This window comes from Girardinichthys multiradiatus, chromosome 10 (genome assembly GCF_021462225.1).
Source record: "Girardinichthys multiradiatus isolate DD_20200921_A chromosome 10, DD_fGirMul_XY1, whole genome shotgun sequence".
Classification (NCBI taxonomy): Eukaryota; Metazoa; Chordata; class Actinopteri; order Cyprinodontiformes; family Goodeidae; genus Girardinichthys; species Girardinichthys multiradiatus.
In genome coordinates this window covers 10,235,482-10,287,319 of record NC_061803.1, presented here as the reverse complement: position 1 = coordinate 10,287,319, position 51,838 = coordinate 10,235,482, and the positions used below count along the sequence as shown (strand labels likewise).

General features: G+C 38.8%; 1 protein-coding gene across 1 annotated transcript; it reads left to right on the top strand.

Moving 5' to 3' along the window:
• The first annotated feature begins 10,514 nt into the window (after positions 1 to 10,514).
• On the top strand, positions 10,515 to 51,578 carry polr3a (polymerase (RNA) III (DNA directed) polypeptide A). Its single transcript, XM_047378080.1, has 30 exons — positions 10,515 to 10,691; positions 11,534 to 11,669; positions 12,235 to 12,372; positions 12,800 to 13,126; positions 13,265 to 13,504; positions 16,549 to 16,711; positions 17,282 to 17,418; positions 17,513 to 17,616; positions 17,711 to 17,852; positions 19,684 to 19,824; positions 21,243 to 21,312; positions 21,399 to 21,526; positions 21,604 to 21,742; positions 23,230 to 23,394; positions 24,983 to 25,155; positions 25,810 to 25,921; positions 28,214 to 28,332; positions 30,145 to 30,282; positions 31,990 to 32,160; positions 34,134 to 34,247; positions 38,021 to 38,107; positions 38,193 to 38,275; positions 39,614 to 39,784; positions 40,149 to 40,242; positions 40,395 to 40,487; positions 42,945 to 43,109; positions 47,987 to 48,151; positions 49,868 to 49,999; positions 50,605 to 50,737; positions 50,820 to 51,578. Exons 1-30 carry the CDS (start codon positions 10,648 to 10,650, stop codon positions 50,966 to 50,968), a joined length of 4,173 nt encoding a protein of 1,390 aa, XP_047234036.1. The 5' UTR covers positions 10,515 to 10,647; the 3' UTR covers positions 50,969 to 51,578.
• The last annotated feature ends 260 nt before the right edge of the window (positions 51,579 to 51,838 follow it).

Sequence of the window (51,838 nt, the reverse complement as noted above, 5' to 3'; positions counted from 1 at the left end):
AGTGTGTTGGCTTTAACAGATATTTAATAGATACTACAACTGCTAGTCTAAACAATCCCCTGGATTTGACATAAAACACCTCAGATAACACAACCAAAGACAAAAATCAAAATACGTTTTGTAATTTGATTGAGCTGATCTTTAATTATTTACAGTTTTTTGCAAATCATACCACTGATTCTATCAAGTGTGCACATGTTTGGATTGATTATTAAATGCTTTAAAGATACATCCTTTAATTAAATTGTTATCCCTTCTACATACAAGTGGAGCAAAAAACAACCCAACTCCCAAATCTATGTGCCACTGGCCAAAAACACAATCAAGATAGAGAGAAGGGTTTCATCACAAACTTGTCTCCCTGGTGGAGCAGGACTGTCAGACATTCGATTCTCTGGCTGCGATTACCCAGCCCTCAGCTATGAGTTAGATGACTATGAATCAATTGTGCTCAAGGAGAATCACACTGGGGCCTTGAATTAGTTAAAGAAAAAAATACTATCTGCCATGGTTAAACAGACCATGTGGTAGTGTCATCTACTACACACAGCATCTTAAATATTCATGTGTACTTAAGGGAGGAATGAAACCAGCCACAGTGCACGTGGAAACACCCCTTTGCCTGGGAATGGTTAAATAAGCAGTTGCTGTGACTGGATGGCAAAGAAACTGTTTTGCTTCATGTCACCCAATCAGAATTTAACAGGAGCCGAGACAATACTAATCATGCCAAGCTGTTCATTATTGCACAAAGCCTCTAAGAAATTTGTGTTGCCGACATGTTAAAGACCACAGATACAACACATAGCATCAATTCGACATGAGTTAATGGATCTACAGTTGTGTGGCAGGGGAAATAACTGTTCCCGGTAAATCAAATGTGCTCCAAAGGTACTTTTTGACAAGAGTGAAATTAAATGTTCTTTCTGTTTTACTTTACCATAGAAAGTACCCCTGGCTCAGTTCATCTGTATTAAGCTATATGTGTGAGATTTATTTACTCACCAAAGACAGATGAACAGGTGCTCTGCAGCGGGGATACAACCTGTAGTTGGTATCCCGAAGGGTGGTTTGTCCCCCAACACGGGACAGCAGGTCCTCAAATTGTGTCCTGGATAAACGGAAGTAGCACTGAAAGCGACCGCCATCCAGATGCAGGTCCTAGAGTGGATGGTGGTACTCACCAAACTGGTTCCGTCTCTGGAGAATCTGGTGAACCCAGATTTAGCTTTTGCATAAATAAAGCACTGTCATTTACTCCATGTTGAGTTGAAAACGGAAAGCTGCACATAGACACTCCTCCTATTTGATGACGCGGTAAAGAGAGTGAAGCGAGTGGAGCGTTGTTGCCCATTGGCCACGCAAATTGCTAGCGAATTGTCAGGCAAGCGACAGCACACGATTGAAGGCAAGGAATTTGCTAGAATCACGATCGGTCTAAATGCACCATTATTGTTTGTTGGTACACTAGTGTTCATCCTCTGCTGACATCTTACTTGTACTGTAGACGTCTATTTTAATGACATTGATGGATGGTTTGAACAGTCTTCTGTGGGGATGTTCAAAGCTTAGGAAGTTGTTTTTATGGCGTAACCCTGTTTTAAATGTTCCCACAATCTTTTCCCTGACCTGTATGTGTTCCTTGATGTGTTCCTGGTGGTGCTCTCTGATGTTCTCTAACAAATATCTGACGACTATATCTTAATTTATACTGTAAATGTACACAGGTGGAGTCAATTTACTAATTAGGTGAGTTCTAAAGGCCATTGGATGCACAGGGTTTTATAAAAGGTTTCTAGAGCATGGGAGGCTGTGGAGCGAAGGAGGTTAAATACAAATGCATGTCACACTTCAGATTATTAGTTCAAAAAATTGTAAATAATGTATCCTTTTCCTTGTGCATCACAATTATTTGCTACTTTGCGTTTCTTATGCTTGGCACAATAACCATCCATCAATCCATCATCCTCGCATCTCTGTTTACTGCTAAAATTAATGTAATAATAGCTCAGACACACTAAGCAGCTGACTTGTGAATAGCTTTACTCTTTGAGTCTGAAATCAGCCGCTGAACTGAACAAAACACTATGTGAGAGATAATGACTTATAAAACCACTTGTATATTTCAACTCTCACAGTATTTTGTTGTTAAGCTGCAGTGGATCACAGGGTGCAGCTAGGTACAAGTGAAGAAACATGTTTAATTTTCCGTGGGTTTTGCTCTTTCCCTGGAGATACCATAACCCAACCCTGCCATCTGTTATTTTAGTCCAGGTGAACAAATACCTACATGGCCAGATAAGTCAATGCACCTTAATATGAAAACAAACTGCAAGAGATTTTAACATCTTATATTGTGACAGTTTGATTTGGACTAGGAGTAAAACACTTGCAACAAGTGCTTTTAAGTAATCTCTGTTAGAACAGGCATGTTGAAGGAGGGAAGAGAGAGCAGGAGGGGGGAAAAACAGAATGCAGGAGAGATGGAGAAGTGTGGGGAGGGTCGTAGGAGGAGGTTTCAATGCTTCTGAGAGGTGCCTCATTTTCCAGCGCCATCTGTTCCTGTTTTCTGCGAGCTGGAAGCCTCGTTTGTGTCACACACCTCCCACATGCTCACAGGAGCCAGACTTCCACTCCAAGGACTCAATCACCTGTTTCAAACAACTGCACAATGTGACCCATTGCATTTATTAACTTCTAATCACACCATGTTTGATGATGTTGCTAACCTATATTCCCTCAGGGGTTTGTTCCTGCAGGTTGCTTAGTAGGCCCCAAGCGACTGCTTACTCGTGTGTTGGAGGTGGATGACGATGAAAAGGTTGATGGAACACCAGAGTTTTCCTGCAGGCTGGAGTCTGCCCTGATTTCCCTCCATAAGACCAGAAAGAGAGAAGGAAGACAGAACAAGGCCATGCTTCTCCATTTCAATCAGCTGCTGCTATTTCATATCGGTGGGTGCGGGTAGGGGTGACGGTAATTGCTCAGATTTCACCTACAACCATGTTGTAGGGTGCTTCTATGCAAATGTGTCCAGAGAAGGTATGCAACTTATGCAAGGCCCACTGTGTAAGTGAAATGTAAGCTGGAATGTCACTCAGACAAAAACCTTGGTAAGGGGGGTCGGGAGTGTTGTGGGGGTACAGGTATTATAATTCATTTGGATAAATTATTCATTAAGCGGAGGGAAAAAGAGTGATGTTTCTCATATGTAGATAATGTTTTGGCAAATATGTATTCCACCACATCGACAGACACTGGCCTCAAGTTAAGATATATGGCTTTAATAATAGTGACGAAGATGCAAAATAATGAGATGTCTGAAAGCAGAGCTCATGGATGTCCAAGAGAAACATAATCATCTGTTTTAGGCTGTGCAGTGGTGCCTGTTACACTGAATTCTGATATAATTTCAAACCTTTGTGGAAATCCACAACATGTGTTTCTGTCTCATTCTTTACTGCTCTAGCAGTTTGGTCTGCGCTGAGAAGCCGTGCAGCACACTTCTTTGCAAGATTATTTATTCAGATTAAACCTTTTCACCTTTGACTATTGTCTCAACCATAAGCTTAAGTGTATTTCATCTGGATTTCATGACCAACACAAACCATAACTCTGAAGATGAAAAAAAGATGCATGGTTTTCAAAATATGTAACAATTAAAAATCTGAAAATTTAGCTTGCATGTCTTAATCCCCCTTTACTTAAACACCCCAAAAATAATATCCATTGTAGAACATAATGTCCACCAGTGTGTATTTTAATCTTAGTATAAATAAAGCTGCTTCCCAGCATAGAATAGCATTATAATACCAAGGAACACACCTTTATTATAGATAAAGGGAAGAAATTATGCCCCATGCTAACTCTGGAGGAGCTGCAAAGATCCACAGCTCAGGCAGAATCTAATATGAGGACAATTTATAGTCGTGCACACCACAAATCTGGCTTTTATAGAAGAGCTGCAAGAAGAAAGCTATTGATGAAAAAAGTAATAGGAAGTCCTCTTTGTAGTGTATCACAAGCCATGGCAGAGACACAGTAAATATGTGGAAAAAGGAGCCCTGGGCAGATGAGAACATACCCTACCCACATTGATTATGGTGGTGGTAGCACCATGCTGTTGTGATGTAATTCTTCAGCATTAACAGGGAAGCTTGTCAGAATTGATAGGAGATAATTGGACATAACTGACTGAAATTGATCAATTTTGCAAAATAAAATGGGTAAAATGTTCTGTTTCCAGATGTGTAGAGTTAGTAGAGATTTGCCTTGCAGCTGCAATTGCAAAAAACAGTGGCTGTACAGCATATAGACCACACTTTTTAGATTTACGATATACAAGAATTTGACCATGTTTCCTTTTTCATCACCAATTCTCAGGTATGCTCTACTTTGTGTTGGACTATAACATAAAATTATGGTAAAATGCCATACTATGGAAACAAATATGGAAAAGCTCAATGGTGTTAATACACCAAATAAGGCACCAAATAACATGTAGCTCAAATATCTCTTTTAAATTCGACAGCATACAACTGTGTGTACATTCTGTGGATCAATACAACTTGTGAACAGAATACAATAGAAGCCATCTCCATCCCAGCCCTCAGTTCACACAGTCATACTCATGCACGAGAATAAAGGGCTCTTATTACCAACCCGTCCATCACAAATGACTATAATCTATACTGTGATCCCAATTGCTTCCATGGGAAGCTGCCCTCATTTAATTTTTTTTTATCCCTCTTCTCTTTTCTTTTGTTTCAGTCATTCAAACCCCTTACACCCAAATATGAGTAGACACAGAGCCCTGCTGTTTTGACAAGTTAAATGACTACAGGCAACAATGTTTGTCTCAGTCAGTCTGTAAGCAACACACGTCGCCAGCCACCGCCTTGCTGTAAGTTAAACAGATATGTGTTTGTGTCTGTGTGGATGTGTTCATCCCGCCAGTACCCTGCTCCTTTTTTTTTTTACATTTATTTTTCTTCCGCAGCCATCCCGACCCTTCGGCAGCACCCTTTTTGAGGTGAAATTGAAATGGATTGTGTAGCTCAATATTTTATTGACATCAACTTCAAAGAATGTTGCTGCAGTGACACCGGGGATAATTATTTCACCACAGATTTCTTCCTCTCTCTCTCCCTTTCTCTCTCTGCTTTCCTTCGAGCCCTTCCATTCCTGTAGAGAATTAGTTCTGCATAAATTACCCAGGGGAATATTGAATCAGTCTTCAGCCACCAAAGGGGAGTCTGTGTGGCTGATTACTGAACAGCACACACAACACATATGCTGACACGCACCCAGAAACTAGATGGAGCGAGCTCTAAGTGCAGAGCTGACATTACTGCAAAAAATATAGCAATAAGAAAAATTGGGGGGTGGGGATGGGGTGTGGGGTTCGGCCAGTCAGGCTAAAGAGAACGCAAGCTGTAGTAGCCACCTTAGCCTCACACTGTCTTCTCATTACTCAGTCATTAGCAGAGGGATGGTTTTAAAGAAGGGAGAGATCAATCACTTGTCATGGGTCAATGTTTTGCAGCCTCTATTATGAACCTTGGGTGTCTTTGTAAATGAAGAAGAGTAATTACTCATGTTAATCACACAAAGATGGTGGTCACATTGATCCACAAATACGTTTTCCACAACATGGATGTATGATGTGCAAACACAGAGTTGCAGTGGAGTGTTTAGAAGAGCTGGTCAGGTGGGAGAAACAGAGCAGAACAACCATCATGCTGTGAGTACTCAGTAACCTTTAATGTATTAGTTCTGTTTTGTATTTAACCACTGGTTATGTAATAACTGGGATAATGTGCCAGAAAACTAATTCTCACATCATCAAGTGCGGATTAATAAAGTACTGCATTTCTGATAGATTACAGTGTGTTAAAACAGAAATGTTTAAGTTTTCTTTTCTCCCCATTTCCAAGTGTGTTCCCCAGGGTTCTGTTCTTGGACCAATTGTGTTCACCATCTATATCAGCAACATCATTACACACATGAAAATTCCTTCTTTACACTAATGATACAACTCTTTATTCTCCTGCAGACTCAATTTATCCCACTATTTAAAACCTACAATTACAATTTAAAAGCCAGCACCCTAATTTGAAACTGCTCAAAGACTAAATAGATGTTGTTAACAAACTCCAGAAAATGAATTTTGAAAGTCTACAAATCCTTTTAAAAAAAAAAGACTGAACATGAGAGAGTGCCAGACTATTCCTCTGCCTTAGTTTTAAATTACTAATCTTATGATTTCATGATCTGTTTGATTTATCCATGATCTGGTGTGCCATCAATGATCTTGCAGTGTGATACACGCACTGGGAACAGAGCATCTGTGTTTCCACTCAGAACAACTGTTTGGTATAAAGGTAAACCAGTGTGAAAAACAAAACAAAAAAAACAAAAAAAATTTGTGATGGCTTGAGTGAACACTCTTTAATGAGTTTTACATGACCTTACTTTTCTTCCTAGAGGTTAACGGAAACTCTCTGCATGGTTTGTTCTGGTACACCACCTTGTACTTGTACTTATTTCCTAATCATCAGTTTCTATGTAAATAACCATCCAATGCAATGGTTTCAAGGTTTATAAAATATAGTTTGGATCAAGGTCTATGATGTTTTTGAGAAAAGAGTTCTTTAAGACAGTAAGAGGCCACTTTGGTCTCTGCCATCCCGAAACAGATCCTCACTTTAGAAATCCCGAACTATCTTCTTAATGACTGAATCATGGATCAAGTAAATGATTGTGGGGATTCAACCAATTCAACCAATTCAACCAATTCAAAAAGGGTGTGGTTGGTAAAAAAAAGCTGATCAGCTAATTTCACTTGCAGGCCTATCTCTAGTTAAGCCTATCTGCCACCACATGCATCACTGACCTTCCTTTTATATTATCAGTGTTTAAAAACTTTATACATTTATCTGTCCAGCATCTATACACACTTATTCTTGCAGGGTTGGAGGGAGGTAGTGCCTACATATCTGCAGCAGTTATTGGGTGAGAGGCGGCATACACTCAGGGCAGGTCATCAGTCCATCACAGGGCAACACAGAGACACACAGAACAAACAACCATGAATGCACACACTCACTATTGGCAATTTATAGAGAGGAATTTCCTTAAAATGCAATTTGAGGAAGCTGGAGTACCTAGAGAGATCCTAGAGAGAACAGGGAGATCGTGCCAACTCCATGCAAACAAGACCCCTAGGCCTGGACCTAGCATTGTGCCACATTGCATCCCTATTCTGGATTGGATTTAAGACAACTTATTTTAAATGATTACATCTTTAATTTCCCCATTGCTCCTTAAGTAAATACTAAATTCAAGGTTAATTAACTTTTTTTAGCTATTGGCAGTTTTTAAGTTTGTCTTCTACAGTTAAATTAAATAGAAGAGTGCAGAGAGGAAAAAAAAAAATAACATCTGAAAGTATACTTAAACTGTTACAAGTGTGAAGCCTAATCAGCAATGACTAATTTCACTCAGAAGAACTATTATGCTACATGATAATACGTTAAAAGCAGATGAACAGCAATTTTGGCATTCTTGCCATGAATTCTCAATTGGATTTAGGTCTGGACTTTGATTGAGCCATTCTAACACATATATTTAATGAAAGTAGATCTAATTCTTTCCAATGTAGCACAGGATGTTTAGAGTCGTCATCCTGTGAAAATGAACGTATGATCCAATCTCAGATCTTTTGCAGCCTCAGAAAGGGTTCCTTTGAAGATCTGGCTGTATTTAGCTCCTGGCCACTTCCAAACTTAGGTTCCCCATCGCTGCTAAAGAAAAGCATCCCCACAGGAGGATGCTGCCATCACCATGCTGAAACCCATTATCCCTTTCCCTCTACTTCACAGTTAATGATGGAATCAGATGTGAATTGGCACCATATAAATAAACTAAATTCAACTGAACTGAAATGAATTAAAATTATGCACCACTTTGTATTGGTCTATCAGTTAAAATCACAGTAAAATACACTGGTGTTTGAGTCTGTAATGCCGCAAAATATGAAAAACTTAAATGAGTATGAGTATCTACACTTGCAGTATATTTAAGAAAGTGGAAACAAATATTGACTGTAAGCTGGATGTCATGTTCCTTAAAATTAAATTCAAATAAGAGAACCTCTTATGCTTCGGCTGTTAACCAGGTGTTCAAATAAGACTTTTTCTGTTGAAAGATTTCGATTTGAGGGTAATAGTGAGTGCATCATGTTTCTGCACACTAGACACAATCTTACATTTAAAAAATACATAACATGTAATTCTTACTACAATCAGAGGCATTTTAAATACAGTTAGTGGGTAACAATAATGATAAAATAGCTTTTTGCAAATTCACTTTGTTTATTTGTGTCAACCAAGGACATTTCTGTAATGTAGAGAATTCTAATAGAAACATTTGTTTAATGGATATAACTGAATGAATGGATGAATGAATGTTGCATACAGTTAATTTGTGGAGCAATGTTGATCTCAAAAGCCTGAGATACTAGGTCCTTCCACTGGGAGTACTGTGTTTATACATATGTGTTTAAGCTCATAATCGGTCAATTGGCCTTCTGTACTATAGTTGATGTACAGTTTTGTACACAGTGATGCTCAAGAGGGACTTTAAAGGGAGCCAACAGAGCAACTCCTCATGGTTAGAAGCATTATTTGTAGTGGTCCCTTGAGTGGTTTAAAGGACCTCTTCATACACTCCTTAGATATATTTATACAGGCAGATACATCTGTGTATCATTAAGTCAGCTGGTTTCTCTACAGAGACAGAGGTCTTTGGGGAATTGTTGTCTTCAAAGGGAAGTGTTTTTTCAGAGACAGATCATGTAGAGCATTATATTAGTGGTTCAATTAGAGGCTTTCATAGTACTTAAGTGGCAGCAGAGTTAGAAAATGAAAAATCTGATTCAGTCAGGCAATTTTCACTGTCAGTGGTTATAAGCTGACAGAACAATTAATCAACACCAGCACGCAGTGGAAGGAAATTCTCATCAGGAAGTCGTCAGTTGTCATCAGAGATTCCATGCTGTCGTATAAGACAACACAGGTAGCACCTAACAGCAAGTTTATATTAGTCCCTGCATCCTCCTCTCGGTCCAAGCTGTTGGAAATACTGTACATTTGTCGCCCTCTAGAGGCCAGCTAAATATATTGCATATCGTGCAGTTAGAATGGTGCAGCTTTTTACCATGTAACTGTTTTTCTCTCTCTTTCATTGAATACAAATAAAATACGGGATGCTTACACTTGGCATTGCTAATATTATTCATATTTATGTTAAGGAACTAACTAATTAAATTTCCAGACTGTCGCTGAAAAATTATATTCAATGTAGATTTGGTGAAAAAACCTCCATTGCAAAATATTCATATATTCAAAACTAATAGGTGTCATTGGACAGCTGTTAGTTGTGCACTCCACAATCTGCCCTTTATGGAAAAGTGACAAGAACACACAACTGTTGGAAGAAAGCCATAACAAGTCCTATTTGTGATTTGCCACAAACTATTGGCCTGGCATGTTAAATCCCAGTGCAATATATTAAAGTTTGTGACTCTAACGTGACAAAAGTCCAAGGGGAATGGATACTTTTGCACTATACATTATTCAGATGGAATTCAAGTAAAGTGGAGAACTCCCATACTCCCAGCATGACCAGACTTTTAAAAAGATATTCTGCATCCACAATAGAAGAAGAGCAGTTTTCTGTTTTAATTTTTCTGTGTAGAGAATTTCAAGGGCTGCACTATGGCACAGTTCTTGCCTTGCAGGAAGAAGGCCACTGGTTCAGATCCTGGCCAGGGTCTTGCATAAAGTTTGCGTGGTCACCCTGTGCGTGTGTGGGTTCTTTCAGATGCTCTGGCATGTTTTTTGTTATTTCTCAGTCTCTGTATGCACGATTGTGTGTCTCTGAGTTGACCTGGTGAAGAATATGACACTTTCCCTGCAACCCTGTACGGATTAACCAGGTATAGCAAATGGTTGGATAACCTTTTTTAAGCACTTGAGGCAAAACATCAAGAAGAAAAAACAACAATAACATTCTTAACCATTAGGGGGCAGTGCAACCTCCATTCTCACTGAATTCACGCTGCAGCGCAAGTTCTCTTTGGTTTGCTGCTGATTCGTGGTGCTTTTAACTGCTCCTCGTAAATTAGAATTTTCAAATTAGAAAACACTTAAATAAAATCCCGAACAAAGCAAACATGAAATCCAATGACGTAGAAGACAATATAAAAATATTCGCAGTTAAATTCTAATTTGTGACGCAAAATGATAACATTGTTTTTAAAATACTTGTCATTAGTTAGCTTTTAATTCACCATACATTATTTTGTAAATTAATGTTAGATAGTTTTTAATGTTTGAAAACAAAAGCTATTTAGGTGAGGAAACAGTTTTTGACTGCATTCATTAAGGCCCCGTGAGGCTGACAGCATTTCTGAATAATCCTTTGGATAACGTGTGCACCTTGAACGCAGCACTAGTGTGGCTTGCATGCTATCAACACATTGCACGGCCGGCTGCTAGTTTCTTTACATCATGGCGGACTAAGGATAGAGTAACAGTTTAATTTATTGTGCGGAAATAAAATTGTTTTGTGAAAGCTGCCAACATGGTGAAGGAACAGTTCAGAGAGACTGATGTGGCGAAGAAAATGTGAGTGTGACACACTGCTAGCTTGTTAGCTCAGTCTGATAGCCGCACGTTTTAATTCACATAAGGTTTATTTTATTCATACAGGCTCAAATATAGACAGATATTCCCCACTAATATTTGGTTAAAGATCTGTAAGCCAGCTGCAGAGAAATCACAGACCTTTTTAGCGTGTGGTATAATTCTGGTAGATTACTTAACCACTCTTTCTACCAGAAAAGCTAGCGTTTATTTAAAATGTGTTTGGAATAACCTTTATTAATATGACTCATAGTTGTTTTTCCCATTTATACCATAGTCTGACCGCCAACAGGGTGCGGTAGCTCGGACAAATGGTTAGTTCAAGGTGCAGACCTGGCCTTTAAACATAGTCCAAGCATTTGAAGCTTTCGTGTGTGCATGGGCTCATTGTGCTGTTTGAACTCCTAATTGTGTTGAATGATTTAGAGGTAGTCCTTTATCTCCATCATGGTACCCAAGTTGTGCAAAGCAATAGCACCACTGGCAACAAAACAGACCCTCAGCATGATGCCACCATCACTATGCTTGGGAGTTAGTACAGGGTTCTTTGGTTTCAGAGCCCATCATGAGTCTTCCAAACAGTCTTCTGGTCTTTGTCTGATTGCAAAATGGGGGCAGCTGCAAATTTAAGTCAAGTTAGAAGGTGTTAAATTTGAAGTAGGGGCTTTTTAATAGGTTGAGACCTTCCCAGTCCATGTTGATATAGAACTGGCTTCACTGGTGATCAGATATTCTGACCGGAACCCTATCATTTGAATAGTTTAAAAAAGTACTGCATTGGGAATATTTGAGCTTTGACCAGGACTCTTTGTGCTTGTTTGCAGAAGCCACATCTGCTTTGGGATGAAGTCTGCTGAACAGATGCGGCAGCAGGCCCACATCCAGGTCGTCAGTAAAAATCTGTACAGCCAAGACACCAAACGCACTCCTTTGCCTTACGGAGTGTTGGACCACCGGATGGTATGGAGCAGAAAACCAAAACAGTTTTTTTTTTTTTTTATTAATCTTTTTAGTTATAAAAGAGGCCTTCTTTGCAAGTATACTTCATGAGTTATACATTAAACTAAATCCAGTTATGCTCACGAGAATGAAAAGGTATATTTGTAGGTGTCCACATTTATAAACGTGGCTAAGCAGCCCAAGATCATGTAGTTTGTACTGCAGGGTTCTTCATATGCTCTCTGAAAATTTGTGGAAATTTGATTTCAGTATCTTTCAGGTCTGGATAAGTATGGAAAAGGAAAATAAGAGTATGGAAAAAAGTCTTTTTTTTTTACATACTCTACAGGTGCTGGTCATAAAATTAGAATATCATGAAAAGATTGGATTTATTTCAGTAATTCCATTCAAAAAGGGACACTTGTATATTATATTCATTCATTACGCACAACCTGATATATTTCAAATATTTATTTCTTTTAATTTTGATGATTATAACTGACAAGTCAATGTGGTGCATTTTACAGGATGTTGCAAATGAATATTGTTTGCTGAATCTCCATGAGATATTTAAAATTTCCTGCAGGGAACCAGTGAGAAAGACAGACCATGTCTGACATGTGGGAAAAATCTGGCAGATTGTTTAGGGCATTACGGCTACCTGGATCTGGAGCTGCCCTGCTTTCACGTCGGCTACTTCAAAGCAGTTATTGGAATTTTGCAGGTCAGTACTGATAAGGTCCTCAAGTGTTTCAACTTTTCAGTAGAGTAAAAGATGAATCTTGAATTTGAACTTTGTGGTTCTCTTTTTATTTAAAAACCTTCAGCATGATCAGTAAAAGCGATTAACTGTTAGATACAGGAGTAAAATGAACAATCCTGCCTAAATAAAGTTTAAATCCTCTGTGCCCAGTGGAGGTCACTAGAGTGTCACAATCAGAACAAGATAATAAATTAAGTTCTAAATAAATTATCTGAACTTTAATTCATTTCTCATTTTCCTAAATTTGTAACTTGATATTTTATTCATGCAATTTAAATGTATATTTCATTTATCTTTAAACAACTGAATCTGTAATCTTGTTTCTCCTTATTGAAGTGGTACTGATTCCATCACCTCGTTCTGGTATAATATTTTGCTCTGTGTCCAGATGATTTGCAAGACATGTTCCAGCATAATGCTGATCAAAGAGGACAAACAGCAGTTTATGGATTTCTTGAAGCGCCCCAACCTGGCCTATTTGCAGAAACGAGGGCTGAAGAAGAAGATCTCTGATAAATGCCGCAAAAGAACAACCTGCTTGAACTGTGGTGCTTTCAATGGACCTGTGAAAAAGTGTGGCTTGCTAAAGATCATCCATGAGAAGTATAAAACAACTAAAAAGGTGGTGGATTCCTTTGTGTCTGATTTCCTGCAGTCCTTTGATATTGCCATCGAGCACAACAAACTAATGGAGCCTTTGTTGCCCAGAGCACAGGTACATTTCAACACTTTTAACGTAATTTACTTGAATAAAATGTAAATTTTTCCAGAATTGTAAACTCTGAAATGGATACTAAAGCCATTCTTTCCTACATTTGAGAATTGTGTGCTTTCATTCTAATTCTTTTTCCAGGAAAACCTAAACCCTCTGGTGGTTCTTAACCTGTTTCGGAGAATTCCAGCAGAAGATATCCCTCTGCTGCTGATGAATCCAGAGGCGGGGAAGCCTGCGGATCTCATTATCACCCGCCTGCTCGTGCCTCCTCTCTGCATCCGACCGTCTGTGGTCAGCGATCTGAAATCCGGCACCAACGAGGACGATCTCACCATGAAGCTGACAGAGATAATCTTCCTCAACGATGTCATCAAAAAGGTTGGTATTTAGCAGTGAATGTGTTTTTTAAGTCTGTCATCAAATGAAATGTAGTTTATTGCAAATTTATTGATGCCTGTTGATTTTTCTTTTTCAGATTCTGTCACATCCTAATCAAAACCTTTTTATCAGGAGTTTATGTGATAGACCAACAAATAGTACCTCAATCAGTGCTTACGAAAAGCAAATGCATTTAGGTCTGGACTTTGACTGGGCCATTCTAACCCATGAATATGCTTTGATCTAAACCATGCCATTGTACAGGTCCTTCTCAAAATATTAGCATATTGTGATAAAGTTCATTATTTTCCATAATGTCATGGTGAAAATTTAACATTCCTATATTTTAGATTCATTGCACACTAACTGAAATATTTCAGGTCTTTTATTGTCTTAATATGGATGATTTTGGCATACAGCTCATGAAAACCCAAAATTCCTATCTCACAAAATTAGCATATTTCATCCGACCAATAAAAGAAAAGTGTTTTTAATACAAAAAACGTCAACCTTCAAATAATCATGTACAGTTATGCACTCAATACTTGGTCGGGAATCCTTTTGCAGAAATGACTGCTTCAATGCGGCGTGGCATGGAGGCAATCAGCCTGTGGCACTGCTGAGGTCTTATGGAGGCCCAGGATGCTTCGATAGCGGCCTTTAGCTCATCCAGAGTGTTGGGTCTTGAGTCTCTCAACGTTCTCTTCACAATATCCCACAGATTCTCTATGGGGTTCAGGTCAGGAGAGTTGGCAGGTCAATTGAGCACAGTGATACCATGGTCAGTAAACCATTTAGCAGTGGTTTTGGCACTGTGAGCAGGTGCCAGGTCATGCTGAAAAATGAAATCTTCATCTCCATAAAGCTTTTCAGCAGATGGAAGCATGAAGTGCTCCAAAATCTCCTGATAGCTAGCTGCATTGACCCTGCCCTTGATAAAACACAGTGGACCAACACCAGCAGCTGACACGGCACCCCAGACCATCACTGACTGTGGGTACTTGACACTGGACTTCTGGCATTTTGGCATTTCCTTCTCCCCAGTCTTCCTCCAGACTCTGGCACATTGATTTCCGAATGACATGCAGAATTTGCTTTCATCCGAAAAAAGTACTTTGGACCACTGAGCAACAGTCCAGTGCTGCTTCTCTGTAGCCCAGGTCTGGGGAATGCGGCACCTGTAGCCCATTTCCTGCACACGCCTGTGCACGGTGGCTCTGGATGTTTCTACTCCAGACTCAGTCCACTGCTTCCGCAGGTCCCCCAAGGTCTGGAATCGGCCCTTCTCCACAATCTTCCTCAGGGTCCGGTCACCTCTTCTCGTTGTGCAGCGTTTTCTGCCACACTTTTTCCTTCCCAAAGACTTCCCACTGAGGTGCCTTGATACAGCACTCTGGGAACAGCTTATTCGTACAAAAATTTCTTTCTGTGTCTTACCCTCTTGCTTGAGGGTGTCAATAGTGGCCTTCTGGACAGCAGTCAGGTCAGCAGTCTTACCCATGATTGGGGTTTTGAGTGATGAACCAGGCTGGGAGTTTTAAAGGCCTCAGGAATCTTTTGCAGGTGTTTAGAGTTAACTCGTTGATTCAGATGATTAGGTTCATAGCTCGTTTAGAGACCCTTTTAATGATATGCTAATTTTGTGAGATAGGAATTTTGGGTTTTCATGAGCTGTATGCCAAAATCATCCGTATTAAGACAATAAAAGACCTGAAATATTTCAGTTAGTGTGCAATGAATCTAAAATATATGAATGTTAAATTTTCATCATGACATTATGGAAAATAATTAACTTTATCACAATATGCTAATATTTTGAGAAGGACCAGTAGCTCTGGCTTTATGTGTAGTATGGTCGTCCTGATGGATGGTGAACCTTCTCCTCAGCCTCAAGTCATTTGCAGCCTCTAACAGGTTTCCTTCCAGGATTATTCCCTTTTAGCTCCATCCAGTCAGCTTCCCTGTCTCAGTTGATGAAAAGGATCCTCACAGCATGATGTTTTCTGATGTGAATCATGTTTAATGTGATGTGCTGTATTAGTTTTCTGCAACACGTAGTGCTCTGCAGCTTGATGATGTTTACCTCAAAAACGATTTCTTTATTACGTCTTGCGCAGGATGTTTGCTCATCCCGCTTCTTAAGATTGGCAAACTGTTTCAGATTATGTGTATGTGTTCATGTTTGTTTTCTTTTTTAATATTCAAATGAATTAATTAATAACTTATGATTTCTTACAAAAATTATACATTTCAGTGATTTTTTTTATAGGAAATGAGCTATAAGCAAAAAATGCTCTCTTTTGTATCAAAAAACATTTGTCTTTCTTTACTAATAGCAACTGGGCTCTCTGAAAGAGGAGGTCTAAAAGTTTTTATTTATTTGCACGATGGACATTCTTATTTTTCTCTTTTTCCTTTTTGCAGATGTTTTACTGCTCCTCTATCATAGAATTATTTTTGTCAGATAATTTGCTTTAAATCCATGACTGATTGATTTATTAAATGTCCACACTCTACCCCTTTCATAAGCATGCAGGTCTTGTTTGAGCCACTGGGTTACATTTAAGATCTCAGGAGCACTCTGCAAGGTGTTGATTGATGGAATCAGTGAAGCCAGATAAGCAAATGAAACTCTGGATATGTTAAACCTGCATTTATGACAGATTTGTTTTGTCTGGATTTTTAGCTTTTTGTGTGAAGACTGTAAATCTTAATTAAAATTAAAAAGACTGAGCTGAAATGGATCTCCTATTAGGTTTGATGTGAAAAGTCTTAACGTAAGCGTAACGTCATTAGGTTGGGAACAAAAATTACATTTGACAACAGAAGTCTTCTTAACTCGGGGCTTCATTAATGAGACTTTTCTCCTGCATATTTAGGTCATTATTATGCATACCTTGTTAAATAGACTGCTCAGCAAATTTATTCTGCTGTAATCTTCTGTTGCGATATCCTCTAATTCCTTCATTAATCGTCTCAATGCAGTTTATAATAAGTCTTATTTTCCTTGGGACAGTGTACTTTATCAAGCTCTTATCCCTTAGCATCGCATGACTGGAGCGAAAACCCAGATGATCATGGAGGACTGGGACTTCCTGCAGCTGCAGTGTGCCCTTTACATCAACAGTGAACTTTCTGGCATTCCCCTCAATATGGCACCTAAAAAATGGACCAGAGGCTTTGTGCAAAGATTGAAGGGAAAACAAGGTACAGTTAATGGAGAATACGCTATCTCTTTGAGTCAAATTCCTCCTGCTTCTCACTTCTAATGTTGATCAGTTCTGTCAAAACAAATATTTGGTATTTTCTTTTTGTTGAACAAGAAAGTAATCATCTGTCCATCCTCCCATCCTTCTGTTTGTCCACCCATCCGTATATGGCTGTCTGCCTTCAATCTATCCATCCATCCCTCTGCCCTCCATCCTTCCTTCCTTCTGTTTGTCCATCCACGCATCCATCCTTCTGCCAATCCATTCATCCATCCTTCTGTCCATCCATTCATCCGTCTTTCTGCCCGTCCGTCCGTCTGTCCATCCATCCATCCATCAACCTGTCTGTTTGTTCCTCCATCTATATCTGCCTGTTCTCACTTGGGGTTGCAGGGAAGCTATCAGTTACAAAATTCACTCAGAATCATACTTACTGAAACTATGTGGACAAGAAGCAGTTTGATTAGATTGTCTCCAATATTTGCCCGTTTAGTGATGTTTTGACAGTTTTATTGGATTTCCTTTTTAAACAATTCATTCGAAATTGACTAATTTTACTTTGATTCAGGCCGATTCAGAGGAAACCTCTCAGGAAAAAGAGTGGACTTCTCTGGAAGAACTGTCATTTCCCCTGACCCAAATCTAAGGATTGATGAGGTTGCTGTCCCTGTTCATGTGGCTAAAATCCTGACATATCCAGAGAAGGTAAGGCATGCTTCATAAGTTTAGGAAAGTTATTACATAGCCCATATAAAGTCAGCGCTATAGTTGCAGTATTTGACTTTTATACCGTCTCAAGGTAAACAAAGCCAATCTGGAGCTAATGAGAAAACTTGTCCGTAACGGCCCAGACGTTCACCCTGGAGCAAACTTTATCCAGAACCGTCACACACAGATGAAAAGGTACTATTAGTTGCTTCTTGCTCAGATTAAAAAACAGCAGTTGATAAATGTGGCTCGGAACAAACATATATAAATATATTTTTATCTTCATCAGGTTTTTGAAGTATGGGAACCGTGAAAAGATAGCTCAGGAGCTGAGGTTTGGTGACGTGGTGGAAAGGCATCTGATTGATGGAGACATCGTCCTTTTCAATCGACAACCTTCTCTGCACAAACTCAGTATCATGGCCCACATTGTAAGTTTGGTTTTTGACTAAAAAGATCATTTTAATTTTTTGTAACTTTATAGATTGGTATTAAATCCTCCTGCATTGATTATTATGATCATTTCGGAAAAATGTTTCCCTTTGTTTTTCTTAGCCTCTTCTGTCACATTTTGTTTGCCAAAAAATAAAACTGTAGTTTATATTTTACAAAATCACTGTATCATCCATACCCATTTGCCACAACATCAATAACAAAAGTGACTTTTGTGATCTAATATCACACATCTTAAGTTCACTCATCATTAGGCACCAAACGAACCGGTCTATTTCATATCTAGTTATATAGTACAGAATCCTATTAGGTCCAAATGTAGCCCAGATGTAGTCCAGATCATTCATAATCAAAGTATTTGTTTCAGATCCAACCGCATACTGTTTAATTTGATCCAAATCATGACAAAACACATAGAATCTGACTTGAGTTTCCACCTTAGGTAGTCCAGATCGTGTCAATTTATTGACTGTGTAGAAATCCCTCCTTCTGTTCAAGCTAGGGCTTTAGTGGAAAAGAACAACTCCAGGAATAGAGCTCCAGCTGAACCAAGTTGAGTTTGAGTGACCACCTGGCTGCGGTTTCAGAGTACAGCAAGGAGAAAAAAAGCACAGAAGCATTTATTCAGGAGTACTTTCTATGGGAAAGAAAAACAGAGATTATATAAGGTCCATGGGAGCAATTGTTTCATCTATTACTTTGTCCAGCAAAGAAAGCAGATAAACATAAAAGCACTAAAATTAGAGTATAAAAAAAAAAAAAAGAAAGACAGTGTACACAGAGTTAATGGAAACAATAGGTTTCTCAATGTCTTCCTTCAGGAACAAGACACTGTTAAACATATGGGCCCAAAACAGGAATAATTTCTAAGAAAACTGACAAACAAATAGAGTACTGATATCTCATGGCAGCTCCAGCTATGTCATGGGCTCTGTCCAGGGAAGAGGCACAGCTAAACAGAGAAACACTGAGCCAGGGGTACTTTCTTTGGGAAAGAAATGCAAAGAACTTTAACCACACTAATTACCATCCAAATGCGTGTGAAAATATGTTCTCACTCTCAGAAATGACACGTGCTGCTCTTTAGCGGTGAATATTGATGTGTCTTCCAGCTGAACTACTTGTCATTGTGTGTAATGTTTATAATGATGGGGTTGTCATATTGCACTTTAGATACAGCTATGATATTTTTGTAGCCTGTTTATTCAACAGGATTTTCTAGTTGCTGGAGGGTTGTTTATTATCATTTGTAAATGCTTCTTGTGTTTGCTAAGTATTGAAAACGGCTTGAGGCTGTTGGGTATTTCCAAATAAACACATTGACATTTTCTAACCCTGTAGAGCTCTCTTTAACGCAGAGGTAACCTTTTCCCTGCCTACATTGGCAAGCTGATCTGCCGCTGGATGTTACCTCTTCACCAGTTGCGCTAGGCCCACTCATTTGATTTTATTATTCCCAACAATGAACATTATCTTTCAGAATCTTCATTTTTCAGTTGGGTTTAGAAGTCACACCCAGAGCAGTTTTTTTTGCATACAGATATGATCAAAAGGCAGAAATGAATGCTTATGCATTTTATTTCACCCACCATACAATAACAATAATTTTTTTATGACGCACTTATGAGGCATGAAGTCTCCACAAAGGGCTATGCCTGATTGGAACAAAATAGGTAATTACAGTCATTGTGTATATTCACGAGGTTTCTTTTGTTGCATGTTTGTTTCATTTAAAATTCCAGACTGATTAGAACATTTATTTTGCTTTTCAAACGTTTTTGGCTTTTTTCTTTGTTTTCAAACTTACAGGCTAAAGTCAAACCACACAGGACATTTCGGTTTAACGAGTGTGTTTGCACCCCGTACAATGCCGACTTTGACGGTGATGAAATGAATCTCCACCTGCCTCAGACAGAAGAAGCCAAAGCTGAAGCCCTGGTCCTGATGGGGGTTTGTGTCGTCACATTGTTCAAGCAGTACAGCACTGTCCACAATTATTGGCACCTATGTGTGAAAGATATGTAAAAAGGCTTAAAATACATTTTTTTAAGACTTCAAAACTCAACCAGGTATAAAGGTTTGGATTAGTTTTAAGTGGGGTGATGATAAACGGAGGCTTTGGGCTCCTTACAAAGTGATGCAAGAGCATCCCTGCTAATGGTGAGCTGACAGAAACGACAAAGCCACATCATTTTCTTTTAGTTCAGTTTAGATGCTGAAGTTTCTGTCTTCTACATTTGAAATGTTTAGACAAGAATCTGGGCCAACTGAGCATTTTATTTTTACATTATCCAGTTTTCAGCACATTAGACTGTGTAGATAATGTAGCTATCTTAATGAGATTATTGGCCATAATATTTCTGGTGCCATGCATTCAGACCTGACTTGCCATTATTATGTTTGGCCAGTTCGACGGTCTTTTAACAGTTTTATTCCCACACCTGATAAAGATCTCAGTGATCGAGATGCTAAAACTCAGAGAGTAGGGGGGATATTGTGATGGTTGAAAAGAAAGAAGCTGTATGACAATATGGGTTCAATGCAAGCAATATCGTCATAGCGATAATATTGCAATTTTTAGTTAAGTTTTCCTCATCTTATTCCTTAATTCGTGCAGCTCAGTTGCACTCATGATTGAAGTGAGATTCACTTTTAATCTTATTTTTAAAAACATTAATATTTTGTCATGTTAGAGTTAATCCTTTAAAAAATATATTTAAAACTTCAGTATTTTTTAAGCCATTGTTTAGATTTTTGTGATGAGCAATAAATTTGTCTGGTTAGACAGGAAATGTTTTTAATTAGTCATGTAGATGAATGGATTCATAAAAAAAATAGTTAACAGATCAATCGAAGAAAGCCTTTTTTTTTTTTTTTTTTTTTTGCAAGTAGTTTGTAGACTATTACATACACACAGTTGCCTTACTTGATTGGCATGTTCTCTTGTCTTTCTGATTTTGATGTAGGAGGGAGAAATGACCCTCTGTGTCACATTGTATTTATACACTGAAGGAAGATGTATGTCACAGGTTATTATTTAAAGTTCTTAGAAACATTAAGTCATTTTAAAATGTAAAGAACAAATTAGATCCTCTGCATTTAACCCATCCCTTATAGGGAGCAGTGGGCTGCCGTTGTGCGGCACCCGGGGAGCATTCTGGGGCTAAGGATCTTGCTCAGTGACCCAGAGTGGCAATACGAACCCGGCCCCTTGTGTCCCCTCTGGAACACAAACCTCCTGCTCTAACCACTAGGCCACCACTCCCCAATGGTTCATGGTTTTATATCCAATACTGTAAAGTTGCTTCCAGTGAGTTTTATTGTTAGGAAATTGCAGTTTCACAACCGATCTTTATCTTGTCTTCTAGACTAAAGCTAACCTTGTTACACCAAGAAATGGCGAACCTCTGATTGCAGCTATTCAGGACTTTCTGACAGGTTGGTGCAGAGATGTGTCGTAGAACAGTTTTTGACAGGTGGCTGTTTCACCTGCACTAACCTTACAACATATTTTATCTTCTAAGGTGCGTACCTGTTGACGCTGAAGGACACCTTCTTTGATAGATCAAAAGCCTGCCAGATTGTTGCATCAATACTTGTGGGAAAAGATGAAAAAATCAGGATCTCTCTCCCTCGCCCTGCTATCATAAAGGTTGTTTAACTACGTTGGCCCTTGTCATTCCACTCTGTTATCCTTAAACCACTAATATTCTGTTGGGTTTCCATCAGCCAATTACTCTGTGGACAGGTAAACAGATCTTCAGTGTCATTTTGAAGCCAAGTAAGGATTGTCCTGTCGACGCAAACTTGCGGACCAAAGGCAAACAGTACTGCGGCAAAGGAGAAGATCTCTGTCACAACGACTCATGTGAGTTTCACCTGAAAAGCCTGAATGGTTTCTACTTTGTTTTGATTAGATGCTTTTTATTCACAGAACCTGCTGATACTGGGATTTTATGTGATCCCCCAACATAATGGAGCTGATACTTGGGACATGGAAGTAAAAGGATGTATGACGTTGAATTTTTTTTACGTAGAAAAATCCAGAGAATGCAGTGTACATAAGTATTCAGGACCCATGAGTGAATATTTTGTGGAATATTTGCTGCTTTTGTAACTGAATATTTCTCCATCAGCTTTTCACATCTAGAGACTGAAGTGTTTGCCCCTATTTCTTTTGCAAAGTAGCTCAGGTCTGATTGAATGGCCATGGATTCTCAATTAGATTCGGCTCTGGACTTTGACTAGGCCATTCTAACACATGAATATAGTTTGATTGAACCAGTTCCATTGTACCCTGGCTGCATGTTTATGGTCATTGTCCTGCTGGAAGGTGAACCTCAACCCCAGTCTCAAGCCTCTTATGGCTTCTAACAGGATTTCTTGCAAGATTTTGCTGAATTCGGCACCACCCACCATCCAGTCAACTCTGACCAGCTTACCTGTTCCTGTTGAAGAGAATCATCCCCACAAAATGACACCCCAACCATAATTCAGCGCTGTGATGGTGTTATCATGTAAATGTTGTTAGTTTATTACCACAAATAAGGTTTAATATGTAAAAATGAAAGTTAAGCTTGATCTCATTTAACCAGAGCACCTTCTTCTAATGTTTGCTCTGGCCCCTAAATGGCTAGTAGCAAACCGCAAACAGGAATTCTTATGACTTTCTTTATATTCTTTCCGTCTTTGGATGGATTGAACATTCCAAGGATTCAGTTGAGGTGGTTTGGGGATCTGATCAGGATGCCTTGTGGGCGCTTCCCTTTTAAGGTTTGCCTTCCTTCTGGAAAGAGAACTAAGACAGACCCAGAACTAAGTGGAGTGACTACATATCCCTTGTTACGTGGGAACGGCTTGTGATCCCCCAGCATGAGCTGGAGAATGTCAGTTAGAAGAGGATGTCTGGGTTTCCATCATGGATGTGTTAACACAACTCCTGATGGCGCTGGTTGCACTGGATTTTATGGACTAAAGGGGACTAAATACAAATACACACAATTTCTTCTTTGAAAATAATGTCACTTTCCATACACTTTGCAATGTGTTCTTTCTGCTTTGTATTGGTCATATAAAATCCCAATATATTTGGACATGTAACGGGACAAATCATCCAAAAGTTCCAAGGGTATGAATACTTTTGCAAATGACTGTACTTTTTTTTTTTCAAAAAAATTATTCAACGAAATGCTCATACTTTAGGAAAAAACTGGCTCTTCTTTTTTTTTTTTTTACTCATTAAATGACAGTCATGCCCCTGAGGCAAACGTCACTGTTTTACTGACCTTTTCAGTGTTTTTATTCTAGATCTTATAGCTTCATCTCTTTACCTGTGTGTTTGTCTCACACCCTCAGTTGTGGTGATTCACAACAGTGAGCTGATGTGTGGAAGCCTGGACAAGGGCACCTTGGGATCCGGCTCCAAGAACAACATTTTCTACATCTTGCTGAGAGACTGGGGACAGCTGGAGGCTGCTAATGCCATGTCTCGCCTGGCAAGACTCGCTCCGGTGTATCTCTGTAGGTGGTCCACAGCGTTTGCCTAAAATATGGGCACTAGAACTTTACAAACATTTGGTGTACATAAAAATATATATAATATAAAATATTCCTGAAACCAACTAAATCTCAGTATTATAGTAATTTCTGTCAAACAGATAGATTTAAAAAAAGTAATTAAAATCTTGACTGTGACATTTTTGAACTGTAACCTTTGAACTGAAGGCGTATGGATGATTAGAGTTAACTAATAGTTGGATTACATTATATTTTTCCTTCTTTCACACTGTATGTGTCTAAAATCTCAGGATCACAGGTTTTCTTTGTACTCCCAACATTTAACTAAGATGTTTTTTTCTGAACAGGCAGTAAATGCAGCAGAAATTACACCCTTTTTTTTAGTTTGATCTCAAGAACATAAATGGCTTTATTTTGAGTTGACTTCTTATTTGTGAGGTAAACCATATTCAGCACTAATCACTGTCAGCAAAGAGAATGTTAAAGATTCTTCTTAAAAGTAGCCAGACCTTCTTTTGATTTTCCTAAAATGGTCTTACAAACTAGTACCACAGGCTTGAAAAGGTTTTCAGAGTTAAAGCTTTAGGATTTTAGTTTAAAAAAAAAAAAACTTTAATAGTTTTATTGCATACATTCATATTTTTTAGGAAAATTGTTTTATTTTGGTTTGAGCCACTTGACATGGTTTAAGTATCTTCCTTCTAAATGTATTGGGTTTTGACACTTAGCTGATTCATCTGAGGAGTAAGATGTTTTTTTCTGTGCTTAAAATTATTTTTAAAAGTTTGTTTAATGGCATGGCATAGCGGCCATGTCTTAACTCACTAGAGGAGAGAATTTATATGAAAAAAGCATATAATAAAGACACTCAGAAGGTCCAATAAACTATTTTTACAGAGCACCAAGAGATTGTGGAGATCATTCCATCTTAGTTACAAAATATAAAGATGCAGAGCACTCTGCCTTGAAATCTTTGCACACCAATAAATGGTTTTATGCTAGCACATCTGTATGAATTGGAATATCATAGAAAAGTTTATTTAGTTCAGTGATTCAATTCAAAATGCAAAAGTCATATTTAATATAAAATGATGGCATACAAAGTGATATATTTCAATGCTTTATTCCTGGTAATTTTAATATGATTTCCCCAGATGATTGCAGTGTCTTTGACACCCCCGCCACAAAGCGTTATCGCAAAATAAGCTGGCTGTTCAGAGTGCTGTTTCTGACCTTTTTATAGGAAAGTTGGTCAGAAGGAAAAGTGGTTGAAATAAAAGTGAAAACACACATCTATGCTTATCAGTGAATGAATGTGTGTTTTTAGTAGTCATAACTAGAAAAGACCAATAGAAATACGACTTTAAGTTCAGTCCATTTACTGTTAGTGTTAAGTCTCTTAAGAGCTATGAAGCTTCTGTTGTCAGAGGTCACAACATCTGACAACTTTGATGTCTATATTAATACATTAATTTCACCTTTTGTACTGAAGTTCATTAACCTTTATTTTATATTCTAGTTTATTGAGATGCTCCTCTAACTGGTAATTAAATGTGGTTTTGAATATATTTCTTTCTCATTCAATTTCCAGCCAACAGAGGTTTCTCTATTGGAATCGGTGACGTGACTCCTGGGACGGGTTTGTTGAAGGCCAAGCAAGACCTTCTGGATGATGGCTACAAAAAGTGTGACGAATACATAGAAGCTCTGCAGACAGGCAAGCTGCAGCAGCAGCCAGGCTGCACAGCAGAGGAGACTCTGGAGGTAAGCTTATGTCTGCAAGTCATGCAAATTGCTTTTTGACAGAAAGGCTCCTTAATAGTAACAGTTCAGAGACGACAGTTCTTTGTAACTTTTACAATTCTTTTGTCAAAAAAAATTCAAGTTTCAAGCAGAGAAAAATATTATTTCTAATTCTTAACATCAATATAATCAGATTTAAAATTTTATATATAATTGGTGGTCAGAAACTGGCCACAAAATCTGTGATTGGTACAACTCTAACAAAAAAATGCCTGACATATGAAAAGGAAATTTTAAGCTGCTGAAAAAGTAGAGCATAACCCCTGTGGCTGTTGGGAAGATATTTTTTGCACAAAAGTTCAAATTTATTGCACAAACAGAATTGAGTTTGTTTATCAGCCTTTATAGATCATGCCCATTCAAATGGTTGAAAATGTTCTGCTAATAATTAGTGGAGTGCTAGCTTTCTCTGGGGAAACAAATCACTTTGTTCTTAAACATTAGACCAATAAATGTTTCTCTCAGCAGAGCAACGAAACGTTTAATATTTTTTGTAAGCAACTTATGTAAAAGTAGATTTACGAAAAGGCTTTACTTGCATGTTTAGGATGAAAATGATTCTATCATTTTGTGTTGTTCACCAATATGTTTTGTTTGTATTTGCTTTTTCGATAGGCTCTCATTTTGAGAGAGCTCTCAGTGATCCGAGACCGAGCTGGCAGTGCCTGTCTCAGGGAGCTTGATAAGAGCAACAGCCCCCTCATTATGGCTCTTTGTGGTTCCAAAGGTAAGCCTGCTGGAAACTATTCTAGGACTACCCTTCTTACAAATTGAACATTTAAGATGTTCTTAATTGGTAGTTATCACAGAAAGAAACAAAAAAAGGTGAGGTTGATCAGTATGTCTTGCTAAGCTTTTTAGGTGAAAAATAGAGAAAGGAAGGTTGGAAGGCCTAGATAGAAGAAGCACAAAATGTTTAAGAGGCTTCTGGAAAGCTGAGGCAATCTTAAAAGACCCCATGATAATCATACAATGTGCTGAATTCAACTGTGCATAAATGTTTTTGTCTCGAGTGGGTACTGGCAACAGCTCCTCAAGGTTGTGGTCGAACATATACCATCACTGGAACATTTTTTATTGACTAACGATGCAATAATAAAAGAAACAAAGAATGCCTCATGGTTAACTTTCTAATAACACGGCTTTTAGAAGCAATACTTTGAAGTAGTCTATTTCTGAATGACCTTATCAGAGATTGGACATACTCTTTATAGCAGGGGTCTCCAACTCAAGTCCTGAAGTGCCACTATCCTGCAACATATCTATGCATCCCTGCTCCAACACACCTGAATCACAAGGCTGAATCGCCTCCTCTGCATGTCAGCAAGTTTCGCAAAAGCCTGGTTATCAATAATTCATTTGATTCAGGTGTGTTGGAGCAGGGATGCATCTAGAAGTTGCAGGAAAGTGGCACCTGAGGACTGGAGTTGAAGACTCTTGCTCTATATTATCATTACTTTAGTGAGTTGAGGTTGTCGCATTCTGCACAGCTCTCCCGCCACATCATTTGAGTCAGGTTGAAGTCTATACTTTGACTGGGCCACTGTACCACATTGTTTCTTTCCTTTTTCAGCCAGTTAAAGAATCATTCTTCAGATTGGGAGCATTTTGTTTTTTGGGTCAAACTTTAGTTTTTATTAATATTTTTACAGAGAAGTTCATGGTTGGTTTAGTGATGACATGATGTCAAGGTTCTGCGGCTGCAAAGCTAGCCCAAATTTTGGAGTCCTTGTCCTTACTTTGTAGGACCTGCAGCAGGCAGAAATATTGTCCTTCCTTTTTTTTTCTGAGGACTCTCACTTCACCCGATCCTATTAAATTTAATCACGTATGATTGAACTGCAGCAAAATATCTGCTGCTGGTAATTGCTACAACATTTAAGTGTAATTGGAATTTATGTGCCTGGCTTTTATGAAGTGCCTTGAGACAACATGTGTTGTGAATTGGCACTATATAAATAAACTGAACTGAATTGAATTGAACTGTTATCGTGGCTGATTCAGTTAGCTGGGGAAAAGATGTGCAGCATCAGCTACAGTTGTCCAGCAAGCTTTTAGACAGAATTAGGATATTGTTTCACAGTGATTACATCCAGAATTCAGATAATAACACCCTCGGTCCAACGTCTCTGTGACAGCTCCATACAGTTAGATAGAGTGATCTTGTGTCTATCCCTTCCTGCTACAACACAGTAAATAAAGAGCTTACATTTGTACACACCTGGGAGGAAATTCTTTGAGACAGTAGAGGTCTGAAAGGACCTTTCTGGAAAGAAAAAAAAAAAGTCTACCTATAGTAGCAGGACAGTAATGGGCTTCTGGTGCTGTAGGTAGACGGTTTGGTTCTGGGCTAAAGTAAAAATGTATTTTCCTTAAGATTTTTGGTGTAAAATATGACTGGTATAAATAAAACATCTTTTTGCTTCAGTTTTTTTCTATATACAGTCGTATTCAATTAATTAGAATATGTGTTCCAATGATTGTCACATTAAGAGTATTTTTGGAAAATAACCTTTCCGTAATAAAAGTTTTTTTTTCGGTCTGATGTAATATTTTTATCTTCAATGTCATGTTTTCATTAGGTTGTAAGCAGAAAATCATAATTAACAGAAATAAAGGCTTGAAAACATCAGTTAGTGTGCAGTTAATCTATATATTACGTCTGATTTAGTGAGCTAAGTTGCTGAAATAACTGAACTTTTCAGCAGTATTATAATTTACCGAATGGGTTTGTATCTGAATTATTATTTTCTTGTAAACAAGATCCATACCTGTCTAAAAACTATATAAAATCCAAGTAGATGTTTATGGTGATTCTTTTTTTTTTCTTTATATATATAGGGTCTTTCTTTTGTTGTTTTCAGACTTGGCAGTCTATTGTCAAATTTCCTTTACAATTAAGATGCTTATCAACATCATTGTAACAAAAGATAGCTAAAATGGAAACTAAATTTGAAACTTCTATAATTTTTTTGCCTATATGCTTCTTTTACTATCTGATCCTTTTGCTTGTATTCAGGATCCTTCATTAATATCTCCCAGATGATTGCCTGTGTGGGTCAGCAGGCTATAAGTGGCTCTCGAGTCCCAGATGGGTTTGAAAACCGCTCCTTGCCTCACTTTGAGAAACACTCAAAAGTAAGGTCTTTCTTTCCCCTGTCGTAATTTATTTGTTGTATATTCATTGGTGATTTTGCTAGGGTTGTAGCAACACATTCATGATATTATGTTTATGAGGAACAGCCAGGATTTTGTGGGGGAAGTATCAGTCACTATTCTTTTCATAAATAGAATACATTTTTCAGAAAGGATTTGAAATAAACAAGAGCTGATAAAATGCAGTCCAGACTGATTACAAAGCTATAAAATATCCATTTAGATCGGAAGCTACGACTCGTTCTTGTTAGCTTCCAATAGTTATCCAGTATGGTATTCTCACGTGGCTTACAAATCGTATATATCAACCACTCTGTCACCGTTTCTTTTTTCTACCGAGTACTAAAATGATGCTAGAGAAACACTTGAAAAGTGGCGGAGGCCTCTTTCATGCTTTTCTAACACAGTGTTGTCAGCAAAACCCGACAAGAATTATTTTTGTCGACTTTGGAATCTGGGTAAATCCAGAAGTTTAAACCAGTCCCCCCCATGTCTGAGGTTCATTACAATGTCTCAGACTTAATTCACTAGATGATGTCACTGGATCTAGATGAGCCCCTTTTCCACTGAAAGTCCCAGGATTTAAATACCTGGGATGGGTTTTTTTCTACCTAGTTAAAAGGAATCCTGGTTTCTGGTTCCACTACTCTAAAAAGCTTTGAAAAATGTATTTAAATCAGCCTAATGACCTTTAATTACAGTCTTTAGATATAAGGATGCTCTTATCATTGTTGCTCAGCACTTAATTCTGTCCCTCAACAATTCCTGGGTAATCTGAAAGTCCTACCCTCAAACCAGGACCTTTGATCCAGGAAAGTGTGGACCCAGGAAATTTTAATTACTTAGGTAAAATAGTGTTTTGCAGACTTTACTTTTTTAATGTTGCAATGCTTTTCCAATCACCCCTCTCAAAATTGTGTTTTACAGCCCAAACAAAGGCTTTGAAAAGCAAATTTAAATAATGAAATCATGAAAGCAATTGCCTTGGCAAAATAAACATGTAAATTATACATCACAAATATTAAAATGGCAATAGGTCGCTCCTATATAAGATTTGTATTGGACCTAATGTCAGGGCATTAAGTTTCCAAGATGCTGGCTTGCATGCAGCCAAATACTCAGAATCAGAATCAGCTTTATTGCCAAGTTCGTACATACAACATGGAATTTGACTCCGGTACACTTAGCACCATATAAGCAAAAAATGCACATTACAATGTTGCAAAGTACATAAAATGCATAAAATCCCAGTTGTGAACATGTACATGCTATTTTCTTTACAGTTGTAGATAAATAATTAACTTTAGTTAGAAAAAAAGAGAACACATGTACTACATAAAACTACTGTTCTATGAAGTTTTCTGCATTGAGTGAGGAAGAGTCATCCATCTCCTCCTAGTGGACCCTTGAGGTAATGGAGTTGATTAACATTTATTCCTAACATAATCAAATTAAAACTAATTTCTGCACAAAAAAGAATCAAAATAAACTAATGAACATGCATGCATCCAAAATATTACTCCTAACATCACCAAGGTAGTGTAGATTGAAGGGTAATAATTGTATAAGAACTATTATTGTTACTGTGATGTATCATATTCTGGTCTTAATTTATTTTTATTGGTCCTTATCATAATAGCTTACCCAACATTCTATAGGTTTGTCCCTGTCCATATGTAGAAAGCAAAGTCATTTCATGTTAACCCAGAGGAGGAAATAGCCCAACACCCGTCATGATCATTTCTAGAAGCCTTAATAGGTAGGTTAATGATTCGATGACAATTTCTCCTCCAGCTGCCTGCTGCTAAAGGTTTCGTAGCCGACAGCTTCTATTCTGGTCTGACACCCACCGAGTTCTTCTTCCACACCATGGCTGGTCGAGAGGGTCTGGTGGATACAGCCGTGAAAACTGCAGAGACTGGCTACATGCAGGTAATGCTGATAGTTTCCCCCCACCTCCCTTCCAAGGTGTATGCATGTCACTCTACAGATTACTGATAAAAAAAAGCAAATGTCTGCAGAATGTATACAAAAAAATTTCTTCCACATCGCAGCAATGGAAAAAGGTCCATATTAAACCAGACCATTGTAAAGCTGGTATTAATGTAATTTGGCCATTGAAGTCTTTAGAAAAATATTCATAAATATACACTGCTCAAAAAAATAAAGGGAACACTTAAACAACACAATATAACTCCAAGTAAATCAAACTTCTGTGAAATCAAACTGTCCACTTAGGAAGCAACACTGATTGACAATCAATTTCACATGTTGTTGTGTAAATGGAAAAGACAACAGGGGGAAATCTTTGGCGATTATCAAGACACTCAATAAAGGAGTGGTTCTGCAGGTGAGGACCACAGACCACTTCTCAGTACCTATGCTTTCTGGTTGATGTTTTGGTCACTTTTGAATGTTGGTGGTGCTTTCACACTCGTGGTAGCATGAGACGGACTCTTCAACCCACACAAGTGGCTCAGGTAGTGCAGCTCATCCAGGATGGCACATCAATGTGAGCTGTTGGAAGAAGGTTTGCTGTGTCTGTCAGCGTAGTGTCCAGAGCCAGGAGGCTCTACCAGGAGACAGGCCAGTACACCAGGAGACGTGGAGGAGGCCGTAGGAGAGCAACATCCAAGCAGCTGGACCGCTACCTCTGCCTTTCTGAGTTCGCCAGAGGTAGCCTGACTGCCATTAGGTACCGAGATGAGATCCTCAGACCCCTTGTGAGACCATATGCTGGTTTGGTTGGCCCTGGGTTCTTCTTAATGCAGGACCATGCTAGACCTCATGTGGCTGGAGTGTGTCAGCAGTTCCTGCAAGATGAAGACATTGAAGCTATGGACTGGCCCGCCTGTTCCCCAGACCTGAATCCGATTGAGCACATCTGGGACATCATGTCTCGCTCCATCCACCAACGTCACGTTGCACCACAGACTGTCCAGGAGTTGGCGGATGCTTTAGTCCAGGTCTGGGAGGAGATCCCTCAGGAGACCATCCACCGTCTCATCAGGAGCATGTCCAGGTGTTGTAGGGAGGTCATACAGGCACGTGGAGGCCACACACAATACTGAGCCTCATTTTGACTTGTTTTAAGGACATTACATCAAAGTTGGATCAGCCTGTAGTGTGTTTTTCCACTTTAATTTTGTGTGTGACTCCAAATCCAGGCCTCCATTGGTTAATAAATTTGATTTCCATTGATGATGTTTGTGTAATTTTGTTGTCAGCACATTCAACTTTGTACAGAACAAAGTATTCAATTATAATATTTCATTCATTCAGATCTAGGATGAGTTATTTGAGTGTTCCCTTTATTTTTTTGAGCTGTGTATATTGTGTCAAAACCATTTTTGTAAACCTCTTTACAGTATAATAAAGTATTGCAAAGGAAAATAATTGATAACCCTGACAAGAATCAGCTTTTCCTCCTCAAACTGCAGCTCCAGTGCAAACAAACTGTAACGTGACTAATAATTACTGCTTTGTCAAATTGTTTATATACATAGACTGTTAGTGAACTAGACAATCATTTTTGTTTATTTTTTGAACCACTTCTGTAGATGAAAAATCAATAAAAGCTCTGACATTATGCTAAAGTGGAGTGCTGAAATGAATTTTGGTGGACATTTGGTTTGACAGAGGCGTCTGGTGAAGTCCCTTGAGGATTTGTGCTCTCAGTACGACCTGACAGTGCGCAGCTCCACCGGTGACATCATCCAATTTATTTATGGTGGTGATGGCTTGGATCCGGCTGCTATGGAAGGAAAGGATGAGCCGCTGGAGTTTAAGAGAGTTCTGGACAACATCAGGGTAAGACCAGAGTGAACCGTTTGATGGTTTACAAAGAATTACGTTTTTTTTTTTTCAGGATGTTTCGTATTTTATTTTTTGGGCTTGTGTTTTTTTAATTCCTTCCTATCTTTCACACATCTTTGTGTGAAATCCTTGAGTAAAAGTATTTGTTTGACATAAGACCTTTACTAGATTCCAGTTGTTTCTGCTGTCACACAATAATTTAGTAATTATCTTGAATATTACACTTTTCCCTAATACAGAACACTTTTACAATGAACTAAAACAACAAAAAAATTGATCTTTGAAATTTGTTTTTGTTTTTTTTTTTTTCAAAAAAGCAACTAGTGACAAATATACAGCCTTTTTTCTGTGTTGTTGGACACTTTGGCAGCTACACATTAATACACCAATCCCCTAATAGAAAAAAGGTCCTCTTAATGTAGTAAATCCCCATGAAGGAGTAATTAAAAAATGTGGAAATTAATGTCACTAATAACAGGGTGAATTAGTAATTGAAGTCATTGTATTGGTTCTTTAACTTTCAGTGTAGATGCTAAAACCCAACATTTTTACAACCAAATGTTAAGTGGCATCTTCTTCAAACCAGAAAGTCATTCCAGTCTTATTTAGTTTAATGAAAAGGCCCACTGTTGAAATGAATAGAAAAACTCATTATATTTTGCAGCTAGTGGTCTGGTCCAAAAGATTAACTGGGAAACAGGAGAAAAACTAAAACGAGATTCAGTTTGATCTTGTCTAAATTGCTACTACCCTAGCTGCTTTAAAAGTGGAAAGGCTTTCCTTTCACTGTGCCATTGTTATGATCACATCACCTTTTCTTTTGAGTTTTTATTTTTTTATTACAGCACCAATTTTATGAATGACTGCTTTCATAAATTATATTCTGAAATGGTCATTTGGGCTGCTGTTCGGAAACTCAGTTTTACACCAATGTTGGGGAATTTTCTTATTTGGAGACTGAAGGGTATCTTTCTCTGCAGGGTCTTTTTCTCATTTCCTCAACTGGAATTGTGGTATTGGCTCTGGAAGCAAAACTTCAGTTTTTAAGGAGACAATATTAGTAATAATAATAATATTAGTTGATATTTAATAATCTTAATAATAGAGCACTAGCATTTTTATTTTTAATTTTGATGTAATGCATTGATAATTAAGCTCATACGTGCTTTGCTCTGAACATTGTTAAATTTGACGACCAGCGTTAAATTTAACAATTGTTCTCACCAACATCTGTCAATGAATATTTGAGCATTGCATGCAGAGTGGGTCACATCAGGCTGACAGACCAAGAGAAGCAGCCAATACATTCTATGAGCTACTGTGAACCACATTGAAATCCCACATTCTTGAGGGCAGCAAAATAATGCAGATTACATTTATTTGACAATAAAATAGGCTGTCATTTTTAGCATTTGACCAAGGAACATAGTAGGTGTAGCTCACATACAAATAACACAAAACTAGTTACACTTTTAATTAAAAAATGGCTTCATCGTGACATCCCTGCATTGAATTTATAATAATAATCACTGTAACGAAATCCAGAAATGTTAAAAATGCCATTTATGGAGTCTTTCAAACACTAATCTAATGCAGTAAATGATGGAATAAAACATGCAAATACTTCCTACTTTACATCCTACGTTGCACATTTTATTTCCCAAATCAAATAAAAGAAATAAGGCACGCTAAATATAGTAAAATATTATTTTGTTCTCTTTCTTGTCCATTGCTGTATTTATCAATCTTGTTATTACCAACTGTTACATGTAATCTGATCCTGTTGCATGTACGCTAATTGTACTGGATTTTATGTTACCTTCTCACACCGTTTTAGAGTCAAAGTGAATAATCAGTCAGGTTTCTGGTTAGGTTCATTTGAATAATTCATCCAGAGCTGTTACTGCTTTTCTACCAGTGACTACTGATTGTGCCATGGAGCGCTTCTGGTTCTTTGTTCCCCCCAGGCGGTCTACACATGCCCAAATGAGCCTGCCCTGAGTCAGAACGAGCTTGTCCTTACTGCTGATAACATCATGAAGCGAGCTGACTTCTTGTGCTGCAGAGACAGCTTTTTGGAGGTAAAAATTGCCCAAGTATATCACTGTTGTATATGTACAAAAAATATCCTGATAGTGGCTGTTTTTATTTTATCTGCTTACAAATGCATGCCCAGGCCAGTTATGAAATGAATATTTGCCTAATTTGCAGACTTCATGGTTGTTTATTTTACCAACAGACTTGCTAACAGGTGTAGCTGGCTACCAATTTTTGTTTTACAGCTTTAAAATGATGGTGATATTTAGGGGGGATTCTTCTTCTATACAACTGACTGACAGTTTGCAGCCTTTTTAAAACCAACCAGTAAATCTTACAGCCGAAAAGCGGCTTATTTCTTAAGTTCACATTCAGACTGGATGAAGAATTTAGTAAAACCAACATTTTCAGATGTTCAAGTTGACTGCCCATTGCAATCACCAGATAGTAAAAAACGTCTGCCTTGGCTCCACAATTTGTTCTAGGTCTACTGTGTGAAAGAGCTTGTTGAGTTGTCATTTAACTTTGCTGAACCTGAGTAGACCCTACAGTCCTGTAGACTTCTGAGCACGCCTAACTGCTTCAATAGGGTCACAGAAACAAAAATGTGAACTAGAAATTGGATAAAAGTTGCAAACCCATGTTTTATATTATGGTTAGGAGGAGTATACTTTTCTACACCAGAAACTACAGTTATGAATCCTAACAAGCAAAGAAAACTTGAAAAGACTTTAGGTTATTTGTTTAGGATGAAGTTGGACTTTACTTACTGAAGCTAAAGATCAGTAAACTACTTTGACACCAGCTGTTATATCTATTAACTAGCTTTCAAACGTTCAAGAAATGGCTTGAAATTCAATGAAAATACCAAAGACTGAGTGAGCATTAAGTCTTGTTTTTAATTCAGAGGAAATCCACCAAATGGGGGAGCACTAATGAGATCAGACTGTTAAAACCTTTGGTATTTTTTCATTCTCTTTGTAAACCATTCCTTTAAAGGGGGTGTGTGAGCATTTCAGCCTCCCGCTTCTTTCGTCAACATTGTTTCTGATCTTGCTGCTGTTTTTTTCCTGCCCTTTTTAGGGATGTTTGTAGTTAGATTAGATAGTTTGTGTATGTTATCTATCATCTAAAGCCAGAAAAAGATAATGTTTGACATTTCTTGCCATATAAAAGCATTTAATGGACCAATTTGGAAATTGCTGTGATCTCACTGTTGGTGTCCGGTCCTGTAATGAAATTAATTAAGTTTGGTTGTGGTACACTTACATTTGGAAATGGAACAAGCAAGTTAGGTACATCAGATGCATTAAACATGTAACTTACACTCACCGGCCACTTTATTAGGTACACCTGTCCAACTGCTCGTTAACACAAATTTCTAATCAGCCAATCACATGGCAGAAACTCATTGGATTTAGGCATGTAGACATGGTCAAAACGATCTGCTGCAGTTCAAACCGAGCATCAGAATGGGGAAGAAAGGTGATTTAAGTGACTTTGAACGTGGCACGGTTGTTGGTGCCAGATGGGCTGGTCTGAGTATTTCAGAAACTGCTGATCTACTGGGATTTTCAGGCTCTACCATCTCTAGGGTTTACAGAGAATGGTCTGAAAAAGAAAAAATATCCAGTGAGCCTCAGTTCTGTGGCCGCAAATACCTTGTTGATGCCAGAGGTCAGAGGAGAATGGCCAGACTGGGTCGAGCTGATAGAAAAGCAACAGTAACTCAAATAACCACTCGTTACAACCAAGGCATGCAGAAGAGCATCTCTGAACACACAACACGTCAAACCTCGAGGCGGATGGGCTACAGCAGCAGAAGACCACACCGGATGCCACTCCTGTCAGCTAAGAACAGGAAACTGAGGCTACAATTCACACAGGCTCACCAATATTGGTCAATAGAAGATTGGAAAACGTTGCCTGGTCTGATGAGTCTCGATTTCTGCTGCAACATTCATATGGTAGGGTCAAAAATTGGGGTCAACAACATGAAAGCATGGATCCATCCTGCCTTGTATCAATGGTTCAGGCTGGTGGTGGTGTAATGGTGTGGGGGATATTTTCTTGGCACACTTTGGGCCCCTTAGTACCAATTGAGCATCGTGTCAACGCCACGGCCTACCAGAGTATTGTTGCTGACCATGTCCATCCCTTTATGACCACAGTGTACCATCTTCTGATGGTCACTTCCAGCAGGATAACGCACCATGTCATAAAGCACAAATCATCTCAGACTGGTTTCTTGAACATGACAATGAGTTCACTGGACTCAAATGGGCTCCACAGTCACCAGATCTCAATCCAATAGAGCAACTTTGGGATGTGGTGGAACGGGAGATTTGCATCATGGATGTGCAGTCGACAAATCTGCAGCATCTGTGTGATGCTATCATGTCAATGTGGACCAAACTCTCTGAGAAATGTTTCCAGTACCTTGTTGAATCTTTGCCACGAAGGATTAAGACAGTTCTGAAGGCAAAATGGAGTCCAACCCGGTTCTAGCAAGGTGTACCTAATAAAGTGGCCGGTGAGTGTATACTTATTAGTACCGGGTAGAAGTTATCACCCCTACAATGTGCTCCTTGAACTTCTCAACATTTTTTAAGGTACAAGTACATGTTTCAATATATTCTCTGGGGATTTATGTGATTGAAAAACACAAAGTAGTTCTTAATTGTAAAGTCAAATGAAATGAAATGCTGAGCCCCCAGTGTATATATTTTGTAAAACAAGTTTTTGTTTCGATTGCACATTTATTGGGCTTGCTTTGCACATCTAAACACAGATTTTTTTTTTTTGTTCCTTTCTTTTTTGCTTACCCTTAGTCAGATTCGATCGAGAGTGTCCATGAACATACATTTTCAAGCCTCAGATTCTCAATTGCATTTTGATCTGAAGAAAGCATTCCCACCTGATGATGCTGCCACCAACATGCTTCACCATAGTGTTTTCAGAGCAGAATGCAGTGTTGGTTTTCTGCCACACATACTCATTTTACATATAGGCCAAAAAGTTGAACCAGACCACCTCCTTCTACATATTTGAGGTGTTGCATGCTTGGCTTCAGGTAAACATGCACAGGGGAGAAAAATGGTTTTCTTTCAAAAATGGCTTTCGTCTTGCTATTAGCCACAAAATGTCTAAAAATGGCTGTCAATAATGCACTTCAAAATGTCTTTGCCCTCTGGGGATTTAAAGGGTTAAGGGTTATAAATTACAAGGCTCTGTAATATTGCAAAACAAAATGAATGTGATTTAAATGATATCCTTAGTTTTAATTTGGTTTAGGCAGCTGTTTTCTTCAAAAACAAACTTAGTACTGGGTGTGTTTTTTTTGTTTTTTTTTATTACAAAGAAATATTGTCTTCTTTGGTGAATACCTGTCTGTTATAATGTGAAACCTTCCCCCCTTTTATGAAGGAATTAACAGAGACTGGTGCAGAGAAGTACCTGGAGGTACAGTGACCAAGCATGTTGGATTGTTTCACTAAATCCAGAATGGTGTGCCAGCAAGATTTGTGTCTTGTGAAACATATTGAATAACAGTGTGACTGTTACAATTACCACAATCTTTGTCACTAAGGCTGATACCTTAAACGTCTGATTGCTTTGTTTAATGCTTAGATTTTTCAATGAAGTTGTCCAATGTGTTTTATTGTATTCGATTCATTTTTAAACAGGTGCACTGCCATGGCTAACCTTCGCATGACAATGAACCATGTCGCAAGCACTATACATTCATCTCAGTCTAAAGGATTCAATGACTGCTTATAACTGGCCTTTGTATTTTGTCTCTTCCCTTTTACTTCAGGAAATAAAGAAATTTATAAGGACCATGTCGGAGAGGATCAAGAAGACCAGAGATAAGTACGGCATCAATGATAACGGGACTACTGAGGTATGAATTATTTAAGGAGTAGTGCGCTGCATTATATTCAATCTTGTCTGTAAATCTGGCTTAAATGTTTTTTTATTCCCTGCAGCCAAAGGTTCTTTATCAGTTGGACCGCATTACCCCAACCCAACTAGAGAAGTTTTTAGAAACCTGCAGAGACAAGTATATGAGGTACAAAATTCATGCCAGTTTTGGTCAGGAGTGCCTTTCTTAAATGCATAGTGATTTGTCTAGGGATTGTTAGGAGGTGTATTTCTGTACTAAAATAGATAAATTCACAAATACAGAAACCAGTGCAGCATCTATCCACATCATGTGCAATACAGTATTTAGCGTTAAGGACTTTGGAATCTGGATATTTGGTTTTAAATGATCTTTTTTGCCTCTTTTACAGCAGGAAATCATTTTTCCTTCCAAAAGTATTCATACCTATTGAACTATTTAAACACTTTGTCATGTTGCAACCAAAAACCTTAACACAAACTGGTGCGTATTTGAATTTTAAAGAAAATGATGCATGGTTTTCATGGTTTTCGTATATTTGAACTCAGCCCCATTTACCCTAATGTTACTAAATAAAATCCAGTCCATTGCTTTCCGATAGAGTCCATCTCTGTGTAGTTTAATCTCAGTATAAACACAGCTATTCTGTGAAGGCTTTAGAAGTTTGCTACAGAAGATTAATGAACAAACAGCATCATGAAGACTAAGGAGCACAGAAGAGAGGTTAGGCATAAAGCTGTGGAGAATTTATAGCGAGGTTAGGTTCTTAAAAAGTGTCCCAAGGTTTGTGCATCTTGCGGAGTACTGTTCAATCATCTGAAAAAAGAATGTCATCATTAAAAACCAACAAGGAGTGGTCAAGTGCCCCATTGTAACTCTGGAGGAGGAGCAGAAATCGTCTGCTCAGGTGATATAATCTTTTGACAGGACAACTATACCACAAATAAATCAGGCCTCTAGCGAAAGGTTTCAGGAAAAAAGCCAGTATTCCTGTTTGCAGTTTTCCACAAGCCAAATAGGGGACGTGTCATACATGTGGAACACTCAGAACACTATGTATGGTATGAAACTAACCCTGCACATTACCCTTAACACTTCCTCCCCACTGTGAAAGATGGTGGTGGCAGCATCATGCTGTGGGAAAGAAAGATAGACTGTATGAAATTTCATGAAACATCTCAGATTTTTATTTATAATAAATGTAGAAAACCATAAACACGTTTCTTTCTGCTTCACAATTATGCACTGCTTTGTGTCAGATGAATCCTGTAAAATGCATTGATTTCTGTTGTCTTAGTGTAAAATTGTAAAAAGGGATTATGGTATGAATACTTTTGCAAGGCAATTTCATACAGAAGTATTAACAAATATCATAGAGGCATATAACAACTTATTTCCTTCCCTCATGATCCGTATTAATCTAACAGTCTGACGCTGAATTTTGTGCAGTTTCAGATTTCACTCTGTCTGCTGAGAAACTGATTTCTACCTTTTTTCTCTGTAAAGAGCTCAGATGGAGCCCGGTTCAGCAGTCGGAGCTCTCTGTGCTCAGAGCATCGGCGAGCCAGGCACTCAAATGACACTGAAAACCTTTCACTTTGCTGGCGTGGCGTCAATGAATATCACTCTGGGGGTGCCTCGCATTAAAGAAATTATTAATGCCTCCAAGAATATAAGGTAAGTAATTACAGAGAGAATTCAATATCTTCCCTGTGTCAGTTTAGTGGAAAGAATGTTCTTTTTCAAAGGTGTGGCCTTTCTTTGAAATGATGCATCTGTGGAAATGTGCTGTCATTTATCGCTGCCTGATGGAGCAGGTTTTCAATTATAACCACTTTTCAAATGAATTGAAGCATGTTTTTAAAGGGTCAGCCCAACTTTTGTTGAAGATCATGTTGAAACGTTGTCCAAGTCCACAGCTTACCGCCTCATAAAGAGTATTAAGTAACACGGGCTGTTCTCTGGCATTATGTATCACAGTAATAAATACAATAATATTTTTTTTAAATAAGAAACTGAGAGTTCTTTGCTCACCACTCAGCACCCCTATAATCACGGCTCACTTGGATATAGAAGACGACGCTGACTTTGCCCGGCTGGTGAAGGGCAGAATTGAGAAAACTCTTCTTGGAGAGGTAATCTTTCTTAATGTCAGAAACAGGAGCTATTGTGCTGTAAAAATTGGCCAATGGTCACCAGGGATCACAAAAGCTTTGCTATGTGAGACATGAACAATTTCAAGGGCCCAACTTTATTAAATCCACAATTTCTTTTTGCCCTTGGACAGATTTCTGAGTACATTGAAGAGGTTTTCCTCCCAGATGACTGCTTCATCCTGGTGAAGCTGTCTCTGGAGAGAATAAGGCTGCTGCGATTGGAGGTACAGCTTGTTTTTCCTCTTTTGTCCTACTTCATTCATGAAACGCATCTCGTCTTTTGCAGCAATACCCAGTAATTCATATTTCCACTACGGTGCTGTGCGTATGTACAGGTCCTTCTCAAAATATTAGCATATTGTGATAAAGTTCATTATTTTCCATAATGTCATGATGAAAATTTAACATTCATATATTTTAGATTCATTGCACACTAACTGAAATATTTCAGGTCTTTTATTGTCTTAATACGGATGATTTTGGCATACAGCTCATGAAAACCCAAAATTCCTATCTCACAAAATTAGCATATCATTAAAAGGGTCTCTAAACGAGCTATGAACCTAATCATCTGAATCAACGAGTTAACTCTAAACACCTGCAAAAGATTCCTGAGGCCTTTAAAACTCCCAGCCTGGTTCATCACTCAAAACCCCAATCATGGGTAAGACTGCCGACCTGACTGCTGTCCAGAAGGCCACTATTGACACCCTCAAGCAAGAGGGTAAAACACAGAAAGAAATTTCTGAACGAATAGGCTGTTTCCAGAGTGCTGTATCAAGGCACCTCAGTGGGAAGTCTGTGGGAAGGAAAAAGTGTGGCAGAAAACGCTGCACAATGAGAAGAGGTGACCGGACCCTGAGGAAGATTGTGGAGAAGGGCCGATTCCAGACCTTGGGGGACCTGCGGAAGCAGTGGACTGAGTCTGGAGTACAAACATCCGGAGCCACCGTGCACAGGCGTGTGCAGGAAATGGGCTACAGGTGCCGCATTCCCCAGGTCAAGCCACTTTTGAACCAGAAACAGCGGCAGAAGCGCCTGACCTGGGCTACAGAGAAGCAGCACTGGACTGTTGCTCAGTGGTCCAAAGTACTTTTTTCGGATGAAAGCAAATTCTGCATGTCATTCGGAAATTAAGGTGCCAGAGTCTGGAGGAAGACTGGGGAGAAGGAAATGCCAGAAGTCCAGTGTCAAGTACCCACAGTCAGTGATGGTCTGGGGTGCCGTGTCAGCTGCTGGTGTTGGTCCACTGTGTTTTATCAAGGGCAGGGTCAATGCAGCTAGCTATCAGGAGATTTTGGAGCACTTCATGCTTCCATCTGCTGAAAAGCTTTATGGAGATGAAGATTTCATTTTTCAGCACGACCTGGCACCTGCTCACAGTGCCAAAACCACTGGTAAATGGTTTACTGACCATGGTATCACTGTGCTCAATTGGCCTGCCAACTCTCCTGACCTGAACCCCATAGAGAATCTGTGGGATATTGTGAAGAGAACGTTGAGAGACTCAAGACCCAACACTCTGGATGAGCTAAAGGCCGCTATCGAAGCATCCTGGGCCTCCATAAGACCTCAGCAGTGCCACAGGCTGATTGCCTCCATGCCACGCCGCATTGAAGCAGTCATTTCTGCAAAAGGATTCCCGACCAAGTATTGAGTGCATAACTGTACATGATTATTTGAAGGTTGACGTTTTTTGTATTAAAAACACTTTTCTTTTATTGGTCGGATGAAATATGCTAATTTTGTGAGATAGGAATTTTGGGTTTTCATGAGCTGTATGCCAAAATCATCCATATTAAGACAATAAAAGACCTGAAATATTTCAGTTAGTGTGCAATGAATCTAAAATATATGAATGTTAAATTTTCATCATGACATTATGGAAAATAATGAACTTTATCACAATATGCTAATATTTTGAGAAGGACCTGTATTTGCGCCCTAACAGATTTTTTTTCTTTTTTGACACACTTAAATGTTTGAGATCATCAAAGAAATTTTTATATCCAATATAACCTAAGCGGATATAAGGAGCAGCATATTAGAATATGCTAAAAAAGTTTTTAGCCACTTTTAAATTAAAGACAAAGATGATTAAAAGAAAACCCCACCCTCATACTAATGTCAGATTAACCTTTTCTTGTTTTAGTTTGATGATTAGTTTTATTTTTTCCTGTTGTTAATATTAAAACATGTTCTGGTAAATATTGGAAAAATAAAATATCTATGCAGTGATGGATGCTACATACTCTGTTATCGAGAAAAAAGTGGAGATAATGATTCCCACATGTTGTACCTACATAAAACTTCAAATTCAAATCATACTTAAGTCAGACTTCAGACTTGAAATCAAGGTTTGTGACGGTAGTTTCAAAAAGTCTTTATGTAATCCATGTTTTGAAATCTGTCTCTGAGCCATACAGGGAAACATAACTTGTTGCGAACAAATACAGAGTGGGATTAATCTCATCATTATTGTAGGAATAAAGTGAAGTTGTTAGCAGAGGATTACATTTTTCAGTGACTTTAAGTAGGCAGACTCTTGGCTTCACAGTTCAATTACTCATCGGTGAAGTCTGTTTCACAGCTGTCTAAAACATATTTCACGCTTACTGCTCTAAGGAAACTTCAGGGCGCTGTCAGGTAGGTCATTTAGTAGAGCTTTGTTTGTCTACCAGGTGAATGCAGAGACGGTGCGGTACTCGATATGCATGTCTAAGCTACGAGTAAAACCCGCAGACATTGCTGTGCACGGCGAAGCGGTGGTCTGTGTGTCTCCACGAGAGAATAACAAGAGCTCGATGTACTACGTGCTGCAGTCCTTAAAGGAAGAACTTCCTAAGGTAAAAATAACTGTCAGTGTTAAGAAAACAAACTTTTTTGTGTTTACTTTCATTAATTGATTTAGTTTGTATTTGAACACACAACTACTGATCTAATTGTATTTTTACATACAAATTCAGAAATAAGATTCTTTATTATTCACCTTTTTATGAGTTTCAGCTCTCTCTAGGCAAGCTGCTGAGGACATTCCTCACCATATATGTCTTTTTATTTGCTTTTAGATAGTTTAGAATAGCCTTTTAAGTAATGAAAAGAGCACCCTGTGGCTGTTTCCAGCCTGAAGAACAATGTTAAAAAGCTGAATCGCTGGATGGAACCAAACGCCTCTTTAAAAATTGGAATGTTAAGCCTCTCTGGGCGTGTTATGAAGTGACAATTCATACCGCTATTGATCCGTCCAGCTTCAAGGAAGATAAGGAGCCCCAGAGGATTTCATGGCAGCCTTTCTCTTCACCTAAAAGCAGCAAATGTGTTCTTTGTAGACTGAAAAACGATTTATAGGCAGCATCTCTAATCCAGTAGTTATGAATTGTCTACAGGTCCATCTCCCTAAATTAGTTTCAACAGTTTCGTTTAGTAATTCAGTTCAAACTCATAGATTCACAACAAACAGAGGATTTAGCATTTTAGTTCTGTTTGTTTTAATTATTATGGCCCAGAGCTAATGAAAACACTGAATTGAGTTTCTCTGAAAATGTCAATATTACATAATGCAAAAAACAAATTGTTTATTCAAAATGTCGAGCTACTGAAAAGTATGTCAATGTACTTTACAGTATATGCACTCAGTTTTCGGTTGGGACTCACTTTGCGAAATTACTGCACGAATGCAGTGTGGCATGCAGGCGATCAGCCTGTGGTACTGCTGAGGTGTGATGGAAGCCTTCAGCTCGTCTGCATTAATTAGCTTTGGTGCCTCAGCGCACTGGACATCGAGCAGCTTGGGTCCTGTGTCTTTCCTCTCTTCTTCCAGATTTCCTCCAGACCTTAAATTCTAAATGAAACTGACTTTGAACCACTGAGCAACAGTCAAGTCATTATCTCCTAAGTACAGCTAAGTTGCTGTTTCACAAGTAACGTGAGAGTTGTGGCTCATGTCCTTGATACATCTGTGTGGTATCTCTTGAGGCTTTGACTCCAGCCGCAGTCCACGCCTTGTGAATCTCCCTCACACTTATAAATGGGCTTTTCTCCGCTATAATTTCATCGCTGCAGATATGTTGCTTGCGTACCTTTTTTCTACAACATGTTTTCCTTCTACTAAACTTTCTCATCCTCATCAATGATGTTTTGTGGCTTCCCCCACTTTAAGATGGTCTCCGTGACTGTCTACTGGACTGCTTAAATCAGCAGTCTTTCCCATGATTTTGCAGGTCATTCTATGGCCATAGCATGACAATTCTGCAGTGGAAATATTTGTATTTATTAACTGTAAGCTGCAACCATCAACATTAACAGAAAGAAATGAAGTATATTAAACAAAACTAGAAAATTTCGGAAGAAATTTAGACGGGGCCTGCCTCTTGGTGCGTGCTTCTCGGACCAGAGCCAAACTGTGGCCGAGTTAAGCTTATGCCTCCTTGCATTGCCATGGCAGGCCTCTATAAATATATCCAGTTTAGATGTGGATAATAATAGGTGACTCTTTGCAATAGCACTGGGAGCAGTGAAGCAAACCCATTCACTCCTCTCCCTCTACTGCTATGGCTAGCCCCAACTGTTGAGGCTTATATTTTGAAAGGATAAAGTAGACCAATTTCCATGAGTCCCAGCAGTAGTTTTAAGACCCATGCTGCAATTATCGCTGTATGAAATATAAATACTTTTATTTTTTAAAGTATGTCTAGGTGTTATTTTGAATGTCCTGCATGGTTGTCCTTTCAGGTCTGGGTTAGTTCGATTAGTTATATAGAACCTGCTTGCTATTTTAAAATCATTGTGTATGCTATTATCAGCTTTAAAAATTACTAGTAACTCTGGAAGACTGAGGCTTTTATTTTGAAATTTTCAGTAAGCCTTTTTTAAAAAGCCAACACTGGGTGAGCTCCAACATTAGTGTGAAGCCCAGTCCTGAAATGATCTATTGTTTAAAATGCAAAGGCTTTTATTTTGTAGAGCATGATTTGTCTTATTTTGAAAGTTCAGCATGGTTGTACTTTCAGGTCTGGGTTAGTTCCATTAGTTAAATAGAACCCGCTTGCTATTTAAAAATAATTTTCTATGCACTTGTCAGCTCACAAAATCTATAGTAACTATGGAAGGTTGAGGCTTTTATTTTGAAAGTTTCAGTAACCCTTATTTCAAAGGACCAGCATAGTCCCATTTCCAACACTGGGTGAGCTCCAACATTAGTGTGAAGCCCAGTGCTGCAATCATCTATTGTTTAACATGTAAAGGCTTTTATTTTGTAGAGCATGTTTTGTCTTATTTTGAAAATCTAGCATGGTTGTCCTTTCAGCTCTGGGTTACTTCCATTAATTATATAGAACTTGCATGCTCTTGTGAAACCATTGTGTATGCTATTATCAGGTTTCAAAAATCATGAGTAACCATGGAAGGTTGATGAAAGAAATCGCCCTTTAGGCTTAATCACTGTTCTCTGGGTGTTGGAACAGCAGTACATGCTGTTTAAGTTCCCCACACAAAATGGCCGCCATGTAGTTGCCTCCTATGAAGATCAGAATCAGAATCAGAAAAGCTCTATTGCCAAGTACGTTTTTGGACATACAAGGAATTTGTTTTGGCGTAGTCGGTGCAATACAATACAAATTAAACAGTATAAACATATCTACAATATAATATAAATATATGTGCACAGTTTTAAGTGAATGAGAGTAAATATAGAGCAGTATAAGATGCAAGAGCAATACAACAGTGGACTGCCTGTAAGTCCACAACCATCTCCACTGTCTTTAGAGTGTTGAGCTCAAGGTTGTTCTGGCTGCACCAGTCCAACAGATGGTCCACCTCCCATTTGTACGCGGACTCGTCACCATCAGAGATGACTCCGATCAGGGTGGTGTCGTCCGCAAACTTCAGAAACTTGACAGACTGGTGACTGGAGGTGCAGCTGTTGGTGTACAGGGAGAAGAGCAGAGGAGAGAGAACACAGCCTTGAGGGGAACCGGTGCTGATGGTCAGGGAGTCAGAGACGTGCTTCCCCTGCCTCACGCGCTGCTTCCTGTCAGACAGGAAGTCAGTGATCCACCTGCAAGTGGAGTCGGGCACACTCAGCTGGGAGAGCTTCTCCTGTAAAAACAATGCGCACCAACACGCCGAGGCGACCATCTGCGGCGCCATCTGGGATGTTTGGCCGCAAGATGGTCAAAGGGTTAGGGGTCGGGTCAGGTTTAAGCCATAGAAATGAATGAAAGTCAATGGAAGTCAATGCAAAGTCCTCAGAAAGATAGTAATCCATGGATGTGTGTGTCTGTGTGTGAGACACAGAGAGGCAGAAAGAAAGACAGAATCACATCCAGACATATACAGTAGGAGATACACAGAGCTATAAATAGAACAGTGAGGAATGAATCAGCCAATCAGCAAAGAGCGTCAGTATAACTTGACACCTGCTGTTTCTCACTCACGCAGCACCTCACTCTGTGTCTGCCCTGGCCTGGCTTTATAACATGGCGCTGCATGCTCCCGAACGACTGCCCATAACTCAGAAACCTTAGGGGCTATTGACGTCATTCTTGGACCGTTTTTCTCAGAACGGACACGGGAACGATAATATCCATCCTTTTTTGTTGAAAATATAATAATAAAGACACAACACTAGGTGAAAAGAGGGGGAAAATGGAGAAAAAGACAAAAATGCCTGAACATGCTCCAGAACAAAGTCTAATATCTCGGAAACTGTACATGGTATTTGAAAAAGTTTTAAACTGTGGGCGACAGCCATCCCTCATCCCCGATCATGGAGATTTTCATAGCTCTATGTCATTCACAGTATAAAATAGGATGATGGAAAGAAATGGTTTCACTCATGGACTACTGGTGAAACTCTCATTGAAAATACATGGGAGAAGGCCTACAGAATTCCTCTGACTCTTGGCGATCGAGGGGGGTTTGACAGAAAACCGTGAGACCTAGAACAATTTTAAAGATATTGTGTGAAAGCAGAGGCCCGGCCCTGCAAACTGACCGAAAATGGTGACTTTAGAGCGAAATTTGTGGCCGTGAGGACAAGTTAAAAGTAGTTTTTCCTGGAAAACCCCCTGCTTTCTGCACTCTAGTAACTGCCATCTCCACTGTAGGAGTGGGATTTTCTCACAAACTTTGTGTCGCTTGGAGTGTAATTTTACAGAAACAGTAGCAGTTATCAACCAACCGTTTTCACTTCTGAAAAGCCGGCGGATTTCTCTACAAACTGAAAGTCAAACTGTGTTTCTAGGTGAAAGTATGGCGATACAGCAGAGCCTCAAAAACAGTGAATTTTGAGGATTCCTTCCTCCCCTGACTCCATTCATTTCTATGGAATTTTGGGTGGTGGTTTTTCGTTAATTACATCGCCATGGTAACTCGAAACGCCAATAAAAGTAATAGCACACCTCCCGGGACCGAGCCAGACGTTTTGATATATATATTGTGGGGGTGCGTGCTACGGTTCGGGCCGCATTAACGGAGACGGAATAAGAAGAATAAAGAGTCCAGTTTAGAGGTGAATAGTAATAGGTGCCTACATGCAATGCCTCCTATGCATTGCTATGGCAGGCCCCAATTATGGAGATGCACCTGTATTTCACAATTAAGGATTATTAGCACTGATGAGAAAGAACAGAAAAGCAACTGTTTTGTCAAATTAAAGGTAAATGTAAATGAAGAGTCATTAGTTACGGATAAATCCAAGTCTTGCTATGTGTTGCCCTTGAAGGTGGTGGTTCAGGGAATACCCGAAGTTGCCCGAGCTGTCATTCACATCGACGAACAAAAGGGAAAGAACAAGTACAAACTCCTGGTGGAGGGCGACAACCTGAGAGCTGTCATGGCCACGCATGGCGTCAACGGAAGCAGGGCCACCTCAAACAACACGTATGAGGTACGAGTCTTAACATAGACTTTTGTCTAGAGTTAATTCATGTTGACGTTGTTTCAGCTGTCATTCTGCATCCATTATGCATTTTAAATTGCAGGGGATCACTGATTAAAACGGCGGTTGATTCAATGAGGACTCTATTAGGCAGGTTTAAAATTGTGCTAATTGATGATTTCATAGTCTCATTCGCAGTTAGTGAAAAGCTGCTGTACTGAATGAGTCGCATACTCTCACTGTTTGATTCATTATTTCCTTTTCAAAGGTGCTTTAATGAAAACCAGTCAGAGCCCCGCAACTGATACTCCTGTTTATAACAATTAGTCAAACATTCTTTCTATATTAACCCAATTAAAACCTGCTTTGAATAAGAGTGTTTTCTGGTGGTTTTTAGCCTAATAAATAATTGTAAGCAGTGATTATAGCAGTTCGATCTTTGCCAAATTTTGTGTTGCTATGACTGCTTTATACTATTATGGCCCACTGCAACTCATCCCGGCATCTTGCATTAATGGGGGCTTCTTTTGAATTGATCCCCCTCGGCTTTTTCAGTGTCACTACTGGACAGAAGCACTGCAGATAAAAGGAAAACAGCATCAAACTGCTCCCCAAGCAAAAGATGCTCAGTAAAAGATGTGATGTGAACTTACTAAAGCTTTTTAGCCCTTTGTATGCAAACAAATGACAAATCTACAGCCATGTTAGATGATTTTTGTTGGGTTATAGACGCTTTTTAAAACTAGTTAATGTTGAGCAGAGGAGGCAGACCGGCTGAAATTCCCTTCAATACTGCTGTTACAGTTGCTGGCAATACGAACAAAAACACATAGAAAACTGGAACGCTACAACTTGGAGATGACGTAAACCCAGTTCTGACGTCCGAGGTTAATGGAATGCAGCATAACCTACTAGTCATGCTTTTAGTCTGAGAGAGGAAGTCAGAGTACCTGGGGAAAACCCTTGCATGCACGGGGAGAACATGCCAGACTGGGATACCTACAGTACCTACAACTGCACCACCATGTTTACATGTAAATCATGTCTACATGTAATCCTAATTATTACACTTTTGTGGGAGCATTAAGGATACTTAACTGGCACTTGTAAAAGGGCAACGTGTCATTGGGTCATTGGGTCTCTGTCCTAAGTGGTCTCACATTACAGATAATAATGACCCAATATTCTTCGGCTGTAGCTTGTTCCTACAGACTTTTAGATTTTCATGTTTCCTTTAGTTTTTGTCGCTAAAAGTGAACTTATTCACCAGTTATGAGAAAGACATGTAAATATTGCATAGTTGTCCATATGTTGGAAAACAGATCTAGGTTGATGGCATTTCCATCTTCATTTTTAGGGCCAGACCAGTTGCATTTCTATCCCTGCTGGGTTGTCCATGACCTGAGTACTCCGTCTGTGATTTAAAGACAATAATAGCCCGCAGGGAGCCGAAGGCAACCAATTAATGCTTACTGCTGTGAGGAGTATGAAGCCGTGTCAGTGCAGTTTGACAGCCCAGTTATCTAGTTGTAGTTGTCTGTTTTTTGTTGTTGTCTTTTTCTATAATTTTTCTTTATTTTAATGGAACCTCTGCTGAGTGTTTAAAATTAAACCAGCAGATACTTTTTATGGGATGGTACTGGAAGCCTCAAACATAAAAAGAAAACGATTCATTTTGAAAACAAACAGCATGAACATGTTTTGATGTCTTATTGTCTTGTCTAGGTTGAGAGGACTTTAGGTATCGAAGCTGCGAGATCCACCATCATTAATGAGATTCAGTACACCATGGTGAACCACGGCATGAGCATTGATCGACGTCACGTCATGCTTCTGGCAGACCTCATGTCCTACAAGGTACAAACGATACATTGTTCCTGGCAAAAGTGTTCACATCCTTGGAGCTTTTTTATGTTCCAACACATTATATCCACAACCTTCAATGTATTTTATTAGGATTGTATGTGACCACCTAACAGAAAGTAGTGCCTAAATGTGAATTGGAGGGAAAATATTCAGTCCTCTTTACCTCTAAGGAAAATACAGCTGAACTTCAGTCAGATTGGATGAAGAGTGTCAGTTTTCAAGTCTTGCTTTTTACATTGCACAATCAAAATATTGAACAGCTGTTACGCTGGTTGTTGTTCGCTGACAAACCTCTGAGACCCTACCAGAACAGCTGTATTTTTTTTTTTAGATTAATTACTCACGTATGGACGCTATTTACCACTTAGGTGACCTCGGAAGGTATTTGGCTGCACACGATTTTATTTTGGGGAATCAGGTTAATGAGGGTTTGAGTACAAACACTCCACATTTTTCAGATCTTAATTTGTTCTCTTATCCTTCGACTTAAGAATTATCCTTTACATCCTGTGTGTTACATAAAATCCTACATATCTGGTTGTAGCAGATGTCTCCTGTTAAGTGTTAAACTTAACATCTCGCCCTCTCTGTAAAAGGGGGAGATCCTGGGAATTACCAGGTTTGGATTAGCCAAAATGAAGGAGAGCGTCCTCATGCTGGCCTCGTTTGAGAAAACAGCCGACCACCTCTTTGACGCTGCCTACTTCGGACAAAAAGACACTGTCTGCGGTAAACTTTGTGTTATTACAGGTGGTTTATCTTTTTTATGTGACTTCCCTAGGTGTTACAGCCTCCTGTCTTTTCATTGCAGGTGTGTCGGAGTGCATCATTATGGGAATTCCAATGAATATTGGAACAGGACTGTTTAAACTCCTACACAAGGCTGACAAGGATCCCAATCCCATCATGAGACCACTCCTCTTTGAAAATGCAGACTTTCATATACCTCTGTTCACGTAGCAGCAACAAACGAAACCGCATGAAAGTTTGAAGCTTAGTTATTCATAGTGTCAGAAAAATACAAGTGCCTGCTATGAGTCCCATTTCCTTTTTGAAGATCTGACACTAAATAAGATTGTCTTGTCTTTTTAGTTACTCATCATGTTGCTGCCTTATGTCACAACTGTAGGATTGCTGTTTTACAAAGAGATGGCGATATATAATTTTTTTTTTTCGATCTGCAATAAAACTGCGGTGAATCAGAAAAAACAGTGCTAAACAATGTTTTCTCTATTATAACCTAATGTTCTCAGACTGGGAAGACAGGCCTCTGAATTATTAATGTTAGAACTGCAGTGTCGTAGTTTTACCTCCCTAATCATGAAGAAACTGAAGGTATCTTGTCTCTGTTCAGTTTGCGCTGTTGAAATTGTCCAATCTTTGCAATGCAGCTTTTGACAGTTCATCATTTTGTTTCCAGCTACTGAAAACTATTTGTTTGTGTGGAGAAGAATCCGGTAATAATAATAATAATAAGTATATAGTTATAAAAGTTAGAGATGAAAACATTTTTTTTTCTTTTGTTCTGGTTGTAAACTGTTTCATAATTAAAGACTTGTGTTTTCTTACATTCATCTTCTCAATGTTTCCAGTTTCAGCCAGTATGGCTATCAAAATGGACCAGTCTAATGCTTGTTTGAGATCTGAGTCGCAATCTAATCACATCAACTTTTTAATCAGCATGCAACCCTAATTAATACAAGATATTGGCTTTTCCAACTTTTATTCAAATTTAGTTTATTTATTATAGTGTGAGTTCACAACAAATGTAATCTCAAGGCACTTTAATGTACTAATAGGTTGAAATAATTGTTTTTATTGTAAAGAATC

What these genes read in the sequence shown, in the direction of transcription:
- polr3a (XM_047378080.1), top strand. Translation starts at nt 10,648, where the DNA reads ATGGTGAAGGAACAGTTCAGAGAGACTGATGTGGCGAAGAAAAT. An exon ending in TATTCAGGACTTTCTGACAG is followed by an intron (nt 21,313 to 21,398) that starts GTTGGTGCAGAG and finishes TTATCTTCTAAG; the next exon opens with GTGCGTACCTGTTGACGCTG. An exon ending in ACTCGCTCCGGTGTATCTCT is followed by an intron (nt 23,395 to 24,982) that starts GTAGGTGGTCCA and finishes TTCAATTTCCAG; the next exon opens with CCAACAGAGGTTTCTCTATT.